At 39.9% G+C, this 72,089-nt stretch overlaps 1 protein-coding gene and 1 pseudogene across 3 annotated transcripts; one reads left to right on the top strand and one right to left on the bottom strand.

Annotated features, from left to right (window-relative positions):
* The first annotated feature begins 16,176 nt into the window (after positions 1–16,176).
* On the top strand, positions 16,177–54,341 carry LOC121442897 (cysteine-rich hydrophobic domain-containing protein 1-like). Of its 3 annotated transcripts, XM_041644540.1 has the most exons (6): positions 16,177–16,457; positions 25,687–25,741; positions 33,059–33,214; positions 51,971–52,027; positions 52,295–52,354; positions 54,053–54,341. In XM_041644540.1, exons 1-6 carry the CDS (start codon positions 16,177–16,179, stop codon positions 54,101–54,103), a joined length of 660 nt encoding a protein of 219 aa, XP_041500474.1. In that variant the 3' UTR covers positions 54,104–54,341. The 3 variants fall into 3 exon arrangements, with proteins under 3 accessions (XP_041500474.1, XP_041500475.1, XP_041500476.1); XM_041644541.1 differs by lacking the exon at positions 52,295–52,354; XM_041644542.1 differs by lacking the exons at positions 51,971–52,027; positions 52,295–52,354; positions 54,053–54,341 and adding an exon at positions 33,907–34,010.
* LOC121442920 lies at positions 41,388–41,486 on the bottom strand (annotated as a pseudogene).
* Positions 54,342–72,089: the final 17,748 nt, after the last annotated feature.

The following is a 72,089-nucleotide window of genomic DNA, read 5'->3' as shown; positions in this document are numbered from 1 at the left end:
GCCTGCTCTTTTTTTTTTTGTTTGTTTGTTTGTTTTTGTTTTTGTTTTTGTTTTTGTTTTTCAAGACAAGGTTTCTCTGTGGCTTTGGAGCCTGTCCTGGAACTAGCTCTGTAGACCAGACTGGCCTCGAACTCACAGAGATCCGCCTGCCTCTGCCTCCGAGTACTGGGATTAAAGGCGTGCGCCACCATCGCCCGGCGGCCTGCTCTTTTTAAAGGGAAAAGGAGGAGTGAATATGGGGGAGAGGGGAGGTATATGTGGCCGGACTGGGAGGAGATGAAGGAAGGGAAACTGCAGTTAGGATGTAATATATGAGAGAAGAATAAAGAAAAAAGAGTAGTTTAACACAGTGACAAAGAAAGAAACTAAGGCTCTTACAATGGGAATGCAAACTGAAACCACAGTAAGGCACTTCCTTAAGCCTGCTAGAGTGATTACAGCAAAGACAAAAGTTAAGTATTAGCTAGGACCTGAAACAAAGAAAGTCTTAGCAAGGGCTGGAGACGAGGCTCAGCAGTTAAGAGCACTGGCTGTTTTTCCAGCAGACCCCGGTTCAATTCCCAGCAATCACATGGCCGCTCACAACTGTCTGTAACTCCAAGATCTGACACCCTCATCTGACACCCTCACACAGATATACAAGCAGGCAAAAATGCCAATGCACATAAAAGAAAATATTTGTATAATGTAAGAATGCAAATTAGAAAACCCATTATGACCCCAGGGGATGGTGGCCCACACTTTTAATCCCAGCGGAGAGCTTAAGACCAGCCTGGTCTACAGAACAAGTTACAGGACAGCCAAGGCTACACAAAGAAACCCTATCTCAGAAAGAAAGAAAGAAAGAAAGAAAGAAAGAAAGAAAGAAAGAAAGAAAGAGAAAAAAGTTCATTATGCATAACATGGAAATTGTTTTAAAAATTAAACACAAAAATACTGTTTGATCAGTAGATGCATGGTAAAAGAAAATGGGCTAGACTTTGCAACAGAATAATGTTCAATTAAAACAAAGAAGGAACTCATGTTCCTTTTTCATAAGTTGTAAGAACCTGGAAGACAGTAGATTAAATGAAATAAAGTATACAGAAAGACAAAGGTCACATCATTTCACTGATATGTGAAATCTAACAACGCTGATTTCACAGAATTAGAGTAGAATAGTGTTTACCAAGTACTTAAGGGAAAGGTGAGGAAGTGTTTGTCAAAGATAGACTATTTCAGTTAGGTAGCAAGCACAAGTCGAAGAGATCTATTGAAAAGCATAGTGACTATAGTTAATGAGATTCTGTATTCTTAAATAATGTTTCAAGTAGGTTCAAGAACTCTCTATATAAACATAACTTCATTAATGAGTTTGACTTAACCATTTCACTATTAATATATTTTTTAATTAATTTACTTTTATATATATATGGGTGTTTTGCCTGCATTTCTGTGACTGGTGCCTACAGAGGTCCGAAGAGAGCACTGAATCCCTTGGGACTGGAGTTCAGAAGTTGTAAACTGCCAAATGAGTGTTGGGAGACAAACCTAAGTCCTGAAGAAAAACAGCCAATGCTCTTAACTACTAAACCATCTCTCCAGCCCCTGAATATATTTTAAAGAAAACCTCATGTTTTTAAATGATGAATACATTGTTAAGATTTTTATGCTGAATTTATTCCTGTACCATAAGTTTTTGTTTCTTCAGTTTCTACTAGGATATCTTTTTCTTCTGTGCAACCTCCTCTTCTGGCTTTGGAATAATCTGTTCCTTGTCATTGAGGATCATCTTGATGAGGCAGGCAGAACGCATGCACGGGTTCCTCCGGCCGCAAGCTCTGTAAGGTCATTGGCGCATCTTGGATGATTTGTTCACCTGGATGTGTTCAATGACTAGAGAACCTACCTCTAAACCCTTCCGCTCAGCATTGCTCTCTTCAGTTTTAAGCATGTGCAGTAAAAATTCAGCACTCTCTTTTGGCCACTGACCCTGTCTTTAGCCCCACTGTTTCGCCGGACCTATGGACTCCACCATTGTACCATCGGAATGGGATACACTGCTCCTTTAAAGTGACATCTTCCAGATGTTTGGTGGCTTTTCGGATGTGCAGACCCTTGATAGCCTGGGCAGTTTCATGGGTGTTCTTAAAGTAAACCCGAAGATTTATTCCTCTTGATTTGCATGAATTTGTAGGGTTTTCTGAGTCAAGAGAATAGCAAACCATCTTCACATGTCACCTCAGCAAAACCATCTTCACAGGTCTGAAGATCTGGCATAAATATGGTGTCGTTTATACAATGCGCGTGTCTAAAACTTATGTTTTCACAAACTCAAAGAATTGTTGTGAGTTCCAGGAAGCTGAATTGAAAGATTCACATTAAACAGGCCAATAACCAGACCCTAAGAGCCCAAATCTTCCCAACTTTCCCCGGTCCTGACACGCTCCTCCTCAATTACCAGGACCTTGAGAAAAAGTTTTTCTTCCTAAACTTAACCTTGTCCTCTGCTCTGCCAACACCTTGCCAGGTCCAGGAGACACCAGAGAGTTCCACAAATCCTGGATAGCAGTAATGTGACCAGATAGCCTAGGGCATGGCCAGCATCCCAGCTTTCGCAGGTCCCCCAAGATTTTGATGCCCACAAATCAGCAGGAAGCAGTCTTGAGAACTCGACACACTTGGCCCCTTAACCTGCCAGGCCTGCCTAACTCCTTGCCTTTTTAAGATAAGAGAAAGATGGGAATGTTATAATTTTTATGCAGGCCTGCCCTGTCACCTGGGCACTTTGTCCCTTTAAGAGACAAGCTCCACCCATGCCCAATCTCCCCCTTCCTGCTGAGGCAAGCTGGTCTCTGCTCTCTATCTATCTATCTATCTATCTATCTATCTCTATCTCTCCCCCCCCACACTGTTCTGAAGAGGCTGCTTTTTATCTCTCTCCCCATTTCTTTCTCTCCCCCCCCCCCCGCATACCTCTCCTATCCTTAATACCCTCCCAATACCCACTAAATAAACTCTCCATACCCAAGCTCTCTCTGCATGGCATACCTGTCTGTCCCTTATCCACCGCAGTCTTCCAAACTCACAGTGGGACCTGCCAGGGTCACTCGCACTGTAAATCATAACATATATACAATTTTATTTGTCAAGGTGTTTTGGGATGTGTGTGTCTCTCTCTGTATGTGCATGTGTGTTGTTGCTGCTGCTAGGGATAGAACCTTTGTATGTGCTAGACAGGTTCTACCAAGAGCTATACCTCCAAGCCTTTATGTCTCAATTTGAAACAATAAAATACAACTCAATTTAAAATGATAAAACTCAACCCAATTGTTGTAGATAAATTATATATGTGGACACATCAAAAATAGATGATTTTGGAGGATTCAAGATAAATATCACTTTTATGCTAATACTTTTATAAAAGGTAATAATTAATGCTGCTTTATTTTCTACAAAAATGTGATCTTTATTTTTAAGACATTTATTTATTATATATACAGTGTTCTCTTGCATGCCAAAAAATGGAATCTGGTTACTTGGAACCTCTGGAAGAGCAGCCAGTGCTCTTCACCTCTAAGCCATCTCTCCAGCCTCGTCCTCCTCCTTCTCTCTCTCTCTCTCTCTCTCTCTCTCTCTCTCTTTCATTTTTTTCAAAACAGGGTTTCTCTATATATCCCCAGCTATCCTGAAACTTTCTTTGTAGACCAGGCTGGCCTCAAACACACAAGAGATCTGCCTACCTTTGCCTCCTGAGTGCTGGGACTAAAGGCATGCACTACCACTGTCTGCCCCTTTTTTTTTCATATAAAGCAACTAAAATATTTACCTTCCAGGTCCTTTTATTGGTGCTCACTAAGCACTTTTGCTCCTCAAATGTCAAATTCTGAGCCAATAAACTTGAGCTCTTTTAAATATATACTTTGGGCCAAGCTTGGTGGTACAGACCTTTAATCTCAGCACTTAGGAAAGAGAAACAGGCAGATTTCTATAAATTGGAGGTCAGTCTAGTATATATAACAAGTTTTAGGCCAGCCAGGGCTACATAGTAAGACCTTATCTCCAATGCGTATATGTGTGTGTGACAGAGTATATACACTCTCTACTTATTCCTTAATATAATTAATTATCTGCTTTCTCATGTCCCCATCCACATATGATTGCAACAAAGTTACTTTCTAATAAATATGAGAAATATGACTTAAATACTAATTTTTTACCTTCAGTTTCAAAAAGTTGTAATCTTAATGGGGTTATATTTATTCAAAATATATTTTTGGGGGCTGGAGAGATGGCTCAGTGGTTAAGAGCATTGCCTGCTCTTCCAAAGGTCCTGAGTTCAATTCCCAGCAACCACATGGTGGCTCACAACCATCTGTAATAAGGTCTGGTGCCCTCTTCTGGCCTGCAGGCATACACACAAACAGAATGTTGTATATGTAATAAGTAAATAAATAAATATTAAAAAAAAAAAAACAAAAAAAAAAACAAAATATATTTTTGTAAGACTACTTGGCATTATTGCTAGACTAGACACAAATAGGTGATAAAAACAAATTATTTAGTCTTTAATGTTTGTATTGTTTAGAAAGTGAGAGCATCTCATTTCCAATAATGAGAGGCAGGGGCAGGGACTAAGAATGAATTATGTTGGGTAAATGCTCAGAAAGACAAAGATATAAATAGCAGCAATAAACATCTCTTAAAGGTGCATAAAGGTTGGTAAAAAATAGGGTATATGTCTTGTTAATCTCTACACCTGAAACTGTAGATCCTTAAATCCTAAAATGAGGCCCAAGGAGAAGCTGCCTATATAACAGGCATAACCATCCTAGCAGGTGTAAGGACCAATCATCATCTTATGGTTTCAGTATGCATTCCTCTGATATTACTAAGATTCTCACATTTTAGAACTCTGCTTAAGGTTTTTTTGTTGTTGTTGTTGATTTGCTTCTTTGTTTTGTTTTGGAGTTTTGGGTTTTGTTTTATTGGGTTTTATGTGCTGTGTTTGTGTTGTTTTTGTTTCATTGTTGTTGTTTGAGACAGGGTTTCTCTGTGGTTTTGGAGCCTGTCCTGGAACTAGCTCTTGTAGACCAGGCTGGTCTCGAACTCACAGAGATCTGCCTGCCTCTGCCTCCCGAGTGCTGGGATTAAAGATGTGTGCCACAAATGCCCAACAAACATTTGCTATCAGATCACCAGGGAAGGCCCATCCAGAACAGAAGGAGAAAAGTATAATCGCAGAGAAGAATTCATAGTGTAAACCACTAACAAGAAAGAAGTTTAGGATGAATAGTAGGTAGCAAAAGGCAAATTCAGATAGGAATATGGTGCTGACTTAATATCTACTGTAAGAAAAAGTACTAACAAATAAAGGTGGTGTTGCAGAAAGCCAAGTAGGATGCTAGAACCTCCATCAGTGTGGGGCTGTAAGAAAGACCTCCACATCAAGGTACCACTAGAGATTACATAGGAAGCTTGGTTTTCCATCATCACCTAGCCATGTTAGTAGTTCTTCACACTCATAGACTGTGCGTTTTACTTACACTTTGCTATTTATAATACATATACAAAATGTGTGTCGTTGTGCTGTCTGTGTTAATGGTGAAGCTTTAAGACAACAGAAGTGCCTATTAATAGCTACGTTTTGGGAAAATCAAAAGTTACACATGACTCAGGTTATACAGTGACAGAGCACCTGCTCAGCATCACAAGGCCTGAGTTTCTTTCCTTAGCAACACACACACGCACATGCACACACACACACACACACACACACACTTATACATCTATGCATGACTGTGTGAGGATTGGTGCCCTAAAGTTTTACATTATTTACGGGTCAACTTATAGACACAGATTTGTATTTTGCATTAGTGTTTCTGTGGTGTGTGTGTGTGTGTGTGTGTGTGTGTGTGTGTGTGTGTGTATGGAGGGGGAGAGGTGAGGTGGAGGGAGTGGAGTAGAGAGAGCATATCATTAACATATATGATTGTAGAAGCTGGCTAAATTTCTTAGGGTTTCTATTGCTGTAACGTAGCATCATAACCAAAGAGCAAGTTGGGGAAGAAAGGGTTTATTGTTTTACACTTCCACATGGTTGTTGATCATTGAAATCAGGACAGGAACTAAGTAGGGCAGGAACCACGAGGCAGGAGCTGATGCAAAGGCCATGGAGGGTGCTGTCTACTGGCTTGCTCACTATGGCTTGCTCAGGCTACTTTCTTAAGAACCCAGGACAGCTAGCGCAAGGATGATACCACCTACAAAGGGCTGGGCCCTCCTTCTTTGATCATTAAGTGAGAAAATGCCTTACAGCTGGATCTCAGGGAGGCATTTTCTCAATTTGAGGGTCCTTCCTCTCTGATGACTCTAGCTTGTGTCAAGTGGCCATAAAATCAACCAGTACACTAGGCAAGATATATATATATATATGGTCATACTAAACAACACAGAAAAATCATTTGGCTAAATGAAGGATGCGCGTACAATACAAATGCTTGGCAAACTAGGGAGAACGGGAAACCTCATCAACTTCATGAAGAGACTTTCTAAAAGTCAACCGCTAGCGCACACTTCATAGCTAAGGTAGGAAATAATCAGCTGAGTCTGTTCTTACCAGTCTTTTAAAAAATATTTATTATTTTGTGTATATGTATGTATGTATGTATCTGAGTGTATGTGAACCTGAAGAGGTCAAAAGAAGGCATCGGATTCCCTGGAATTAGAATTAAATGTAGTTGTGAGCTGCCATGAGGTGCTGCGAATTAAACTCAGGTCTTCTGCAAGAAAAATAAGTTCTCTTAACTGCTGAGACATCTCGCCAGCCCTGTTCTTAAGACTCTTAGATATAATGCTAGAAGTTCTAGTCAGGGAATGAGAGGATTTAAGGCAAACTTTTTTTTTCAAGACAGCATTTCTCTGTGTTACAGTCCTACCTAGCTGTCCTGGAACTAGCTCTTACAGACCAGGCTGTCCTCGAACTCACAGAGATCCACCTGCCTCTGCTTCCCGAGTGCTGGGATTAAAGGTGTGCACCACCACTGCCTGGCTTTAAGGCAAACTTTTAGGAAAAGAAAAAGTAATAGTATCTCTATTTCTAAATAGCATAATTAGTGATGTAGAAATTAGTCTACTGAAAACTCATATTTTTGCACTTTTTTTTTTTGAGACAAGGACGTTCTCACTACGTTCCTGGCTGGCCTGGGACTTGCTAGACCAGGTTGACCTTGAACTAATAAGAACTTGTAGAGGTCGCCAGTGCTGGGATTAAAGGCATTGCTTATTTTGTTTGTCTAGTTTGAGATGAGGTCACTATGTAGCCCAGACAGGCCTCAAAAATCACAATCTTTCTGCCTCAGGTTACCTAGTGCTCAGGCGACTGGCAAACACCACCATGCCTAGATTTATTTTTCTTTTTGTTAATTTGCCTAAAATGTAACTGCTGGAAATAATGAGAGTACTAATGTACTAGGGAAATTGAGCATATTCTGTTCAATTTTCACTATAGTAAAGCAATTTAGTGCTGTATGAAAGCAAAGTTCAATTATTTTAAATGGATATCATAAGCCCCAAAGCAATCACTAAAAAGCTAACAACAGCAAAATAAATTATAAATGATACTACGATGAGAGAACATCGTATACAACTTAGAGTAAGTTCAAGTAAAACCATATAGATTGGGGCTGGAGAGGTGGTTCAGTGGTTCAGAGAGCATACTATTCTTGCAGAAGACCTGAGTTCAGTTTCCAGCACCAATGTTGAGTGGCTCACAACTGCCTATACTCCAGTTCTAGGGAATCCAACTTTATCTTCTGACTTCAACATGTACCCGTATTCATGTGTGCATTCCCACACACAGACATGTATGCATACACACAATTTTAAATGTTTTTTAAAAACCAGTACATAGGGCTGGAGAGATGGCTCAGAGGTTAAGAGCATTGCCTGCTCTTCCAAAGGTCCTGAGTTCAATTCCCAGCAACCACATGGTGGCTCACAACCATCTGTAATGAGATCTGGTGCCCTCTTCTGGCCTGCAGGCACACACAGACAGAATATTGTATACATAATAAATAAATAAATATTTAAAACAAAACAGTACATAAAGGGAGAAGGGGAGAGAAAGGTTAAATGCAATAAATCGTAACATTGACAAAGGTTGTTTGCATTCAACTATATAAATATTCACTTCATTTTATGGTTTTTTTGCCTAAAAATATATGCAGTCTGTTTTTCTTCTTGGGAGGTGTCAGAGTTAGCTTCAGCTGTCAACTTGACACAAACTTCGGATCACCTGGAGAAAGGAACCTCAACTGAAGAACTGCCCAAATCAGATAGGCCTGTAGTCATATCCATGGAGCATTTTCTTTTTTATTATCATTACATTGTGTGTGTGTGTGTGTGTGTGTGTGTGTGTGTGTGTGTGTACCTGTAGAGATCAAAGGGATTCAATTCTCTTTCCACCATGTGGGCCCCAGGGACCAAACCCAGGTCCTCAGTCTTGACAGCAAAGACCCTTCCCCACTGAGCTAGCCCACTGACCAGGTGAAGCATTTCCTTCATTGCTAATTGATATTGGAGGGCTCAGCCCACTGTGGGAAGTAGCATCCTTGGGCAGGTGAGTTGTATAAGAAAGGTAGGTGATCAAGCCAGAGGAGGCTGGCCACCAAGCAGCGTTCTTCCAGGTCTCTGTTTACATTCTTGCCTCCAGGTTCCTGTCATGACTTCTGTAACTTGGAAGCCAAATAAACCTTGTGCTCTCGAGTTGGTGTTGGTCAGTGTTTCATCACCGCAGTAAAAAGCAAACTAGAGCAGTAACAGGGCACTTGACTTGCGTGACTGGGTTGCATTCTCAGGACCACAAAAAATAAAAATGAAAGGGATCAATTCTCCAAAGAAGAAATAACAATCTTAAAGACATAGGCAGCTAAAAAGACAGCAGCGAGCACATGAGCAAAAGCTGTTAGAAATGAAGAGGAAGCAAAGCCAGCTGTGTATTCTAGAGAGACTACATTCCTGTCTATAACTGACAATAGCAAAATGTCATCAAAATGTAGATAGCAGACTCTCAGTCTCTCTCTGTGTCTCTCTCTCTGTGTCTGTCTCTCTCTCTCTCTCTCTCTCTCTCTCTCTCTCTCTCTCTCTCTGGTTTTTCAACACAGGGTTTCTCTTTGTAACAACTCTGGCTGTCCTGGAATTCACTCTGTAGACCAGGCTGTCCTTGAACTCAGAGATCCACGACAACACCTAGCTAGATAGAAGTCCTAATGAACATAATAAAATTAATATTTATGGACCACTGAGTCCAACAACAGCAAATCACAAAGACATGCAAAGTACAAAGAGAACATTTACTAAGATGTGTCTTATGTGGGCTATAAAATATATCTTAATAAAATTTGAGAAAACAGAAATTATGTGGACTCAATGTTCATACTCCAAAAGCATAATGTAAATCATAAACAGAGTCTCAGTAATTTGAAAGTATTTAGGAACTCTACAGCATAATTTTAAATAACCCATAGGTCCCAGAAGTCTCAAGAGAAATTAAAATGTTCTAACTAATTGAAAATAAAAGTACAGCACATCAGTTATGTGCTGTAGCTAAATCCTAGAGAGATAATTATATGATTAAATGTCTATATAACAAAGGAAGGAAGATTTGAAGGGAACAAATTAAGGGTCCACCATAACAACCTGAAGAGGATAAGGAAATTAAGCCTAAAGCCAGCAACAGAAAGAAAACACTGAAAATGAAATTTTAAGAAATCACCAAAACTGAAAGCAATAAAGAACACATTGACAGAAAACTTTGATCCTTGTACTTTGAGCCACCATCACTGAAGTAATCAACTGCCACCCCAGCAGCAGTAAACTGCAGTTTGGGCCAAGTCACTTTGTCTCTACTGCCAGGAGCCACCCAGAGCCAGTGACCTGATGTTACTGTGATCAACCAGCCCCAAAGCAGGCAGATCTTTTTGAGTTTGAAAGCAGCCTAGTCTACAAAGTGAGCTCAGGACAGGCACAGCTACATAGTGAGACCTTGTCTAAACACACACATGCATACACACACGTGCATGTGTACACACACACGCACATCTGAACACACGTACGCACATATTCACACTGGGGTTCGGGGGCAGGTAAGATTGACTCAGTGGGTAAAGGTACTTGCTGCCAAGCCTGATGATCTAAATTTGACCCCCAGGAGGAGAGACCAACTCCTGCAAGTCATTCTCGGATCTCCACAAGCACACTGTGGCACACCCACACAAATAAATAAATAAGTAGAATTTCTAAAAACAGGAAAGATTCCCCCCCCATATCATTATTCAGCAGGAAATTGAAAATCAAAAGGATAAAATGCCACTGCATATGTATAACAAGGACTAGATACAGGATGATTGTTATGTAAAAGAGCAAGACAGACAATAGCAACTATTAACGTTGAAACGGGAACTTTGGAATCGTCGGACACCGCTGATGCAATGGCGTAGCACAAATTTTAATTGTTCTTAATAATAAAAACCCAGAGTCAGATATCAGGGGATGAAAGCTGAGAGATCAGAGAAGCAGTGCAGCTAGCCACTAGAGAAACCTTTTACCTCTACCAAATCCTCAGACCAAAAGGACAATGCTGTCCTCAGACTGCCTCCTCAGACTGTGTGATTTGCATCTTCAGACTGATTGCTTCAGATTGCTGCCTCAGACTGCATCTGAGCTCCTGTCTCCTCACGCTTTATATTTCTCTCTCCGCCCAGCCATATCCCTTCCTGTCTCTTGGAAATGAAGAAGTGAGAACCACAGCAATACTAGTTGGGACAGTTATAAATTTACACCCAAGTCAGTTCTTCCTAGCCAAAGGACCGGCATAGATAACTGGAAAAAATTTAGGTGGTTGGTTACCTGTATAGCAATTGTAAACAACACAGAAAAGAACTCCAGCTCCACCTTCATCTACACAGCGAGGCCAGTTTTGGTGCTTTGACTCCCATACTTCTGAAGTTGCAAATAATGGTGGGAAAAGAAGGCAATCAGGGCTTCTCATTTTCACTCATCAACTGCAAGGCACGTCTATCTTCAGGATTAGTGCAAATGACATAAGAAGCCCAATTTCTCACTTCATCCAGCAGTACCCCTTATCTGAGCATCAATCAAGTCAATGGGATAAGTGGACATTCATCTTCCACCGGGAGTCACAGAACGATAGATACTGCAACTCAGCTCTCCCTAAGGATGCAGAGCCAAGCAGATAGCAGTCAAAAGAGAAAGTGGAGAGTATCCAGCCTCTCATGAGCTAATGTGAGGATGCTCAAATTAGACTTGAAAACAACTCATTAAACTACACGACTTGAATCCCAGCACTTGGGACCCAGGGGCAGGTAGATCTCTGGGTCTCAGGTCAGCCTAGTCTACATAACATGTTCCAAGCAAGCCAAGACTACATAGTGAGACCTTGTCTCAAAAAAAGAAGAGGAAGAGGGGGAGGAGGAGACTCAAAATAGACGGACAAATAAATCCATACCAAACTACATAGTAATGCAATTTTCAAATATTAACAACAAAGAAAAATATTTAAAGCATCCAGCAAATAAACAAAATATCATTGACAACTCAAAACCAAGAGATTGTTCTTTCTCTAAAACATATGGGTTCACGAAACAAGTGACATAACCTTTTTCAAATGCTGAAACCATCGTCAGTCCAAATTTACACACCCAGCAAAAAGACACAGGTGCAGAAAAGTAAGATGAGTTACTGCCAATGGCCGTGAAGAACACATACAGGAGCTGAGGAAGGAGTGATGCAGGGCTGGAGCTCTTCTCCCAGTGTGTGTGTGAGGTCCTGGGTTCCATCCCCAGCAAGGTAAAAGGAAAAAAAAAAGACCAGAAAAGAGAACATGGAACAAAGACAAGACAAAATAGGAAAGACAACAAAAATGTCAAATGTCTTGAAATATCAGGAACAAAGAAGGAACAGTATGCTAAATTTTAATAAACACCTTTTATGTTTATAAATGGTGATGGCAGTTGAGTTGTAAATAAATCATTCAGAAGACGGAAAATAACTCACGAGAATGGCAGCTGATAGAGCCACTCTGGAAAAATATTTCAACAATTTTATTAAGTTCAATATAATCTTTGTTTAAAAAAATTATCATCAACTCTGTGTGTGAACATGTGTGCAGGTGCCCATAGAGGTTAAAAGCATCTAATCTGTGGAAGTTGGAGTCACCTGTTGTACACTGCCCAAATAATGGGTGTTGAGAAACAAATTTAGATCTTATGTGCTCTTAACCTCTGAGCCATCTCTCCAGTCCCAAAGTTCAACATGGTCTTAAGTATGTGGCCCAGTATTCTACTTAAATATATCTATTCAAGAAAAAATTAAACCGGGTGGTGGTGGTATACGGCTGTAATCCCAGTACTTGAGGGACAGAGGCAGGTGGATCTCTGTGAGTTCGAGGCCAGCCTGGTCTATAAACTGAGTTCCAGGACAGCCAGGGCTGTTACACAGAGAAATCCTGTCTCAAAAAAAAAGGGAAAAAAGAAAAAGAAAGAAAGAAACAAAAAGAAAAAGAAAAGAAAGTGAAAAATTAAAGCATGTTTCACAGAGACATATGAATGTCTATAACATAGCATTTTCACAATATACAAAAGGTGAAAGGGGTCCAAATGTCATCACCAAGTGAATAAAGAAGCAAAATGTAATATATTGCAAAAATGAAATAGTATTTATCCATTATAAGGAACAAAGTCCTAATAAATGACACAATATGATGAACCTCAATGGCACACTAAGCAAAAGAAGGTGTCAGAGACAGCATATTTTATAACACAATTTATTTGAAAAGCCCACAACACAGACTGAGAATACATAGGAATGGGAATGAGAATGGGGGTATTGAATTGAGGCAGTGGATACATTCTAAAATTAGTTTGTGGTAATGACTGCATAAATCTGTAAATCGACTAACGTCACTGAATTGTGTACTTTAACAAATAAACAAAGCTATCTTTTAAAACTGTGAAACCTTCTCAGTCCATTAAACCTGAGACTTTGTGCCTCAGGCCCCCACCTATTAGATGAGAAAATTGCCCTCATGACCTCCTCAGCACATTAGGTAAGCAAAGCCTTATACCACCTGCTTTCCTCTGCATCCACTCACCAATTTACTAGCCTGAAAGCCAGCTTATCATTTAAAAGCCATCACGCTTCATGTGTTCACTGGCAGTGGACAGACAAAACATGTTTTTCTCGGCTTTCCCAATCTCAGTCCTCCTGGCAGAACTGATTACCTTTGCAATCACACATGCTTTTTCAGCACCGTGTATGTGCAGGCAAACAGATGAGCTGATCAGACTGTGCTTGCACACTTGGCCAAGCGCAGCACTTCTCTACACTGCTTTGTCCTTTTGACTTCTAACTAAACGTCAGTGGCCTCTTTCCAATTTATTTAGTTTGTTTTTTATTTTGCTTGAGATAGTGTCCAAGGCTCACTTCATTCATACTTACTGAGGTGCCAAGGATGAACTTGAACTTCTGATCCTCCTGCCTCCACCTCCCAACTTTTGGGATTACAAATATGCACCTCCATCTCCAGTTTATGCTGTGCAGGAGATTACAAGTAGGGTTTTCCTGCATGATAGGCAAGCTCTCTACCAACTAAACTACGTCTCTGGACTCTCCGCTTTGAAACTTACAGTAGAATTTCCTCAGCCCTCTCTCCCTTCATCTTTCCATCTCCCCCAGTCATTATATCCTAGCTTGACAACAGTTCTAATGTCTTATTGCATTTATCACAAAATCCAAGTCTTTTCCTTTCTGTCAGCTATTCCTTCCTAGACTAATCTTTAGTGATGGAAATGAGAAGCTACCACTGGAGCAGTAATCAGCAAAATAGTATTATTCCCTCTAGATACTGATTTACTGGACTCTTTATAGAGAAGATGTTTGGGAAATATTTAATCTCCTCTGTGATTTTGTCTTGCTTCTTAAAAAGAACAGGTACAGAATATTGAAGTTGATCTCAGTCTGGGGTCATCCACTCTCATTGTTGATATATGTTTAATAGTACTGGGAAAAACCAATTATTGTTATGAAATACTTTAAGATTCTTTTATCCTAATCTCTGGCTAAAGTAAAGTTCTTTATACAACAAAAGGCTCCATTTGTTTTTTTATAGATAATGTTACATCTTACTTCTCAATTCCAAAACAAACAAGCTATTGAATATAATGAAAAATGCAATATTAATAACACCAATTCCTTGATATCTGAACAATATCTCTTACAAAAAAGATTTCTTTCTTCCACACATGCCTAAGTATATTTGATTACTGCCAATATGGTGCTGATGCTAGGCTTATTCTAAATTCCAGGCTCTGTCTGTTTCCCCAGTCACATCACCTAATCAGAATGAAAGCTCTAGCGCAGCGGAAGGCATAGGAAAGCTGGTATTAATGGAGCGTACCTGCACCGCGATATTCATTCTATTAGGAGCAGCTGCACTATATAGTCTTAACGGCACAAAGTCTGTGCTGCTACCAGGTATGAACCAGTTTGGAACATTACCTAAATACTTGAAATATGTGGCCTCTGTATTTTAGTGATGGAGTGAAGATGAGGTAGAACGTTTGAAACGGGGACAGGGTAGGGTGGGGGAAAAAAGGTCACTACAGACCTGAATGAATTATTTAAATTTTCTGATATTTAATATGTCATCTTTTTAAATTATTTATTTTTATTTTATGTGCATTGATGTATATCTGTGTGAAGGTATCAAATCCCCAGAACTGGAGTCACAGGCAGGTGTGAGCTACCATGTGGGTGCTGGAAATTGAACCCGGGTCCTACTGGAAGAGCAACCACTGCTCTTAACTGCTGAGCCATCTCTCCAGTCCATCAATTCTTCATCTATAAAAGACATATAAAGGTACCTACCTCACCAGATTGTTTGAATTAACTGACCTATGGTATTGGGAAGAATATAGCTTAGAGTCTATAGAATAGGCTATGTTAATTAATATGTCTCTAAACTGGCATGCCTTCTACACACTCTCCAGCTCCACTCCTCAAAACCCCAATTTCTTTTCCTTCCTTCCTTCCTTCCTTCCTTCCTTTTTTCTTTCCCCTTTTCCTCCTTCTTCCCTCCTTCCTTCTTTCTTCCTTTCTTTCTTTTTCATAAGACAGGGTTTCTCTGTGTAACTCTAGCTGTCCTGGAACTAGGTCTATAGACCAAGCTAGCCTTACTCAAAGATTCTCCTGCCTCTGCCTTCCAAGTGCTGGGTTTGAAGGCATGTGCCACTACACCTGGCTTCAAACATGTTTATTCTTATTAATAAGAACCAACCAAAATGCACCACTGCCCCCAAGCCTTTCCAAGCAACTTTAGGCACTGTAGCTGTTTGACTAAGAGTACAGGGCTTTGGGAGTAGGAAGAGACTCCAGATTTAAAAGCTCCTCTGTCACTTACTAGCTCCATGACCTTGAACAAATTACTTGCTCTCTATGTATCTAGATTTCCCTTGTGTGATATTTGAATCAACATGGTACACCCATCAAAGAGTTGTAGGGAAGAGTAAATGAGATACGCACACAGAGCACTTAGCACAGTCTGTGACACTTAGCAAGTCCCCAAAGTACCATTCAGCAGGAGAAATTAATAGAAAGTTTCCTCTTTTGTAAAACGTTAATAAAAATGTTTGCCCTTAGGATTGAACAGTCTCTTCGTAAGGGAGTGACATATGTGTACCTTTAGATATTTTGGGCAAAGTCCTAAACTCGCTTTTATAGAATTTGCTTTCCCTCGACTGCCTGCATAGAGGTAAATATATCCCGCATTAATTAACAGGCACTAAAACGAGAACGTACGTCCCCTGCGTACGAGAGACTGACGTCCGAAGCGCAGTACGAAGATCAGCACCCGCAGACCGGACCTCGAGAATTCCCTGGAGTTCACCTCTACCGGCCCCCTCCCCTTGGAGCCGCGCAAGCGTACACCGAATTTACTCCTTGGTCCCTCATGCCCCCGCCTCCAACCCCCGCTCTGTCTGCCCAATATGCAGGCGCGTCTCCTCAAGTGCTTTCCCTACCCCCTCCTCTTTCTCTTCAGTCAGTTCCCCCTCCTCTCCCAGCCGCTCCGCAGGTTCAAACTCTTCTCCCAGCGAGTGGCGGCAGTTGTGAGGTCACGTGATGAGCATCCTGCTGCCCAACATGGCGGAGTTCGACACCATCTCAGAACTGGAGGAGGAAGAAGAAGAAGCAGCAACGACGTCGTCGTCGCCGTCGTCGTCGTTGTCGTCGTCGTCGGTATCTGGGCCCGATGAGGATGAGGAAGATGAGGAGGAGGAAGAAGAGGAGGAAGAAGAGGAGGAGGAGGAGGTGCAACCCCCGCCTCGGGTAGTGAGCGAGGAGCATCTGCGGAGATATGCCCCAGACCCTGTGTTGGTGCGCGGCGCCGGCCACATCACTGTGTAAGCTATTGGGGCCGGGGTCCTGCGGAGGCTGAGAATTGGCGGCAGACAATGAGAAGGGCATCGAAGGGCCTGCAGAGTGGGAAGGGCTGACTAAGACATACTGTTAGCAAAGGACACCTGGTTTAAATAGAGAAACCGCAGATTGAATAGGTGTAGTGCAAAAGAAATGGGGAGAGTGACATCGACCCTGAGAAAAGAGTGAGTGTAGGACATGGAGTTACGGGGTGGAAAGCTAGAGGCACTGGAGTAGGGGTGATCCGCTTGTACGTGTTCTGGCAAGTCAATAGTCTCTAAGCTGCAGGATGTACTAGGCTTCTCTGCTGGCAAGTGAATAGCCTCTGAACTGCAGGATGTACTAGGCTTCTCTGCTGGCAAGATTGATGGCTAGTGGAAAACGGCGACTGCTGTGACATGTGACAAGATCTGGGCTTAGATTCTTCAAAACAAAACTGTGATGCATTTTGTGAATAATATAAATATTCATCCACCCACATATTTATCCATCCATTCTTCCTATCCAATGCTTATATGAATGAATATCGTCATCCTTTCTCTGTTGAACGCACTACTCTGACGTTCCTGTAATATCACATCATTAGAGGTTCAGGTTGATAAGAATCTATGCAAAGTAGAACGAGCAATGGACAGAGGGTGAGAGATCTTGGTTGCTAATCTCAGTTTCCCTTCTTACTAGCCCTATGACCTTGGTCAGTTGATTCTTACTTCCGGACTTTGGGTTCTCCAAATGAAGGGTTTGAAGTACATGGTTTCTAAGCCCTTTGGTTCTGAAATAAATTAAGATGCCTACAGGGGATTTTGTTCGCCCAAACATTAACTATATAGGGAAATTGGCCTTTGATGAATTGAGGATGATTTCTCTAAAACTCATCCAAGGTGGCTTCTTTTACATTGAAATTCTGTATCGTATTTGGGAAAATAAAGTGTGCAAGGACTTCATATCATCTTGGTTACACAGTAAAAGAAGAAAAACTGACCTCTGGGCTTTGAAGAGTGGGTCCCAGTTTTTATTAGCTTGGATTGTAAATACTTAGAATTTTGAGTATGGTGTTGTGTTCATGCTCTTAACTGTGGTGTCATTTACTGCATTTTCAAAATAGATTTGCCCCTTTTCATCACGTCTCCCTATCTTTCATTTTGATCATGGCTCACCTAGTCCCTTTGACTCAACTGAGTGCTTGCATGAAATCATTCAGTATGTATCAATTCCTCAATCGTGTTAGCTTTTAATTTTTAGCATGTTAACTCTTTTGACTATAATACACTTTTAAATTACTGAATGATGTATTACCAAATATTTTTTCAGTTGTGGTGGAAGGCTTTGGGGAGACTTTAGGCCTTATTTTTGATTAGGTAATTTTCAGACAGTTTTTCTCAGTCCAGGGTTTTTGCAGAAAGCCTGCAATGCTCAGGTGCCAACTTACTGCAGTTTTACTTCCATTCCTTTTGTCACTAGGGTGACCATTATCCCAGCTAATTATGATGCTGGCACCCAGGGTTCTTTTTATGCAGATTCTTTTACATGACCAAGCAGAGCAATGGTTTTTATACTGCGATCCATAATTTTATGTTCCACTTTCCCCCATTATTTTCTAAAATTCAAACAGTGCATGCATAGCAAGGAAGCATAATTTAAGTTCTCTAAAACTTCCTCGTGGCTCCATTCTACGCGCCACACAACCAATTTCCTTTCTTCATTTAAAACAGAGCACTGAGATTTGCTGTGTCTAGCCTCTTGTACATGTAATTCCCTGCCGACACCACACACACACACACACACACACACACACACACACACACAGTTTAAAAATTCTGGAATCACATGTAAAGAGATAATGCCAGTAGTATCTTGGTATTAATTGGAAAAAAGTCTGAAAAGCATAAGCCAGTACTTAAATCCTAGAGATGAATATAGTTTGGAAAATTGTTTGGCTTTGTTGTATACATTTTCTTATTTAGGAAGAACATTTGATGCTAAATATCTAACATTGAAGAAAAGGACTGTTGCTGGGCGGTGGTGGCGCACGCCTTTAATCCCAGCACTTGGGAGGCAGAGGCAGGCGGATCTCTGTGAGTTTGAGACCAGCCTGGTCTACAGAGCTAGTAGTTCCAGGACAGGCTCCAAAACCACAGAGAAACCCTGTCTCGAAAAAAAACCAAAAAAAAAAAAAAAGACTGTTTAGAAGGTCTGCTAGAAGCCAGACATGGTGCTTTATGCCTGTGATTCCATCACTTGGGAGACTAAGACAAGAAGAGTGCCATGAGATCAAGGCCAATCTGGGGTCATATAATGAACTCCAGACCAACCTGGGCTACAGAGTGAGACCCTGTCTTTAATAAAAATTTTTGGTTGGGATCTGAGACATGAACTATAATAGCAAAACCTTCCATAGGTTGAGTAAGTCTGTAAGAATAATTTTAATCTAATACATCTAAAATGTCGAATTTTGTTTCCATTTTTCTGATGTAGGCATGTGTCGATTGTGCTAAACTATGTTTTATTGGGGGTGAGGGTGTGATGAACTCAAACTAGGGCACTGTGCATCGAGGCAAGTGCTGTGTCACTGAGCTACACTCTTGGCCCTATATCTATGTGAGTGAACTCTTTCTTTCCTTTGTTCTTTCTTTTTTTATTCCTTTTTTTTTGCTGTTTTTTTTTTGAAACAGTGTTTCTCTGTGTAACAGCTCTGACTGTCCTGGAACTTGTTTTGTTGACAAAACTGGCCTTGAACTCAGAGATCCCTCTGCCTTTGCCTTCTGAGAGTACTGAGATGAAAGGCATGTGCCGCCACCACCCAGTTGAATGAACTATTTCTTATTCTTTTGTACCCTGACTTTGTGCTTTATTCGATCTTCATCTGTGGAAGATTTTGTTTCTATTGAAAGTTGAAAACGTGGGAGTTGTCACTATCAACTGGACTTTTTTAAAAAGGGGGAGTGTTTTGTAGCTTTTCACCATGAGTAAGAGATACATATTTAAGACGATAGTTATATTTAACCTGATTCTAACTCAGTATATCTTAAACTCAACATTTTCCCTCCCCAAATGGCTTATATTTCTATTTGCCACATTTCTGGCAGTGACCCCAACATTCTACTTTTCCAGGGTAATATTTTAAATCTTTGAGCCATTTTGACTCTTCTCCTTGAATTGCCCTATGTCTGATTTTCCCAGAATTGTCATCATACATTTGGAAATTCGCTTAGATTTTTCATTTTCTCTATTCTTCTTTGGCAGCACTCTTGTTTGAGTGGCCATCATCTCCTTCTTGAGTTATAGCCATAATCTGCTGCCTCTCCTCATTTCATTGTGCATGCCCATGCCAAACTAATTTTCTTAAAATTCCATTCAATTGTGCCACTGTCCTGTTGTAAACCTGCATTGGATCTTTATTAGACCTTAGTGTTCTCAACATTAGAATTCAAGGAGTCCCTCTCATGTCTTCTTTTCTGCCATCCATACCCTTTTCTTCTAATCTCCACCCAAGCAAAGTCTTGTACCATAAGGCAGCTCCTGGCTCCAGTAGTGCCTCACTTTGACCCCTCTAGAATCTAGAGTCCAGATTGCCCTGTAATATATTCAAACCCCAAACCTTCTGATATTCACATCCTCTTCAGCTGCTATCTAATCTCTCTTCCTTCTCCACATTCCTTAAGAGTACATACGTGCACTATATTTACTTCCTCTTATCTGGATTCTGCCACCTTAACTGTGAAGATTCTGACCTTAGTTGAGATCACCATGATCAGAGACTGGGAGTATAGTTTTGCAATAGAGTGCTTGCCTGGCATGTATTTTTTTTTAACAGTCTTCTTCCTGTCTTGTTTCTTAAATACCTGTGATTTTATGCTTAGCCCTCTACTCTTACTGTCTACATATCTTAAATGGTCTCTTCTTGCTTCTTGTGGTCTCAGTTATCCAGTGTTTCTGTACCAGACTCTGCTTGGACACTTCCCTGGGCTACTTAACCCTCAAACATGCCTCTTATTGCTCTCTATTTTCCATCTCAGTTGAGTGTACCTCCTTTTACTCATCACAGCATGCTATTTCATATCGTCAATGTCTGTTCCACCTAGTGCTTCCATCTTAAATGCCAGCATATACCTCCCTTTACCCTAGCTTTCCAAATGTCACCATTTCCTATGTTTTTTTCGCTCTTGCTAAATTGGAAGCACACCAGCAAGAACAATCTCTCTTTCCCTATGAATCTTCAGTGCCTACCATAATACTTGTTTAAGAAAGTTCAATGAATATTGGCTTGCTTTAGTGATAGTTTATGCCCCTTGTTGTGCAAACTATATTATAGGCCTTCAATGTGAGTTTGTTCAATCATGCTATAAAGGAGACTATTCTGAGCTGTATATATAGCTGTAATAATATAATAATCCTAGTGATGAGGTACCATCACTCTCCAACTGACAGTATCACTGTTCCTCTATAAAGCTTTCTTAAGCTAGCTCATGTGTGTAAAAGTACTCCAATTTACTTGTATCATCTTAATATTTTTGACCTTTTAGTTATTTTAACAAAATATGAATTTTAATATTAAATTAATTATAATATCATAAGAAACAGAGTGAGCCAGTTGTGATGGTGCACACCTTTAATCCTAACACTGAGAGGCAAAGACAAGTTTGAGTATGAGTTAGAGTCCAGCCTGGTAATGAGACCCTGTCTCAAAAAACAAAAAGTATTACTAAATTAACTCCCACAGGTTTAAGACTTTAGAAACAAAATGATGGATGTCACTTGCAAATGTGAACTATTTCAAAAATGCTGTAAATTTGAGTTATATTTTTTCTTCTTTTTTAGGATAAATATTGGGCCACAGTGTATTGAAGTATAGAAAACAAATACATCCGATGAGACTCCCCCCCCCATGTCTATAAACACAAGCACACTTCTATTTCTTAAAATGTATGGGTGTTTGTACTTGCAAGAGTACCTGTATAGAAGGTAGTTGAGATGACTTCTGAATTACCAGTTTTCAAGGAATCTCACTAAAATTATTATATAGAAAATCAAAACTAACTGGTATGAGCAAGGCCCTGGGTTCAATCCCCAGCATTGAAAACAATCAGATGACTATTTTACAAAGCTTTAAGCCATCACGTAGTTTGGTTTATTTCCAGAAGAAAGATCTAAGTAGAATTGAAAACAAACAAACAAACAAAACTTCTGTTTGTATTATATGGCATGGTTTTTCTTTTTCTTAGTGCAGTAGAATTCACTACACGTGCTTCAGAATCAGTACACTATTATTAAGTACATACTTTTCTAGCAAAATAGTAGTTCTTGTTAGCAGAATTTGACTGCACTGATTATTTTACCTGAGCACATGAGCTTTCATTTTGGCAAGGCTTTTAAATGATTGAAAATAGTAATTTTTACAAGCATGGAAAGCGAGGGATGTAGGGAGGCAGGAAGAAACAAGGAAAATGATCCATCCTTCTTTGTCTCCATTTCCTATAGTCCAAAGAATTGTTCCAAGAAATTAAAATGTAGGGGCATTGAAACACTTAAAGAAAATTCAATCATTGATAACCACCAGCTTGGTCAACTTCGAACACATAATAGACTCTATATTTAATAAAGTCAATAAAATGGCTTCTGAGTAGTTCCCAAGTGCCTCTTTGTCTAATGCTGAAGAGTACCACATCTTGGCTAATGCCTATCACTGATGATTAATGAATAGATGCATTTGTGTAACCTCTATAGAACCATAGCTTCTTTTTGTTTGTTTGGTTTTTGTTTTTTGTTTGTTTTTCAAGCTTGGAGTGCATCACCACTACCTGGCTGAGCCACAGTTCTTAACTTCATAGTTTGCTTATGAAACAGAGGTAAGGTGTTTATACAACAGCAGCCATTTCAGTATATTTGTGGCTACCAAGTTAAACCCTCAGAATTAAGGTTATTTGAAGTAAGCACTCTTTTTATGTCCTCAGTGTTAAAGAAAGAAAATATGTAAGAAAGAAATCCCTGGTTGGTGAGAATAGGATAGCTATTCCTTGTTAGCCAAAACTATGAGAGTAGTGAGTCTGGTTTGCTTTTTGTGATGGATTCTCACTATATGGTTCAAGACTGGCCTTGAGCTCACTATCCTCCTGCCTCATCCTGGGATTGCAAGGCAGATGATGCCAGTTTCTTTATATTTTATAGTATAGATAAATAGTTGACCCTGAATACTCACAGGTTTTGCATAAATCCAACCATTTGCAATTCAAAAATACCTGAAAAAAATACCATCTATATTGAACATGTATGGAAATTCCCTTATCGTTATTCTGAATAACAATATAGTATAGCAACCATTCACATAGCAGTTGTATTAGCTATTACTGGGATGATTTAAAGAATACAAAAGCCAGGCGGTAGTGGCGCACACCTTTAATCCCAGCACTCAGGAGACAAAGGCAAGAGGAGCTCTGTGAGTTCGAGGCCAGCTTGGTCTAAAGAGCAAGTTGCAGACAAGCTCCAAAGCTACAGAGAAACCCTGTCTCAAAAAACCAAAAAAATTACAAGAGGATGTGCACGGGTTACGTGCAAATACTATTCCTTTTTAGTATAAGGAACTTGGGGCTGCAGAGATGGATGGCTCTGCAGTTTAGAGCACTTGCTCTTACAAAGGACTGAGATTCAGCTCCCAGTACTCATGTGAACACTCATAACCATCAGTAACTCCAGTGTCAGGAGATCTGACACCCTTTGCTGACCTCCAGGGATACTGGACAAGCGCATGGTACACATACATATATGCAGGCAAAATATATGCATAATAGAATTAAATAAATATAAAAATTGTTAATAGTTATTTTGATGTCCAAGGTCATCTCCAAAGACACTCAGAGATGTCTATATATTGCTCATAAAGGAGATTTTTAAGAAGTAAAAAATATATTTCCTTTACGATTTTAATATACTTTTTATATTTTAGAAGTTTCATTTTTGCTCATTAAAAAAGAAAATGAGTGCCGGGCGGTGGTGGCGCACGCCTTTAATCCCAGCACTCGGGAGGCAGAGGCAGGCGGATCTCTGTGAGTTCGAGACCAGCCTGGTCTACAAGAGCTAGTTCCAGGACAGGCTCCAAAACCACAGAGAAACCCTGTCTTGAAAAACAGAAAAAAAAAAAAAGAAAGAAAATGAGTAACTATTATTTTTAGTTCTCACTACTTCTTAACTAGATAGAAACTTGACTTTAGGCAAATCATTTAATTAATTGATTTTTTAAAATGTTTTTAAGTGCTAGGATTAAAGGCATGTGCCATCATGAATATCAGCTTCTCCATCCAGAAAAATGGGAATGACAATACTTTTAGAGGCCTTTAAGACTTGGAAGTAGCAGCACCTGGGAGGCAGAGGCAGGCAGATCTCTGTGAGTTTGAGGCCAGCCTGGTCTACAGAGCTAGTTCCAGAACAGACAGGGCTACAGAGAGGAACCCTGTCTCGAAGTAATGTAGTTACTTAGCACAGTTACTTAGCCTGACAAATACATAGTTACTAATATGTGTTGCCTGTTACTGCTTCCTTTCATGGCGTTCTCAACACTATTTTTCTTTTTGCTTTTCCATCACCCACTGCCATAAAATTGTTAGTATTATAATACGGGATTGTCTGGCATTCAAAAAGTAACCTAAGTTATCCCTACTCAGTTCAACAAATGGATGAATGAAGGCCTGTAAAATTCCTTTTGACTTTATTGCATATTTTAATGAACATATTGGAAGAGAAAACTTTAGAGGCGAGCATCTCTTTCTCAAAATGATTGAACAAATAAAAGGCATTTAAAAAGATCTTTTAATTGTCTGAAGAGTAACTGGTCGCAAGTTATCAAAGTATAGTTCCAAAGTCTACATTAATGATAAAAGAATACTTTTATATGTTTTTTTGACACAGGGTTTCTCTGTGTGTATCCCTGGCTGTCCTGGAACTCACTCTGTAGACCAGGCTGGCCTCGAACCCACAGATATCTGCCTGCCTCTGCCTCCCAAGGTCTGGGATTAAAGGTGTGTGCTACCACCACCCAGCAGAAAAGAATACTTTTTTTAAAAAAATTGTATACATGGACAAAAAAGTAGGAAGAATAGCATAATTCATCCTCATATATTGTCGTCATCCAGTTCTAACAATTATCTACTAAAGTAGATTTTTAACAGAGAAACATTTTAGTCAAAAGCTATAACATGGGGGGGGGCGCTGGAGAAGTGGCTCAGCTGAGAGCACTGGCTGCTCTCCCAGAGCACCTGGGTATGATTCCCAGCACCCACATGGCAACTCCAAGCCCCTGTAACTCTAGTCAGTTCCAGGGGATCCAGTACTCTTTTTCTGGCCTCCAAGAATACCACACATACAGGCCGGGCAGTGGTAGCGCACACCTTTAATCCTAGCACTCGGGAGGCAGAGGCAGGCGGATCTCTGTGAGTTCGAGGCCAGCCTGGTCTACAAGAGCTAGCTCCAGGACAGTCTCCAAAGCCACAGAGAAACCGTCTTGGGAAATAAAAAAAAAAAAACCCACACATGTAATTAAAAATTTAAAATTATGACTCCTAGCTATTTTTAGTCTCATGGGTATAGTTAGAATTCCACTTATATTTTTTATTACTTAAAACATTTTTTAATTGAGTTAAAACTTATTTATTGTATGGGCATTGATATGAAGGTGATGAGATCCTCTGAAATTGGAGTTACAGACTGTTGTGAGTGCTGGGAGCCAGGGTCCTCTGGAAGATCAGCTATTGCTTTTAACCACTGAGCTATCTCTCCAGCCCACTTAAAACGATTCTTAATTTAAATATATTCTGATCATATTCTTCCCCTCACTCAAGGGGAGATTTCCAGATTTTTTCAGCCTCCCTACCCACCCAAGTTCTTTCTGAAAAACAAACAAGAACCCAATAAAACAACAATTTTTAATTGCTTTCCTGAGATTTCTTTAACTACTAATTTGGACAAATAGTCAAAAAATTATTTTTCTAAGTATGTAAAGTTTTATTTGGAACATACTTTTTAATTTAATGTTGTTTTCGGGACTTACAAATTTTTTAAATCCATTACTTAGTTTTAACTAGCATATACATCATAAAGTTGTGCATATTCAGGACATGTTTTTAAATCTGAAGACCAAAGGAAACTGCATGGGTGTATAACCTATTGGGAGAAAGGGTTAAATATGCTGAAGAGAATAGATTATGTTTTGTCTTTGTTTTTAAGGTTTGGATTAAGCAACAAATTTGATACGGAATTTCCCTCAGTTCTGACAGGGAAGGTAAGTGAGTTTGCATTGAATTTTCCGATTTTAATGCACTGTGTTATGGTTTATTCAGTGTTATGACAAATGCTTTGACTCACTGGTAATGAAGCCAAATAACAGGAGGCCTCCGTACTTGGAAGCTGTGGTCGCAGTGACTAAATGGTGTTACCATGACAACCAGCCTCTGGCCAGCTATTTTGTCTGTTGTTTCTTAATGTCAGCCATTGTTTATTTACCTGTTCAGCTTTTCCAGTGTCGCCTTTTTTGCACAGCACAGGTAGCTGTAATTATTTTCATTTAGATCTATAATTTCTAATATGTCTCATTACCAAATTATTTTTGTAACTGAGTCACTATTATTTTTAAAGTGTTGTGTGGCACGGCATCATTTATTACAAATAAAAAGCATCACATTTTTGGTTAGATTTTTTTTTTCCTTTTAGATTGAGTTTCTAAAATTAGACTCACAGCAATAAATAACTACCTTTCTATTTGCGGGTTTCTCTATATTCAGTTGCATTCTTGCTCAAAATTCAGACTTCCCAGGATTGAAACCTATCATTATGGATTAATGTACAGCATGATGATTATTAATAATATTGTACTATATACTGAAAGTTTGCCAAATGAACAGATTTCAGGTTCTCTAAAAGAAACGATAAATAAGTATGTAAGGAGATATATTAACTTGCTTGACTGTAGTAATTATTTCACTATATATAGGTATATTAAAATGTCATGTTGAGCTGCTTGGTAGCACAGATATGTAAACACAGCACTAACATTCAAGAGGGTCATGAATTCCAGGCCAGTTAGAGCTTGTGTCAAAAAAGCTACCACCACTAACAACAACAACAACAAACCCATCAGCATATTGTACACTTGAAATGTTGCCTTTTTTGCTTTGTTTTGCTTTGGTTTTTTGGTTTTTTTGTTGTTGTTTTTCTTGGTTTTTCGAGACAGGGTTTCTCTGTGTATCTTTGGAGACTGGCCTGGAACTCGCTCTGGAGACCAGGCTGGGCTCTAACTCACAGAGGAAGTACCTCTGCCTCTGCCTCCTGAGTGCATGCACCACAGCCTGGCTGAAATATTGCCTTTTAAAAATGTACTGTATTTGGGAAAGTTCTCTTACAGGAATGGTAACTTTCAGTTTGGGGTGATGGCTCAGTGGGCAAAAAGTCCTTGCTCTGCAAGCATGAGAACCCGAGTTCAGATCCTCAGTACCCACATAAAAGCAGGTACAATGGGGGACATTCTCCAGCCATTTAGTTTAGAAGAAATGATGAGTTCCAGGTTCAGTGGGAGATCCTGTCTCAAAATAAGGTGGAGAGTGAGAGAGCTTTAGAGACAACTCAAGTCCATCTCTGGCATCTACACTTGCACAGGCAAGTGCATGCACACACGCTCACACACACACACACACACACACACAGAGAGAGAGAGAGAGAAAGAGAGAGAGAGAGAGAGAGAGAGAGAGAAAGGCATAGAGAGATGGAGGGATTGAGAGAGGGAGAGGGCAGGGAGGGGAAGAAAAATCTCTTTGGTATAAATGTTCGGCTTTGGTCTCTAGTATGTTCTACCTGCCACTCCTAACCATTTAGAATACTTCACCAAGTGCAGCAGCAGCAGCTTAAACTTAGGTATGTTTTATAAACACTAGTAAGAAACATTTTCTCCAAATGTGTATAATTAAACATGGAAATATCTCCTGAATAATAACATTGATATAAACATGATGTGTTTAATATTAAAATTAAACATGTAAATCAAAACATCTCCAATAGAAAATATCTTTACATTTTCCTTAAGGCTACTGCATGTGTTGCCTGGGAAATTACATATAGCTTTAATACTAGCTTAATATGCTGGATAGTGTTGCATGCCTGTAATTCAAGCACTCGGGAGGCAGAAACAGGCAGACCTCTGTGAGTTCGAGCCCAGCCTGGTCTACATAACAAATTCCTAACCAGCCAGGGATACATAATAAAACCCTGTCTCAAAAAAATTACTAGCTAAATTTTTTCTACATGTTTAAAATTAGAGACCTAGAAAATTCTAGAAAACTGTCAGTAAATATAGTTCCCAGGCATAAGCATTATCCATTTTTTAAATTAGCCAGTTTTATGTGCTGAAGTAATCTTTAGAATATCTTTTCACACCTCTTCATTCCTTTCCAAACTTTTTGGAACTAAAAATTCCATTGACCCATAAGATACTAAGATTTTTTAAATCGGAGTTGTAAGAATGGTAAGCTGCTTTTGGGATCCATTCATACAGCCTAGATAATCTGGAGGGAACTGTTCTTGAAAACATCCATTCTTTTTTTTTCCAATCTGTCTTTTTCTCTTTTAGAAACAGGATTTTGTTATGTATCTCAAGCTGCCTGGAATTTATTATATAACCCAAGCTGATCTGAAGCTTGTAGCAATCCTCCTGCCTCAGCCCTCTGATGTTATGATTACAAGCATGAGTCACCATGCCTGGCTAAAATAGCTATTCTTTTCAGGTGACTATTTTTATAGTACACACCATATTGATGTGTCTTTATGTTCAATTATATGTTATTTGTATTGTTCACACTTTTGCATGTGTACATGGCTATACATTGGGTAATGCAGAAATGTTAGTGCAATGTTTTCTTAATGTGTGTTTGACAATGAGAAAAGCACTAAAAGTAATTCTGAAAGTCTGATGTTAGTTTCTTTGTTTGTTTGTTTGTTTGCTGTGGATCAAGCCCTGGGCCTTGCTCACACTAAGCATGCGTGCTACCTACCACTGAGCTTCATCTCAAGTTCCTGGCGGTCTGATTTTTAAGGTTACATGTTTATGACATAAATACAAGTTTTATTTTCTTAATGAGATTTTTTTTCTCCAGTAGGAACTATTTTACTTGTATGGATTAGTGTGGATTATTAAACCATTTCTCTAATAAGTAGGGGAAGGACGAATAAAAATATGAAAAACTAAATTAAAAGGTCTTAATTCCCTACTTACTACTCCTTGTGTAGATTGTCTTAAAATGGGTAAGTGTAATACCTGGCAGAAAAGAGTTGCCCTTTAGAAAAATCAGCTTTTGGCATGAGAGAGATATTCCAAGTAGCTGGCTTGAGGTCAACAAAATTGCAGTGAGTTAGGAAAATCTAAAAGGCCATTTTGTAAATTCCACAACTCAGTATTAACGTTTTGCTTCTTTTGTGTTAATTCTTGTAAGTGCAGAAAAGATTGTTTTTCCCATTTCACTAAAGGTAAGTTATCCTGTCGTGATAGGACAAATCATGTAGGTATGTATGTGTATCCACACAGATTCTGGTGAGAGCCTCCAGTTCTCAGCTTGAGAGGAGTGAAGGGTGTTATGGGGAGAACGCTGTGCAGTATTGGGAATGGTGAGCCATAAAAATTGCCCTTTTCTATTGTGGTCCTGTATGACAAGCGATTGCTATGCTTGTGGGCCTCACAATGAGGGAGGCGAATCAGTCCTGCTGGGCTTTGCTTGGATTGCTTCTGAGTCTCCTGCATCCTGTTATAAAATATTATGACCCTTTTCTCCACCTTCATGTTGTTGTTTTCTTTTTTTCTCTCCAAGAGAGTCAAAAGGAATGACATATTTCTTTATAGCCTACTGTCCAGTTAGAAAGTCAGAGGCTCCCAGCCGACATTCAATACTAGAAATAGTTGTATACATGAGTCAAATGGTCCTAACTCGGAATCTGCAGTTAACTAAACATTTCTCTGCTTATTCAAAGCGAAGAGTTAGTCAATTCTCATTCCCTATCTCTGCTTTAGGATTTGTACTGTTACTCAAAACGGGTTCAACCCCCCAAAGCCAATCCTGGCATCTTTTTAAAGTCAAAATGCAGATTGTAGTTTGAGATTCTAGCATGTTTTTCTTTTCAATAGATTCATTTTATGACCCAAAATTTGATTTCTCATCTTTAGCAAGTTGAACATTTGAGTTTTAATGTGTCTATAATAAGATAGTATCCTTTTGGAGAGGGTTTGGGAGAAGGAAAATTGCCTAATTTAAGGAGTGTTGCTTACATTTTCAGAAACAAGTAATACTAGACAGCTTCCTAACAAACTGTGCACACTGTGGCGTATAACTGATTTCATTTCCATGCTTCAAATTGAAAGCCAGCTTTCTCTTCCCTCAGCCTTCTACCACTGTTCTTCCCTGAGAGAGAGAGAGAGAGAGAGAGAGAGAGAGAGAGAGAGACAGAGAGAGAGAGAGAGAGAGAGAGAGAGAGAGAAAGCTGTTCTCTAAGTCCTTCTAGGCAGTGAGGTAAGGGGTTGTATTTTTCAGAAGATGTACAGTTGTCAGACCAGTAGCATTTAAATGCTTAAAGAACACAAATTAAGACTCCTCCTTTGCCTGTAATCTCACCATGCAATATGGACAATAGCTCCATTTACTGAGTACCTAATATACACTAGATATTGTGTTAACTAGTTTTATAGCTGTTACCTCATTTATTCTTAGTTTTCCTTACAGAAGGAAAAAATAATTGCAGCCTATGCATAGGAGGAAGCAATGTTCCACAGTTAGAAGATAGTAAGAATAAATGCCTAGCTGAGTGAAGGACTCTGGCCCCTCGTGGGATTCTGTGTGTCCCTTAGCTCAGGTAGAAGGTGAAGGTGAAAACTCCTTTCAGATGGAAACTGTGTTTCTTTAACTGGTACCGGGTTACTCGGTGATTTCCTGTGCTGAGAAGGAAGTGAGATGTTGCTGTTTGGGACAGATAAATGTTTAGATAGTAACTAGTAACATCAAAGGACCACAGGTGGAGCAAGTGGTAGAGCATCTGCTTAGTGTGGGCTACCTCCCCCCACTCCCCAGTTTCCTCCCTGGTTCTGAGAAGAAGGGAGAAGAAAGAGGCGGATGGGAGGAATAGCTCTGAAGAAATTCTTTTTTTTTTTTTGAATGTTTATTCAGGGGGTTATGGAGGAGGAAGGGTGAAGGGGGGGGACAGAGAGAGAGGGAGAGAGAGAAGAGGAGAAAGAGACAGAGAAGGGGGGGAAGAAAGAAGTGGGGAGAGAGGCAGAAGCAAAGCTGCCTCTCCGAGAGGAAGATGGAAAAGAGCGCTCTGAAGAAATTCTAAAGCTGAAGAGCATTGGAGTTTCCTTCAAAACGTGGCAGATTATCCTTATATTTCTAATCGAAGGTATAACAAATGGTGGGCTTTCTGACCAGTCCCTTTGCCTTCAGAGAAGTCAGGCAACAGCTTTGCTTTCTCTATGTCTGAGACATGATTTACAGGCTTTCTTTTTCAAAGTACTCCAGCCAAGAAATTGTAAGGTGAAACTTGCATTTCCGGTGACTCAGCAGGTAAGAGCACTGGCTGCTGTTCCAGAGCTCCAGCATTCAATCTCCAGCATCCACATGGTGGCTCACAACCATCCATAATGAGATGTTTCCCTCTTCTAGCATTCAAGCATACATGCAGACAGAGCACTCACAAAATACTTAAATAAATATATTAAAAAGATAAAGCAAAGACTATCATTTTACCTTGTACATGAGGAACCAGGATTCAGAAAAATTAAATGATTTTGTCTATGATTTTCTCAGGCACAGCAAGAACTGGAAGCCAACTCTCCTGATTTGGCTTATTAATGTTTTTTATTTCCATTATAAAGTGTAATCCTGTGAATTTATTTCTATATTTGCCCTGTAGAAACATCAGTTCATTGGGATTCTTGGTGCACAGTAGCTGTGACTGTGTTGTTTTTAACAGTGTAGATGGAGAATGAAGTCCATTTTTCCCGTGTAAACAAAGTTTTAAGCCCTACAGTTTCAAAACTGGCCATTTTTAGCAAAAACAGCCATTTCATGGACTGAGTAATTGACTTATGGGTGACACAAACAGTTCTAATAGAGCTTATCTACTCAATGTTTCTTTTTTTCTTTTCTTTTTTTTTTTTTTTTTTTTTTGGATTTTTCGAGACAGGGTTTCTCCGTAGTTTTTGGTTCCTCTCCTGGAACTAGCTCTTGTAGACCAGGCTGGCCTCGAACTCACAGAGATCCGCCTGCCCCTGCCTCCCGAGTGCTGGGATTAAAGGCTACTCAATGTTTTGATTGTGATGGTGCTGAATTGAACCTTTATAGCATCTATCAATATGTATGTTTGTGTAGAGTCTAAGACAACCCTGCCAAAAAAGTTTAAAATGTGAAAAAGCGACTTGTCTAGTGCAGCTGTTTATGTGGAAGAGTTAAGCTTTTAGGTTTGTGGTGTTACACATTTTGTTTTGCAACAATTTATTTTTCTACCAACATCATAAGTTTTGCTTTCACAACAAGACGCTGAACTCTTCCCCTTGAATTTACTGTCTGCCGACAATCTGAGTAATGCAGCAGCATCTTGGGGATATAGAAACATGATTTCACCGAAAGCAGACTATTTTTAGTGTGCCTTTGACTCATGAAACTTGCAAGAGGAAATTTTGATGTAAATCTTAACTACATGGGTCATGCTCATGCCTTTGAATTGACTCTGTCATTGTTTACAGAGAAGCACAAGCAACTACTTGCAGGAACAGAGGGAGTAATTAGAAATACTAAATTTGTGGAAAGACTCTTCAACCTTCAATACTCAGAGTGGTTATGAATCTAATATGTGCTGAATACTGACAGACTGTTTTAAGCATAATTACCAGATATTATCTCTTGTTAATGTATTTCACTGCAATCAGCAGCAAATTTAACTATTATAATTGCAGATTTGCCAGAAAGAAAATGTGTTAAGAATTTATTTCAAACTAATTCAGGGCTGGACATAGGTGTGTGCCTTTAATCTCAGCACTGGAGGTGGGGGAGGCAAAGGCAGGTGGATCTCTGTGAGTTTAAGGACAGCCTGGGTCTACGGAGTGAGTTCTAGGACAGCCAGAGCTGCTATACAAAGAAACCCTCTCTCAAAAAAAAAATCAAAGTAATTCAGGATTATTATGAATGCCTAATGTTCATTCTGTCTCCTCTGGTCAGTAGTTTGGTTTTTGTTCTTGCCTTATGCTTCTGACCATAGCTCAGCTTTCAGTCAGGGTGCCTGAAGACTGTGAGCACCATTGTCTTAACAAGAATGTTTGATGAGTTTCCCATATTATCAGTTATGTTGCTTTCAGGGGATTATGGCCATTTCAGAGCATTGTAGATATTACATGAAATTCTTCAAGCATGAAATTATATTGCTTCACTCCCTGATGTCTTCCAAGAGTATATGATACAGATTTATGGCAAGAATATATTGAGACATTAAAGTATTTCTGATAAGATATTTTCTTTAGAATTGGGGGTAGTGGGAAGCTGTCCACAAACTCATAAAGTTAGTCCCCCTGTTTTAGGTGGCTCCAGAAGAATTCAAGACCAGCATTGGCCGTGTGAACTCATGTCTGAAAAAGGCTCTCCCAGTCAATGTGAAATGGCTGCTGTGTGGATGTCTCTGCTGCTGCTGCACCCTGGGGTGCAGCCTGTGGCCTGTTATTTGTCTCAACAAGAGAGTGAGTATAACCAGCCTATTGTATAACAATAAAAAGAGCTGCCGTTTAGTGGACACTTGCTATGTGTTAGAACTGTTTCAATTTACTTTACATGGTTTATTAAATTCCCATAACAATACTGTCCTTATATTAAAGCTCAAGAAATTCCAGGAAGGGAGTAGAAGCCACTTGTTCAGCCTTTATCAATACTTTATCACTTGGTATGAGCTTCCACTACTTGAAATAAATGCAGTCTAATTAAATGTACTCAAGTAAATGTGTATGAATTACTTTTTTAAAAAAGAAAACCTGAAGAAATGACTTAAATAATCTGAGCTAAGGTACCAGGGGAGCATCTTTGGCTTTTTGAAGCCAAACAAAAGAACCAGCAATCCTCAAAGGTTGAGAAAGCCCTTAGCTTTGAACATGTCACAGTAAAATTCCAAAATAACCTTTCTAGTTGTGTCCTGAATTTAGGATACTGCCTTACTTTTGTCTTCTTTAAAATTATATTTAATGGGGCTGAAGAGATGGCTCAGTGGTTAAAAGCACTGACTGTTCTTCCAGAGAACCAGGGTTCAATTCCCAGCTCACAACTGTCAGTTCCAGGGGACCCAACACCCATGGCAAAACACCAATGCACATAAAATAAAAATAAACTTAAAATTTTTATTTATTTAAAGATATAATTTTTAAATTTACTTTTATTTCAGGAATGTGGGAAGACCTCTTTGAAAAATCTGATTAATGGGCAGGGAATATAGCTTAATGGTAGAGTGCTTGTCTATCGGATGTGAGGCCCTAAGTTCAGTTCCCAGACATGGAAAAAATGTGGTTACAGGCCCTGGAGAGATGGTAAGAGCAAGAATGAGGACCTGAGTTTAAATCCAGTACCCATGTCAAAAGCCAGGCGTGGGTGGAGGCAGAAGGCTCCTTGGGGCTTGCTGGCCATACCTCTGGGTTAAACAAGAGGCTCTGTCTGAAGGAAATGGAAGGAGGTAGAGCAGGCCTCCACAAGATCACACAGGCACATGCCTGTACATATGCACCATATGCCTGTACACACATACACACACAAATTCAATTATGATTAAATCCAAACACCCATTTTACCTAAAATTCTTTCCCTAGTGTCTACTGGTGTTTGTTTAAACTTGTAAATCACAATTGGTCCACTAAATCAGATATAGTATTATAAGTTGAAAATATTTCAAGAAATACTCATTTTATCTTGTGTTTTCTCTTAAGCTCTTTTATGATTGCTTCAAAAAGACAAATAATAAATAAAATGTTGTAAACTTTGACTTCTTCCCTTAACCCAGAATCTTGTGCATGGTAAGTAAGTGTTCCACCACTGAGTCAAAGCCCCAACCCTTGTTGTTATTTTGAAACTTGGTTCCATTAAGTTACCCAGGCTAATTTTTTTTTGAGACGGGATCTCAGTGTGTAGTCCCGGCTAACCTGGATCTCACTGTATAGTCCAGACTGATCCTGAATTCACGGAGATCTGTCTTCATCTGCCTTTGCCTCCTGAGTGCTGGGATTAATGATTCACACTGCCACACACCTGACCAGGGCTGATCTTAAACTCCTTCTGTAGCCCAGGCAGCCCTGAGCTCCTGCTCTTTCTGCTTCAGCCTCCTTAGCATTATAGGAATGCATCACCAAATCAAGCTCCCCTATGACTTTTGGAATGGAAAAGTTAAACAGTTTACTGATTTCCTGGTGGTTATTAAAGCCACCAGTAGATCAGAGCTTTGCTTTAAATAAATACAGTTTAATTTGTTTGTCAAAGCAAATATAGTATTTTCAACTGACTGTCTATAAGTTTAAAAAAGCTGAGAGCAAAAAAATTTTAATTGTATTCTTTAGAAGTTACAATCATTAACTTCTACCCCATTGTTTTAAAGCCTCAGTGTGAATTAATCCAAAGATTTCCTATCACATAAATATAGCCAGTCTTTTTTGTTTGTTTGTTTTTCAAGGCAGGGTTTCTCTGTAGCTTTGGAGCCTGTCCTGGCACTAGCTCCTGTAGACCAGGCTGGCCTAGAACTCACAGAGATCCGCCTGTCTCTGCCTCCTGAGTGCTGGGATTAAAGGCATGCGCCACCACCGCCCGGCATTATAGCCAGTCTTAATTACTAGAAACAAGGTTTTTGGTTTTAATGTTATCAAGAATGTTTTCCTCTTGATTTATTTATGCTTTTGTCCATCTCAATACCTGTGCTGGAGGGCCTAAAACAAACATTTTTTCCAACCATGTGTTTCTGCTATGAGTATTTCTAGTAGAATATTCAATAAAGGCTGAGATGATGCTGATTCCCTGATAATTCTTCTTTCTGCCATTGCTTTGGTTAACTAAATTTACACTGCGGCCAGCAGGATGGCTTTGCTAGTAAAGGTGATTGGTGCTAAGCCTGAGAACCTGAGTTTAATCTCTAGACCCACATGATAGACGAGAGAACCAACTCCCACATGTTGTCTCTGACCTCCACATATGTATACTCACACACATACACACACACGCACGCACGCGCGCGCGCACACACACACACACATCTTACAATTTAAAAAATGATAATTTATGGGGCTTAAGACATGGTTCAGAGTTTAGAAGAGTTTACTATTCTTCCAGATGATCCAAGTTCAAGTTTCAGACCCACATCAAGTGACTTGTAATCACCTATAATTCCAGCTCCAAGGGAAGCTTTTTTCTGGCCTGCATGGGCACCCTCACAAATGTGGCACACATACACACACATTTTTATTTTTATTTATTTATTTTTGGTTTTTCGAGACAGAGTTTTTCTGTGGTTTTGGAGCCTGTCCTGGAACTAGCTCTTGTAGACCAGGCTGGTCTCGAACTCACAGAGATCTGCCTGCCTCTGCCTCCTGAGTGCTGGGATTAAAGGCATGCACCACCACTGCCCGGCACACACACATTTTTAAAAATAGAAAATAAGTCTTTAGAAATGACAGTTTAGATTGGAGATAAAAGTAAACCGCTTCCTCTGCATGCACAAAGCCCGAAGTTCAATCCCCGGCATCACATAACCAGGCATAGTTGCACATGTCTTTTTTTTCCGTTTATTTATTTATTAAAGATTTCTGTCTCTTCCCCGCCACCTCCTCCCATTTCCCTCCCCTCCCCCAATCAAGTTCCCCTCCCTTGTCAGCCCGTTGAGCTCTCAGGGTTCCCTGCCCAGTGGGAAGTCCAAGGACCACCCACCTCCATCCAGGTCTAGTAAGGTGAGCATCCAAACTGCCTAGGCTCCCACAAAGCCAGTACGTGCAGTAGGATCAGAAACCCAGTGCCATTGTTCTTGACTTCTCAGCAGTCCTCATTGTCCGCTATGTTCAGCGAGTCCATTTTTATCCCAGGTTTTTTCAGACCCAGGCCAGCTGGCCTTGGTGAGTTCCCAGTAGAACATCCCCATTGTCTCAGTGTGTAGGTGCACCCCTCGTGGTCCTGAGTTCCTTGCTCGTGCTCTCTCTCCTTCTGCTCCTGATTTGGACCTTGAGATTTCTGTCCGGAGTAGCACATGTCTTATCCAGCACTTGAGGTGAAAACAGTAGGATCAAGGTTCAAGGCTATTCTTGGCTGTGTAGTGCGTTTGAGCCTACCTGGCTATATGAGACCCTGTCTAAAGATTGGTTAGTGTAGATTTGTCAACCATTACCCTAAGAGCCAAACCACTCCTCTATATTCTTGAACATTTAGAAAAATTATCAGCATTTAAAAATTGGAATACTAGGCTGGGCGGTGGTGGCTCACACCTCAGGAGACAGAGGCAGGTAGATCTCTGAGTTTGAGGCCAGTCTGCTTTGCAGAGTGAGTTCCAGGACAGCCAGAGCTGTTACACAAAGAAACCCTATCTCAAAAAAGAAAATTAGAATACTGAAATCAGAGATAGGGATCAGTGAGACAGCTCTTGCTTAGAGTTTGTGAAGTCCTGGATTCTACGCCTGGCACCTCATTCATTTATTTTTAAAAGAAAATTTGTGCTATCCAGTCAGTTTCTCCTAAAAGCTGGAGATCTGAGAAGATTGGACATTAGTGAGAGTTAACTGTAGCCACAATAGGTAGGTCCAATGAGTTTCGACTTACCCCCTCTTCCACGTAGGGATGGTGTGGGTCCAGTCAATTTCAACTTACCCTCCTTACATGTAGGTATGTGGGTCCAGTCAGTTTCGACTTACCCCCTCTTACACAAACCATGGAAGCAGCTATGGTTTTGTATTCAGCTTTGAGATTTGGTCATATCACTACCCTTACATGTGAAATTACTTTAAACCTTTCCCCTTTTTTACTCTGAGCCTTGACAAATTGAGAGGGCTATTTCAAAGGGAAGGCCTATTCTCATAAAACAAATATGATTGTATTTTATGAGGTAGAACTTGTAATTACCATCATACTTGATTCCTTGTTTGTAGGGTTTCTTAAGTATTTAAAAAAAGAGATGATAAAATAAAAGCCCTACCCATACATCATGTCATAGAAAAGGAATCAGGCTTTGTTGCGAAAGACAAATAGTTCTATCTGCAAGTTGTATTTAAGCATTTTACTTGTGTCTTTCACAGAGTACATGTGTGCTCTTATGCAAAGAAGACATGAAGCTATTCTGTACAGTGCTATAACTTAGATGTGCCCTGCCTTTGAACCTTTAGGGGGTGTTTTTTGTTTGTTTGTTGGGAGCCTGTTGCCAATCCCAGGCTGGCCTTGAACTGACTATGTAGGTGAGGATGGCCTTGAATTTCTGATCCTGTGTCCGCCTCCTGAATGCTAAGATTATAGGCTACTATAATATACTACTATATAAACTAGCTAGGTCTAGTTTATATAGTGCTGGGAGTGGAACCAAGGGGTTTTAGTCCACGCCGGACAAGCATTATACCTACTAAGTTATATCCATTGCTCAAGCCACTACCTTTATCTTCTGCTGAACTTGAATCATTTGCCTATAGCCATATATAAGAAAATAATTGTGTGGGGGTTTTTTTGTTTTTCCTTTTTGTTTTGTTTTGCTTTTTTGAGACAGGGTTTCTCTGTGTAACCCCGGCTGTCCTGGAACTCACTCTGTAGACCAGGCTGACCTCTAACAGAGGCAGTGACAGGCAGATATCTGTGAGTCTGAGACCAGCCTGGTCTACAGAGAGAGTTCCAGGAGAGGCACCAAAGCTACAGAGAAACCTGGTCTCAACCCCCACCCCCCAGAAAAGAAGAAGATGACATGGCTAGAGAGATGGCTCAGTGTTTAAGAGCACACTGGCTGCTCTTCCAGAGGTCCTGAGTTCAATTCCCAGCAACTACATGGTGACTCATAACCCTTCATAATGAGATCTGGTGCCCTCTTCTATTGTGCAGGCATACCTGCAGACAGAACACTGTATACATGATAGATAGATAGATAGATAGATAGATAGATAAATCTTTTTTAAAAAGATGAATCCTTTGGTTTAGTTTTAGTATATTTACAAGTAGTGCTTGTGTAACCATCCTACACACTCTAACTTTAGAACATTTCCTTCACCTTTAAAAGGAAAGCTTGGGACCATTTGTAGTGACTTCTAATTTCTCCTCAGCCCCTTCCCCAATCCCAAGCAAGTGCAACCTACTTTGGCTCTTACATTTCCTTTATATTACTTTACTTTTTTATATTTATATTTTCATAAATGTAATTTTTTTGTTTTTTTTTAAGACAGGGTTTCTCTGTAGCTTTGGAGCCTGACCTGGAACTAGCTCTTGTAGACCAGGCTGGCCTTAAACTCACAGAGATCCGCCTGCCTCTGTCTCCCGAGTGCTGGGATTAAAAGTGTGTGCCCAGCTATAAAATATAGTATAAAATTTATGTTGTATTGTATTTTTATATTATTTATTTTTACTTTATAAATTTATATATTTATATTTCCTTTATATTCCTATATATTACTTCATGGCTCGCTTTGAAAGCAAGAAAAGATAATGGCTTTTATTGGGTAGAAACACATACAAAAATTGCCTGTGAAGCCACTTTCAGGTGTATAATTCAATGGCATTAAAACCATTAATATTGTCACAGCCATCTCCATTGTGCAATTCCAGCCCTCCTTCATCATCCTGCAGGAAAACCCCATGCCCGGAAGCCGCCATTCTCCATCACCTCTACAAGTTAAGAAGTGCTCCCTCCTCTTTATCTTTCAGAAGAGTTTTAAAAGGATTAATATTAATTCTTTAATATTCTTTGGAGAATGTACTAGGAAAGCCTGGGATTTACTATGTTGGCAAGGGTTTGATTTGCATGTACTCTATTGACTTGGCTTAGTCAGATTTACTGAGGCTTATTCTTTTTTTAATTTTTTTTTTGAATCTTAACCAGAGTTTCCTCTCTCCTATCCTCCCAGTCCCTTACCAGATTCTGTATTTGTATTTGAGTCAATTCTAGAAATTCCTTCCCTTTGTTTAGGCTCTCTAGTACCTCTGCAGAGCGTAGCGTGTACTGCAGCTCTGCATTCCTGAAAGGTCAACTGCAAAGTTTCTGGCTTAGTCCATTGAGTCTTCTCTTGCAGCTAGATGTTTGGTATGTTTGTCAGTATTTTCAAAAGGAGACCTTTTGGTGTTACTATTCTGTTCCTACTCTCTCTTTTTGTCTTTCTTCTGCTGCCTTTGGATTTAATTTGCTTCCTTCGCTAATGCCTTAAGGTGTGAGCTAGGTTATTGAGACCAGCCTTCTCTCTTCCCACAGCTGTGTATAGTTCCTTTTCCTTCTAAGCATTGCTTTTGTTGCAGCCTCTAAGTTTAGCCTGAAGTAGTTTGTTTTCACTATTTTCTAGGTTGCTTGTGGGTTCTTTGGGCTATTCATTGTTTCAGGGTATGGTGTTTGATTTCTTCCTTTGTAAATCTCTTCGTTGAGCTGCATAGTTGTGTTTTGTCCATTATTGAAAGTAAGATATCAAAGTCTCTATTGTTATGGAATTACCTAATTCTCACCTTAGTGTAGTCAATTTTTTTAAGATTTATTTATTCATTTATTATGTATATAATATTCCTTCCATGTATGCCTGCCTGTCAGAAGAGAGCACCAGATCTCATTATAGATGACTGTGAGCCATCATGTGGTTGCTGGGAATTGAACTCAGGACCTCTGGAAGAACAGTCAGTGCACTTAACCTCTGAGCCATCTCTCTAGCCCAGTGTAGTCAATTTTTAATCATAGGTTTTAGTTTGTTGTTCATTGCATGTATGTTCATAATAGTTAGGTCTTCTAGATAAGATTTCTCCTCTTGATTTATCAGCTTATATTATTACTGACTGAGTGTTTATGTCTTCACCAAATTCATTATGTCGAAGTCCTAACCCTGAAGGGGAGAGTCTTTATGAGATTATTGCCCTTATATGAAAAGACCAAAGAGTTCTCTCTTCCCATCCTCCACTCACTTTACCTCTCCATCACCATCTCTGTCTTTCCTTGTGATGTGAAGAGACATATATAGCCAGCTCTCAACACTCTGGCAAGAAGCCCCTCACCAGGGCTCAACCATGCTGGCTTCTTGATCACAGATTTCAAACCTCCAGAACTGTGAGATATACATTTCTAGGGTTTTTCCCCTATTATCGAAAATAGATAATGTTGCCGGATGGTGGCGATGCACATCTTTAATCCCAGCAATAGGGAGGCAGGTGGATCTCCGAGTTCTGTGATGCCAGTGTCGTCTACAAAATGAGTTCCAGGACAGCCAGGGCTACACAGAGAAACCCTGTCTTGAAAGAAAGAAAGAAAGAAAGAAAGAAAGAAAGAAAGAAAGAAAGAAAGAAGGAAGGAAAGTAGATAATGTATTCTTTTCCCACATAATATACCTTGATTATGATTAACTTGTTGATGCTTTGGTAACAAAGTACCACAGGCTAGGTGACTTAAACAACTGAAATATATTTCCTTGCCATTCTGGATGTTAGGAATCCAAGATAAAGATGTCTTCAACATCTGTGCGTGATGGAGCGCACCTTTAATCTCAGTATTTGGGAGGCTGAAGCAGGCATATTTCTGTGAATTCAAGGCCTGCATAGAGTTTCATGGCCAACCAGGGCTACATAGTGAATGAGACCCTATCCCTCAATCAAAAATAAAAATGTTTCCAAGAGGATTGTTTTTCTGAGTCTTTGGGGCAGTTAATTACAGTCTTGTCCCTGTATATTCACCTGTCTCTGTGCGTGTCTGATTTTTTTTCTTGCTTCACGAATTTGCGTGTCATCCTTGCGCAGGGGCCATGCTAATCTTCTCTGTATCGTTCCAATTTTAGGTGCTAAAGCGAGCACCATGTCTGATTCTTTTCTTGTTGTTGGTTGGTTGGTTTCAAGACAGGGTTGGCTTTGCCATCCTGGAACTCACTCTGTAGACCAGGCTGGCCTCAAACTCACAAGAGATCTGCCTGCCTCTGCCTCCTGAGTGCTGGGCTTAAAGGTGTGCACCACCACTGCTCGGTTTGCAGGTCTGATTCTTAATATCCTCTTCCTATAAGAATTCCAATCATAACCAGGTATGGTGCCTCATGCCTGTAATCTCAGCACTTAGGAGGTAGAAGCAGGAGGATCAGAAATTCAAGGCCAGCCTCAGCTACCTAGCAAGTTTGATGCTAACCTGATATCGTGTTTCAAACAACAACAAAAAGGCAAACAAATCATTATATCATTATATTATACCATACCAATAAGACCTCATTTGAACTGAACTACCCCGTTCAGTTCCCTATCTCCAAATGCAATCACTTTCCAAGATACCAGGAATTGATATCTTAATATGAATTTTCAGAGAACAGAATTCAGCTCATAAAACAATTATCTTTTTTTTTAATTTTGCTTTTTGATTTTTACCTGTCATACTTTTATTGTTCCTCAGTTCTTCTGTTACCTCCAGTGGTGGTTTGAATGGTAATACCATCCATAAGATCAGATGTTTGAATACTTTGATCCCAGTTGGTGGCACTGTTTGGATAAATTTAGGAGGTATGGCCTTGTTGAAGGAAGTATACTATTGCGGGTGGGCTTTGAGGTTTCATTTCCAGTTCTGTTCTCAGTGCTTATGGTTCAAGATGTCAGCCCTCAGCTTCCTGCTCCTGCCACCATGCCTTCCCTTTGCCATCACAGAGTCTAGCCTTCCGGAACTGTAATCCCAAATAAAGTCTTCTTTAATTTGCCTTGGTCATGGTGTTTCATTGCAGCGGTAGAGAAGTAACTAATACAGCTCCTTGTCTTATATATAAATGATTTTTGTAGTGAAGTATTGTTGGGTTTATCTTTCATGTCCTGTGATAAAAGGCAGCTTAAAGAAGGGAGGATTTATTTGGGCTCATGATTTCAAAGAGAATAGCCCATCAAGTCAGGGATGACATGGTGTTGCAGCTCTGTCCATGGCTCAAGAATTTGCAGCTCATTCACATCATGGTTGATCACAGAGCAGAGAACTTAGGTCAGAAGCACAGCCAGCCTAGAACCTTCAAAGACCTACCTCAGTGACCTACCTCTACAAGCCATGTCTCTTTCCCCAAAGGTTCCACATCTTCTGAACATAGCTAGCTAGAGATCAAAGGTTCAAACACATGAGCCTGCTCGGTCATTTCACATTTAATAACCATGTATTTTCTCAATTCTTTTTGTGTATAATTTTTTGATATTTTTTATTGGTTCCAATTCCAACTTTCTTGGTTTTTCAAAACAGGGTTTCTCTGTATAGCCTTGGCCATCCTGGAACTCGCTCTGTAGTCCAGGCTAGCCACAAACTTGGCAAAGATCTGCCTGCCTCTGCCTCCCAATTGCTGGGATTAAAGGAGTCCGCCATCATGCACTGTAATCCCAACCTTATATTGCACAGACTCTGCTCCTGTATATGTCCTCACTTCTGCCTTTATGTTGTTATTATCCCAGGTTACATCTTGAGTATTATGTGCCTATTAATACAGATATATAATTTTCATTTTATGATTCATCTAAATCAAAAGAGATGTTACCAAGCATATTGCAATAGAACTGGGTTTTTTTTTAATATGTATTATATACTTGGTATTTTATTGGTGGTGCCCTTTCATTTCAACTTAAAGGACTCTCTTTAGAATCTCTTATAGGCAGCTCACATGACAATAAATTTTCTCACCCCTTTTTTTCTGGATTTTTTAAAAATTTTCTCTTGTTAGTGAAAGGATTATTTTTTTTAGACACAGAATTTTTATTTTTTTAAAAAATATTTATTTATTATGTATACAATATTCTGTCTGTGTGTACACCTACAGGTCAGAAGAGGGCACCAGACTCCATTACAGATGGTTGTGAGCCACCATGTGGTTGCTGGGAATTGAACTCAGGACCTTTGGAAGAGCAGGCAATGCTCTTAACCTCTGAGCCATCTCTCCAGCCCCGACACAGAATTTTTAATTGATATTTTTCTTTCAACACTTAAATGCCTCCGAGCTTCCTGGCCTCTGATGTGAAATGAGTTCTTCATCTCCTTGAGGCTCCCTTGATACAGGGTTCTCTTCTCTAGCTGATTTCAAGTTTATGTGTTGACTTTTAATAGTTTCATTACATGCTGTCTTGGTATGTCATTACATGCTCGCTTTGAATTTATCCTACTTAAAATTCATTTGGCCTCTTAAGAGTTCTCTATTTTTTTCTCAGCAAATTCAAATTAATGTCCACTGTCGCTTGGTTTCATCTTTAAAAGCTTCCTTACTAGGACTGAAGATACAGCTTAGTGGTTATGAAAATTTGCTTCTCTTGTAGAGGACACTTATTTTTTAGATTTATTTCATTTTTAATTATGTGCAGGGGCAATTAATATCCACATGAATACAGGTACCTGCACAGCCCAGAGGCAGCAGGCTCTCCTAGAGTTAGTTACAGGCAGTTCTGAGCTCCCTGATGTGGGTGCTGGGAATCAAAATCAGGTCCTATGGAAGAGCAGCAAGCACTCTTAACTGCTGAGTTGAGAGTTAGCATATTTTTATATAGAGAGTTATTATATATATATCCAATCCAGTTAGCATATTTCTTAAACAATATTAGGTTTACAGATAAAATGAACAAAAATACAGAAGTCCCATAAACTTGTTATCACTGGATGCCAACTTTGCCTACTGTTGGCGTCTAGTGTTCGTATGATGACATTTTCATAATTGATGAGCCAGTGTTGCTACATTATAATTAAGTAAAGTTCATGGTCTCCATTAGGGTTCATTCTGTATTCTACATGCTTTGGGTTTTAACAGCTTATTATCCTATCTGTCATCACGGTGTCATACTGAATAGTAATTTCACAGGCCTAAGTGTCTACTGTACTGTACCTGTTCCTCTCTCCCACTTCCAAATCCTGAGCAATCACTGAACTTTTTTGTCTCTAATGTTTCTGTTTCTTCTAGAAACATATGCTTAAAATTAGTTCAGATAGTCTTTTTTTGCTAACTTCCTCCACTTACTGGGATATATTTAAGGTTCTTAAACTTGTTTTGGCTTGGTAGCTCATTTCAGCAGATCTAGCCTTGGTAGTCTAGTCACTGGACAATATTGCTTTGTTTAAATATTCTATGCTTTTTTTAATCACCTCTTTACCTGTTGAAGGCCATCTTAGTTGCTTCAAGACGTAGCAATCATAAAGATGAGTGAGCAGAACTTTAAAACTCATTTGAATAAGTACCAAGAAGTACGATGCTGATCATTCAGTCGGAGTATGCTTAGCTTTGTAGGAAACTGTCAAACTGCCTTCCACGGTGTCAATCCATTCTGCATTCCTACAAGCAGTAACTAGAACTTCTGTTTCTCCACAGCCTCAGCCCCAGCATTTGGCGTTGTCAGTGTTTTCGATTTTGGTCGTTTGAACACCTGTGCAGTGGTGTTTTTCAGCTGGTGCAACACAATCAGCACTTCACAATTTTGATTTCGAGCTCTACGGAGTCATATGATGCTGAGCAGACTTTTTTGTGTGCTTACCTGCCATTTGTGTATCTTCTTTGAAAGGTTTCTATTCACCATATCCCTTTGTTTGGGAATTTGGTTTTGTTGTTTTTTATTTTGGGGGGGACTGTTATAGGTTGGGGTTTTTGTTTTTGAGATATTATCTTAGGTTCAACTGTCTCTGCTTCCCAAACGCTAAAATTAAAAGCATGTGCCATGGTGCACAACCATCCCCATTTTTAATAACCCAGGTATGGGATACTTCTAGAAGAAGAAGAAAGACTGCATACCTTCCAGAGTATGCTCACACATCCATTTTTAAAGAAACACCATTATGTAACAAGCCAGGGGCTTGCCCAGTTTTCTTTTTCTTTGAATACTGTTCAACTTTTGAAAACGATCCAAATACTGTGCATGCCAGTAGTCTTCAAAGATAAGTACTTTGCAAATATTTCTCCAGTCCACTGCTTATCTTCTCATTCTCATAACAATTAGATATCTGTACCAGAATTTTTAAATTTTATTGATTTCAACATAACCAATTTTTGATTTTAGTTAGATCTTCTTTCTTTTGGTTGCATATCTAAGAATCCATTACCAAACCTAAAGTCACCTCAATTTTGTTTTAGGCTATAGTATAGGCATTTTATAGTTTTGCAGTTTACATTTATGTCCATGATCTTTGAATAGATTCATTTTTAATTGTGAATGTCTACTTGTTCAAGAATTATATGCAGCCGGGCGGTGGTGGCGCACGCCTTTAATCCCAGCACTCGGGAGGCAGAGGCAGGCGGATCTCTGTGAGTTCAAGACCAGCCTGGTCTACAAGAGCTAGTTCCAGGACAGGAACCAAAACCACAGAGAAACCCTGTCTCGAAAAACAAAAAAAAAACAACAAAAAAAAAGAATTATATGCAAAAAGACTATACTATTCTTTCTCCAATAGAAGGCCTTTCATCATTTGTCAAAACTCAGAAGGCTTTAGATTTATGTGCATTTATCTTTTTACTCCTCTTATTAGTCCCATTAATACTTTTATCAATAGCACTTTGCTGGATTAAAGTACATTTATGGGACTGGAGAGGTGGCTCAGCAGTTAAGATCACTGGCTGGTCTTCCAAAGGTCCTGAGTTCAATTCCCAACTACTACAGAGTGGAGTCACAATCTTCTATAGTGGGATCTGATGCCATCTTCTGGAAGGGACAGACAGGGTACTCATATACATAAAATACATGAGTAAATAATTTTTAAATGTACCTTTTATACTAAGTGAAGAGAGCAGTTAGTAGTCAGCCTCTGACTTTGTTCTCCTCTGACGTTAGTCCTTTGTTGATTACTCTGGATGTTTGCCTTTTTGTATAAGCTCTAGAATCAGTTCATTTATATTTTCATGATATCTACCTGGGACCTTGTCTGAAAGTACTTTAAAATATAGATTAATTTGGGAAGACTGGACATTTTGACAATATTGAGTCTAGTTCACCTGTGTTCCTGGAATATCTCTCTATTTGGATAGTTGTTTATTTCTTTCCTCAGAGTTTGTGATTTCCTTCATAGTTTATTAAATTTCTACTTTACTATTTCTGTTTGTGGATTCTCAACTAAACAGTATTGTGTTTGTAATTTCAAATTCCACTTGAGTTGCTGTTGGAATGGGGACTATTGCGATGGAATGAATGCATTCTGTACAAGAGGACATGATGCTGAGTGCTGGTGGCACACGCCTTTAATCCCAGCATTCAGGAGGCAGAGGCAGGTGGATCTCTGTGAGTTCAAGACCAGCCTGGTCTACAAGAGCTAGTTCCAGGACAGACTCCAAAACCACAGAGAAACCTTGTCTCGAAAAAAAAAGGGGGGGAGAGGATATGAAATTGGGGACGGGGGGCAGAATGGTACAGCCTAAATGTTTACATCTCCCAAAATTGCTGTGTTGAAAGCTAATCATCATGTGATGGTATTGGGGAGTGGGGCTTTGGAAAAGTGATTACATCATGAGCCAGGGCCCTTATGAACAGAATGAATGCCCTTATTAAAAAAACCCTAGATAGCCGGGCGGTGGTGGCGCATGCCTTTAATCCCTCGGGAGGCAGAGGCAGGCGGATCTCTGTGAGTTCGAGACCAGCCTGGTCTACAGAGCTAGTTCCAGGACAGGCTCCAAAGCCACAGAGAAACCCTGTCTCGAAAAAAAACCAAAAAAAAAAAAGAAAAAAAAAAGAAACCCTAGATAACTGTCTCACCCCTCTGCCAAAAAGAATGACATGGCAAGAAGATGACTATGCATGAGCCAAGAATTAGTGCCTCATGTGATACTGCGTCTTCAGGCAATATGTTCTTGGGCATCTCCGCTTCCATACCTCTGAGGACTAAATATCTGCTTTTCTTTTCTTTTTTTTTAATATTTATTTATTTATTTATGCAATATTCTTTCTGTGTGTATGCCTGAAGGCCAGAAGAGGGCACCATTACAGATGGTTGTGAGCCACCATGTGGTTGCTGGGAATTGAACTCAGGACCTTTGGAAGAGCAGGCAATGCTCTTAACCGCTGAGCCATCTCTCCAGCCCCTAAATATCTGCTTTTCAAAAGCCACCTGCTCCATGGTAAACTGTTACAGGAATGTGAGCAGCCAGATACATACCCCATTCTTTCTGTCTTGTCTTTCTTGTCCTATCACATTAGCTATGATAACCACTGTGATTTTGTTGTTGTTGTTTTGGTTTTATGAGACACGATTTCTCTGTGTGGCCCTGACTATCCTAGAACCAGCTCTGTAGACCAGACTGGCCTCGAACTCACAGAGATCTGCCTGTCTCTGCCTCCTAAGCATTGGAATTAAAGGTGTGTGCCACCACCACCTGGCTCACTGTGACTTTTAATAGGAATATTGGCTATGTACCTCAGCTGTTCCATGTGTGATCTTAGCTATGAATTTAGCTGTGCTTTTTCTAGATCTTATTCTTCAAGTTGAAGAAGTTCCTTCCTATTCTGAGTCCACTCAGTGTTGTTTCATTTTGTCAGAAACCTTAAATGTATTGGTACGAGCACATGATATTTCTTTACATTTGCTAATATGATGGATTGATTTTCAAATCCCACTTGGCTGTGATAAATACCTTACTGTATTTGTAATGTTTAATTTGGGATTATTGTAGCATTGTTTACAAAGAAATACCAGCTAACCTACAGGTATGTTTGTGTAGCATCTTTATTTGGTTTGAGTACTATGGAAATAATGGCCCTGTAGACAAGTTAGGAAGGATTTGCTCTGTCCCTGTTTTCTGGATGATATTACTGAGAAATACTAATTTCTTCCTTAACGATTTCATAGAATTCAGCAGTGAATCCATATAGGTCAAATGATCTCTATGCAGGAGATATCATTATTTAATTTCTTATTTATTTCTCTATTTTTATGTGTATGGGTGTTGTGCCTTTATGTATGTATATGCACCACTTGTGCACCTGTTGTTCATGGAGGCCAGAAGAGGGCATTGCATGCCCCGAAACTAGAGTTACAGACACTTGTGAGCTGCCACTCGGGTGCTCAACCTGGATCCTCTGTAAGAGTAGCAAATTTGACCAAACTTCATACATTCTTTTTTTTAAAATATTTATTTATTTATTATATATACAATATTCTGTGTGTGTGTGTGTCCGCAGGCCAGAAGAGGGCACTAAATCTCATTACAGATGGTTGTGAGCCACCATGTGGTTGCTGGGAATTGAACTCATGACCTTTGGAAGAGCAGGCAATGCTCTTAACCACTGAGCCATCTCTCCAGCCCCTTCATACATTCTTTTAATCCCAGCACTCAGGAGACAGCAGTAGGTGGGTCTTTGCAAGTTTAAGACCCCTGTGAGTTCGAGGCCAGCCTGATCTACACAGTGAGTTATCAGGACAGCCCGGGCTGCATAGTAAGACCCTGTCTTAAAAAAAAAAAGAAAGGGGGGGAGCAAAAAGAAAAAAAGAGAAAGTGAGGTCTTGAGAACTGCTAAGCCTATACAGAAACCTGGACCTAGAGCGCCACCTGGTGTCACAACAGCAGAAGTGACTGCAGGCAAAACAAAACCAAACTCTGGAAAAGCTAGATATTTATACACCTTTCTTTATTAACTTTTTTGAGACAGAGTATCACTACGTAGAGTTTGCTGTCTTGGAACTTTGTAGACCAGGCTGGCCTCAAATCACACAAATCCATCTGCGTCACCCTCCCGAGTGCCGGGATTAAAGGCGTGTGCCACCATCCCCTACTAAATTTCACCATTTCCCTCCTGCTCCTCCAAAATTCTGCTAGTCTCAGCAATGAAAAAGTTGGCTTCAAAGTGGTCTACCGATCCATATATCATCATACTGAGAACTGGGAATTAGACAGATTTCCCGATAGGCAGACAGGTAGGGAGAGGAGCCATGACTAGGTAATGAAGGTGGCATACTTCCAAAATGGCTGACTTCTTCCCTACCCCCCATTCCCACCTCCCACCCCTGGTGAGAAATTAAAAGCAGAGTGGTTCAAACAAAAGCCTAAAGAATTTTTTTTTCCTCTTTCACCAGTTGGCCCTTCTGCTAATGGACCGGTTTGGACTGGTTCTTTGCTGGTTGTTTTGTTGTTTTTCTGTTCCATTGTGGGGGTTCTTTACATGTTTTGGAGTTTAATTCAGGTGTATGACTTGCAGATAATGGTCTCACATTCTGCGTGTTGCCTTTTGATTTCTTTTTTTATTTTCTCCCTGTCTGGGTTTTATGTTTTGGGTTGTTTTTTTTTTTTTTTTTTTGGTGGGAGTTGGGAGAGGTGCTAGGGTTTTCTGTTATTGTTTTGTTTTGGGTGGGTATTTTTGTTGGGGGGTTCATATTAAAAGAAAACATTGCCAAAAGCAGTATAAAGGAGCTTATTGCATATTATCTTTTTTTAAAAAATGAGTTTTCTAGCTTCTGAGTAAATATTTAGCTTTTAATTCATCTGAGTTAATATAAGAAAGCTTGGACCAACTTCACGCTTACCTTTAGATATCCGGTTTCCCAACACCATTCAGGAAACTCCTGCCTTCCCAGTGTGCACTTTTGCTAGCCTTCTTGAAAATTACTTGATCGTGTGTGGGTTTATTTTTAGGTTCCCTGTTCTGTTCTACTGGTCTATGTCTGAGGGGGTTGTTTTGTGTGTGTGTGTGTGTGTGTGTGTGTGTGTGTGTGTGTGTGTGTGTGTTGGCACCCATGGAGTCCAGAAAGAGGTGTCAGATCCCCTGGAGTAAGAATTACAACTGGGGGGCTGGAGAGATGGCTCAGAGGTTAAGAGCATTGCCTGCTCTTCCTAAGGTCCTGAGTTCAATTCCCAGCAACCACATGGTGGCTCACAACCATCTGTAATGAGATCTGGTGCCCTCTTCTGGCCTGCTGGCATGCACACAGACAGAATATTGTATACATAATAAATAAATATTTAAAAAAAAAGAATTACAACTGGTTATAAATCTCCCAGCATGGATGCTAGAAACTGAATCCCAGTCCTCTGCAAGAGCAGCCATTATGTCTGTCTTTTACACTAGTGTCCCACTGTTTTGATTATCCTTTCAATTAAGAGTTTCACATCAGGACACGTGATGGCTTTAACCTTTGCTCTTTCTCGAGATTCTTTTGTCTCTGAAGGTCTTTGGTGGTCCCATACAAGTCTGAGGATTTTCTTTCTCATTTGTGTATTGCCTTAAGCAGTGTGTACAGTTCAACAATAGAATGCATCATTTCATGATCAAAATACAGGTCTTTCTACTGAATTTTCTTTTCAATTTTTTTTTTTTACAAACGACTCCTTCCTCCCTTTTCTTATTTATGTATTTTGACGCAGGATCTCACTTGTGGCACCTACTCCTAACTGTGCAGAACTCACAGAGTGCACCTCCCAAATGCTGGGGAGCATCTGGGTTTCCTTCTTTTATGTTAATCAAAAACCCTTTCCAATAAGAATCAAAAATGCCTGGTAATCTTCCAGCGTTTTCAAAAGCTTTAGAGACTTTCTAACACCCTCCAATATGCATGCATTTTGAATGGATTAGAATGGAGAGACTCTGCTATGTCCGGTTCCTGCATTGTGTCATCTCTCCATTACACTTTACCATCTGCTAGGAAAACCTGGGCTGAACCAGCTTAGTTTGGAATGTGATGTGTTTACTGAAAAAGTAGTCCCGAGAAAGGTTCTCGAACATCTTTATGAGGCCCACAGCTGCTGCTGCTCCGTGTTAGCACTGTTGATGGGTTTCCATAGCTGTCCAGTGCATGGCCACGTACCACACAGCAATTCATATGCATACTTCATTTGGAAAAGCATAAATTAGGGGCTGGAGAGATGGCTCAAAGGGTAAGAGCACTGGTTGCTCTTCCAGAGATCCCGAGTTCAATTCCCGGCAACCACATGGTGGCTCACAACCATCTGTAATGAGACCTGGTGCCTTCCTTGCCAGCAGTACATTGTATGCTTAATAAATAAATATTTTTTTAAAAAGGCATAAATTAAAATTTGATGGATGGATGAGTGGGTGGAGAGATCTTGTTTGTTTGTTTGGGGGGGGGGTTGTTGTTGTTTTTTGAGACATTGTTTCTCTGTAGCTTTGGAGCCTGTCCTGGTACTCCCTTTGTAGACCAGGCTGGCCTCAAACTCACAGAGAGATTTTTTTTTTTTATAGCTATGCAGTAACCACTCAAAGTGTTACTTCACTTTTGGCAGTTTCTATATATGTTGCACTTTTTTCTGATTTGTAATAAAAAAAAAACAAAAAATGAGTAATGCCTTACAAGAAGACAAAAAACACAGATACATGTAGCTTATAATGTTTAAGTTATCTTCTCATGGAATCTTAATCCTTTTTCTTAGACCAGAAGATCAATTCAGAAGTTACTAGAATGGGAAAATAACAGATTATACCACAAGGTAAGAAATTTAAGGCAAGTAGGTACCCTATTTATAGTTTTGAATTATCAAATTGAAAAAGTAAGTACTAAGTGAATTAATCCAGCATACAAAGGAATGGATTAGCAAACTTAATCCTTTTACCCCGTTACTAGCATATCTTCTGGGTAAGGTATTTGAGGTGCTGTTTTATGGCATGCAGCCTAGATTTTACTCTTATTCAAATGCAGTACATTGCAATTAACCAAAGATGATAGAAAAATTCTTAACCAAACTCTACCTTTTTAGCTTGCTTTGCACTGGAAGTTGACTAAAAGGAAATGTGAAACTAGCAATATGATGGAATATGTAAGTATGAAGCTGTTTTAATTATTCTTGTGATTTCACCCCAAATGCTATGTATTGCTTACTGTGTTTGCCATCTGTTGTTCAGGCCCTTTAGCTTCTCAGCCTGAACTTCTGTCTGTTGGGGCATAGAGGCCACCATTCATTTTCTTTAGATTTGTGGCCAACCTAAAGTATCTTGAAAGCCTACAGATCATGTACATCTTAGAAAAGTCTCAGCTCAAAATGTTGTACACCCTAACCTACAGCACTGAGAACAGCTGCTGCCTAGCAAAATACACCACGGTGCAAGTGTGTCAAAAAAAAAAAAAAAAGAATAAAAAAACTTACCTAAGGAATTAACTTTCAATTCTGGAACCATATCCCTGGCTTTTCTTTTCTTTTTTTTTTCTCTCTTTTTTTTTCCCATAAAGTCATCTCGTACCTGGCTTTTCTTTCTTTTATTTATTTATTTTTTTTGGTTTTTGTTTGTTTTGTTTTGTTTTTCCTGTTTGGTTGTTTGGTTTAGTTTTTCGAGACAAGGTTTCTGTGTGTAACAGCCCTGGCTGTCCTGGAATTCACACTCTGTAGACCAGGCTGTCCTCAGACTCACAAGAGATCCACCTGCCTGTGCCTTCAGGTGCCACCACCACCTGGCTATCTGGTTCATCTTTAATATGGCTGAAATTTGACTTGGAGTGAATAAACTATTGAATAAATAAAATCTATTAAAATAGATTTAAATATTGGCTAAGCATTTTTACTGAAAATATGCGGTCTTGCTGGGTGCAGTGGCACACACCTCTCATCCTAGCACTTGGGTGTCAGGGGCAAGTGGATCTCGAAGTTTCAGGCCAGCCAGGGTAACATAATGAGACCCTATCTCAAAACAATTTCAAAAAGAAAAGAAAACAGGCAGCTTTAATCATAAAGCATAAGAGCACTTCGAAACAACATGATCTAGTCCACCATCATGGATCTTCCAAGCTCCCAATGTTTATCATTAAACATGCCAGGTCTGAGACTATAGTGCAGTTGGTAAAGTACTTGTCCAGCATCTAGAGCCCTGAGTTTGATCCTTAGGACTGTCTTCATCATGATGATAATAATAGCTTAATAAGAGAAGTTCCTCCTGCCTTTAATTCCAGCACTTGGAAGCAGAAGCAGGTAGGTGTCTGTGAGTTTGGGGCCGGCTTGATCTATATAGAGAGTTCCAGGCTGGCCAGGGCCACAAATTGAGGCTCTTGTCTCACAAAAACAGAAATCTTGGAAGCCCTTCTGCAATTCGCTTGTTTTATAGTCAATCATTTGGACAACTCCTATTTTGCAAACAACTTTCAAAAAATAATAATCCTCAACTAATATTAGCTGTTTTAATTGAAAAATAAAATAAAAACTGGTATTATTTTTCCTAATCTGTATAAAGTAGTTTTAATCTCTTCTACTTGGCTCTAGGATATAAAAATGTAATAGAATTTGGTTCTAAGAAAGTAACTGTTGGAAATCAGGCAGTAGCAGCTGTCAGTTCTAGCGGGTAGGTTCACCGTCCTGTTCAGTTTTGAAAAGCATGGCCTGTTTTGTCACATCTTGTATATTTTACTTACTTCCTGTAATTCAGAATGAAAATACAGTCCTGTGGAAATCAACTAGACTTTGCAAGTTTATGTACATTAAATAAAGATTATTTTGTCAATATATTCTTTTCTTTTTTTTTTTTTACAGGTAATCCTAATAGAATTCTTACCAAAATACCCCATATTCCGACCTGACTGAGGAGTTTTGTTCGGTCACTTCTGTGTTTTCTGTCATTTCCTACCCTTAGTGCCTTGTAGATGATCTTGGAATGGAGAAGTCTCCTTTGCTGTGTTCAATTTATTCTTTATAACAGTAGAATATTCTTCTCACTCTTTTATTTGTGTTGATTTAAGAAGGCAATTTGCACATCTTTTTTGTTATTAAATGAGGCTTGTGTTTTGCACTCTCAATTTTTAAATAAATACACACAAACATATACAATCATACGTAGTTGACACTAAAAACATCAGTGCTGGTGTGTAAAGAAACAAACAAAACCCTTGTTCTGAGCATGCTGCCTTAGGATTTTCACACTCACCGTTTCTAAATACGCATCATTTTCTAGGCTATTTAATGCTCTGTAATCCCTTACTGGACACACCCAAATACGCTTTTGGTAGCTTTTAGAAATGGTTTTACTCTGCTTTTAAAGAACATGCAATTAATAGCACTGGTTTCCTCCTGCACTTTGCTAAATTGTCACTTATGTTAGTGGATAAAATATTTAAACTCCTAAAGACTTGTAAATATTGTCTCTTTGCATAATGTAAAATGTGGTATGCCATGGTTTACAGGATTATTATTATTAATGTATTAACAACATGTCCACGTAGATTTTGATATGAAGTTTGCAAGCATCCTTTTGAATGTAGAGACCTTTAACATGCTGTTTTGTGGCAAAGCCAACATGAGTATGTTAAATTTCAGGTGTGGGGCAAGATTGCCCTTCCTAACAAAGTGGATTAAAATTGAAACCATTAGTTCAGACCTTGTGAGTTACACCTGAGACCAAGAATCTTATTTTTTCCATTTAATTCACTGCTCTTCATTTGTCCTCCATTCCACCCCCTCAAAATAGTTGACATCTAACTCATCTTATGGCCGCGTTAGCTCTCATTTCCTTTCCCCTATGTGTCTTTTCCCTCCTTTGAAAATACATAGAATTTCCCCTTTTAAGTGTCTTGAGAGCCAATTCATCCTGGTGCAGGCCTTTAATCCCAGTACTTAGGAGGCTAAAGCAGTGGATCTCTGAGTTCAAGTCCAGCCTGATCTGCATAATGAGTTCCAGGACATCCAGGGCTACACAGAGAAACACTGTCTCAAAAAAAAAAATCAAAAAAGTGTTTTGAGATTTTTAATCTTGTGAGATATCAAGGCCTCCATGAAAGCCACATTTTAGCCTGCATTTTACATTGAGAAAGAGTGCTGAGAAGCTGTAGCTATGGACTATGCAGTAGTCTAGTCAGAGCTGGGAAAATATTCTTAGCCTTCTGCTTGAGAATCCTTTCTAAACATTTTGAAATTATCAATGAGGAAAGACAAGTAAAATTTAGATAAAATTGTATTCCGTTTGTAAATTGATCATGTGTTTTGGTTGGAACATGCATCTTTCTCTCTTTTTTTTTTTTTACAGTTAAATTGAGTGAGATTACCCCTCTGGTTCTACTACAATTTGAAATTAAAATATAACAAAAGTTTGATATCACACGAATTCAACTGCAAGGGAATGCCTGTATATGGGCATTGTTTGTACTTGCCATTACTGAATACATTCTCTTTATCCTTCTTAACTGCTTTTAAGTCAGTTCATTTTATTGAACAGAACAATCATTTCTGCATACAAGGTCAAGCCTTTTAAAGCCACTTTTAAAAGTTTTGCCTAATCTGGAATCCTTATCCTTGACCAGAGGAGGAAAGACCAGTTTGGTGTTGTTCTAATGGTTTGCACAAACACTTTTGGAGACCCATCCCCCCCCATGTCACCCAGCCACCCCAGATCTCTAAATTCTAGCATATTTATTGTGTATGCCTGCAAATATGTCTGCTTGCTGCAGGATTGAAGGTGTATTTTTATAGACAAGAAGAAAGCCTCTGAAAATGCATACCCAATGTCTTGTTTTATAGCTAAGGTCAGGGAAAATCATATCTATGTTTTATGTTGCAGCTAATGTCATCAGATTTATGCTTCATACTGTGACATTTAAATACCAAAATTGATTTCCATTCCATCATAATACAAAATCTTAATCCTTACTGGTAAGATAATTCCTTGTGAATGTCAGCCCTTGGCAATCTTACATTACATTTTGAGCCTTAGAATTTGACCAAGTAGTGATCATAGATACTTTTTCTGCCGTGGACAAATCACACTTCATTTTGTTCAACAACACAAAAAACAAGAAGTGTAACGAATTGTTTCCATGAAACAGATATTGAAATAGGAATAGCTTGTATCTGGAGGTGACCAAGTATAATTCAAGTTACAATAGTATTTGTCATTAAAAATAACATTTTACAATATGTCAATTCGATTAGAACTACTCATGTGTTAATTGATTATTCAGTATAGTGATTGACTAATCATAGTTTCTCGAACTACACAGAAGACAATCTGGCTTTTTTCTTTTCTTTGTTTCACACTGCTTCCCCGCCAGGGGGGTGATTAGTTTGGTTGGGGATGAGATTCCTTCTTAGTGAAATGAATCAACAAATGCTAATGTGACGGAGTGCGCCTTGGTCTCTAATTCCTCCCCCACCACACTGTTTTTCCCTTAGCCTCAGGATAGAGTGTAACTTGTATTTTTCCATTGGGTTAACCAACTATTTTGTGAAAGTTATTTTTGATTGAAAAAAACATAACTTTAATTTCTTTGATACATAATATCCCTTTATTAAAACTGCCATGGTAGTTTCCAGAGGAAAAACATTTTAAAATAGCATGTTTTTGCCAAAGCATTTCAATCTCACCAGACTTGGAGATTGCAAATTAAAAGACTTTTTTCTAAGTCACATTCTGAAAAACCTGGCATGCTGGTTTGCACTTTTAATCCCACAATTTCAGAAACTAAAGCAAGAGAATTGCCATGAATTGGAAGCCAGCCTGGGCTACAGAATGAGACCCTGTCTCCAAAGAAAAGAAATGAAAGAGCATGGTTTCTGTTACTTCTCATTTGGTCCAAGATTCTGGCTTAATAAATTGATTCAACTGGTCATTTTAAAGCTTGTCCATAAGGCAAGTAGCATCTATATTATTAATAAAAACATGGACAAATGTCATTAGCCGAATAACTCCATCTCAAGACATGTCCTCTATGTGTTCCCCTAATTTAGGAAAGAGATTATTGTAACTTTAGAAGTAGATGGGAAAGTGCCTTGACTTTTTCAAAGATAGCATGGTATGTGGAAGAAAGCAGAGTGAATGAATTATTAGAAATTATTCTTTTCAACTAGGCATGATAGCACAAGGTTATTGATTGCCTCTTATTTAAGCCCATTTACTTATCTTCCAAACATGAGATACATTAATGACAAAATATCATTGAATAAAACTATCAGTCACTTAAAATTACTGTAATTTTAATGCTAGTAAGCATAGAATTCAACATGGTTCTGGAAGGACAGTGGTCTTTGATTAAAGACCCTACTAAAACTCATATATTTCTTATACTAGCATGTTCTATAAACACTAATATCTCAGAATTTTAACTGTGTTCATGCCTAGCATTGCCATTTTACTGAGAGTTATTGTTGCCTTTGATAATTTGAGTAAAGCTCAATAACATTTGTAAACCTATCAAGAGTTAGGTATTTCCAAATGTCTGTGACCTTGTAAGTCATTAGCACTTTGATTTTTGTTTACAGATAAGCTGCCACTTAAAAATTAAAGCACTACTTGAACATGCAGACCCCAAACAAAATTTCATTTGAATTTACTATATGCCCTAGGCAAATATAGAATATACTTACCTGATTAATCGGAACAATTCATATAGTAGAAATATTTTTTTTTACTAAATTAACTGGAAGTGTTCAAGTTCATTGAAATTAAGCCTAAATATGCCTATAAAAATCTGCTTCTTTTTAAAAAAGAAAAGAAAAAGGTCTATTTTACAACTATCAAGTCATTCAGGATCCCTTGAGTGGTGAACTGTTGGAAGGTTTTTCATGGTGAAGAATAAGTTTATTAATACTTGTTCATGTACTTGTGAGCAAAAATAATTGAAAATATCTATAAGTATATCCTTCCATGTATGTATGTGTGAGTGTGTGTATATATGTGTGTGTGTGTATATAATCCTTACCTTGTTCCAACATTTCCTTACCTGATTCTGAGCCAGCCTTTTTAATTTGATGATGGCAACCTGAGAATATGTTCCATTTTCTGTGAATTTTGTCGAAGTCAGACTTAATGAAGAAACAATCTAATATTGTGGCCCCCAGGCAAGTGACCTAAAGTACATGTCAGTGTTTCCATCTGTAAAAGGAGAGGGTTGAACCTTGAGCTGGACAACAAAAAAAAAAAAGAGAAATGATCTAACACACCATGGTTCTGAGAAGCCGTGGAAGATCTTGACTGTGCAGACTTGGTGGAAACTCACAGTGCCTTGCGCAGTTTGAGTTCAGTTTGCTGCCTCGCTGCTAGTCGATGTGTGTTAATAAAAGCACACTCAAAGAACCAAATCTCTGGTAGACCTATCCCCTCTGTGCTGAGAAAAATGAATAGCATTTCCCTAGGAAGCAAGGGCTGGGATCTCTGTTTGCATGTGGGATACAACTATGCAGTTGGTATCCAGGCAAGAACTGGAGCTGTGACAACAGCAGACATGGAAAAGTGTCCCCTTAGAGTATGTGAAGAGTTGCATATCCAATTTCACATCTGCTTCAGTCTCTCACCAAGTTCCCTACCCTCAACAAAATCTATTGGAATGAATTTAGAAAATTAAGTGGAAAGGAAAATGGCCTAGAGTTCAACCCCAAGTCACTTTTGGTTTAATTTTTAGCTCGGCTGCTTAATCCCTCTGTACCTCATGTTCTCATTGTTGAAGTGGGGACGACATCTGGACCTACCTCACAGGGATATTGAAGGTCTTTTTCGTGTGCTCATATGCTTAGAAACTGACTAAAAGAAATATTGGATCGAATAATTACATAATTTCTAAGGAGATGTGGCTTTCAATCCACATTGTTGTTTTCTTTCTTGGTAACACCCTACAGAGTAAGTGTGTGCTTGATTTATTTTTTCCATAGTCACTTTTGTTGCCAATACCCTATTTGTTAAACATGAATGATTGTACTATAGTAATACTTGATTTAGGGAGAACAGGTGGGTGTAAACCAGTGGTTCTAGCTTGGGGCAGATAAAGAGAGCAGTGGAAAGTATCCTTGAGCCTTTTTCAAGAATTAATTCGGAAAATAACACTAAAGGCCACACACTGACCTATCACATTCCTTCTCCACCAGCCGAACAAGACATGGAATCAGCATGCATTTTGCTCATGTTCTTTCCTGTTCTGTCTTTCAACATTACTTACCAACACTGATCAGAAACTGTGAGCGGAAGTGTGCTTGTATTTAATGGAAAATAGGAAGGCGTCCTTAAGTGTACTTTAATATGTACTTGAAAATGGGGAAGGAATTTAGAGATTTATATAATGAAAAAGTTGGGGGCCACTTTTCTAAAAGAATCAGGATTATTTGACCCTCTGAACATATTGCTTCCTAGTTCCTGGATGATGGAGAGAGAGAGGGGGGGGGGAGACAGAGAGAGAGAGAAGGAGAGAGAGAGAGAAGGAGAGGAGAGAGAGATTGGGCTATAAATTCGGATTATAATTTGCCCAGTTTTGGTTTGTTTCAGGATTCTGAAACTGAACTGATTCACTGAGGCGTGTCCATGTACACACAGAGGATTCAAATGTGCAGTGTTCTGGTGTCATGTTGGTCTAAATGATAATTTCTCAGCCTCTTAAAAGTTTGTGTGATGTCTGTGTGATAAGCAAGGCAATAAGTTCTCTAATGTTCCTTTTACTCCTGCTTATTTGATTTGCTTTTATCTTGGCATAATTTTCCTGCTTTTCTGTTTTATTGTAAGCAAATAGTTGGAAACTGTTTTAATGCCTGGACTTTGGAACAAGTTTCAAATGTTTGAAATTATATAATCTACAAGCTAGTTTGCCATCCTTGGACTAACCACATAAAAGTGTGAATCTCTACTGCAAGAACAGGACATCCAGATAGCTACAGAGCTGTCATTGTTCAAAAAAAAAATCTGGTTGAAATATAAGTGACTTCTACATTTTGGCAGAGGATTCCTGTTTGGACAGCTTTACCAGAAGAAAATAACAGTGGATATGTCCTTCAAACCACGAACTTTCATGCATCTTGTAGTGTTATGTAGCCTGTGGAATGAATTCCTCTTCCCCCTGGAGTCAAGGATTGACTCCCCTGAAAGAACTCAACCTATATTCAGCTGTGCCAAAATGAAGGATACCTGCCTCTGAAACTTTCACTGCTGCTTCTGTCGTTGTTCATTGTCAGATAAAATTTTATTCTCAGGATGCAAAATTCCAATAAAGTACAAATCTATGTTAATTAATTGAACCCTGTGGCTTTGGTGTGCACCTTCTTTCTTTCCTGCTTTATGTTTTCATTACTTGGGCGTGGGTACAAGAACTCAGCTGGTAGGCCGGGCGGTGGTGGCGCACGCCTTTAATCCCAGCACTCGGGAGGCAGAGGCAGGCGGATCTCTATAAGTTCGAGACCAGCCTGGTCTACAAGAGCTAGTTCCGGGACAGGCTCCAAAACCACAGAGAAACCCTGTCTCGAAAAACCACAAAAAAAAAAAAAAAAAAAGAACTCAGCAGGTACAGAGGCACTTGTTGCCAAGCCTGGTGACCTGAGTTCAATTCCTGGGAGCTACTTGGTGAAAGGAGAGAACTAACTCCTACAAGATTTCCTCTGACCTCTTCACATGCCCCCCCCCAGAGAAAGAATATAAATAAATGAATAAAAATTAATACCTAAATGTAATTAAAAGAACTTTTCCCACTTTTCTTTTTTAATAGAAAAGGGTTTATTTGGCTTACTTCCAGGTCACATTTAATCATGTTGTATAATAAAGTTAATTTATATTAATTTATATTAACGTTACATAAGTTTAGACCTTATGAAGCTATAAGCATAGTTAAGGTCAAACATGTTCACTTTAGAAAGTTCCTTCCAGGGGCTGGAGAGATGGCTCAGTGGTTAAGAGCATTGCCTGCTCTTCCAAAGGTCCTGAATTTAATTCCCAGCAACCACGTGGTGGCTCACAACCATCTGTAAAGAGGTCTGGCGCCCTCTTCTGGCCTTCAGGCATACAGACAGAATATTGTATACATAATAAATAAATAAATATTTAAAAAAAAGAAAGAAAGTTCCTTCCACAGGGTGGTTGGTAGTGCACATTTTAGTCCCAGCACTCAGGAGGCAAAGGCAGGCGGGTCTCTGAGTTCAGGGCCAGCCCTATAGAGGGAATTGCAGAACTGCACAGAAACCCTGCCTTGGAAAACTGAAAAAAAAAAAAAAAAGAAAGTTCCTTCCGACCCCATTGGTAGCAATCTAACACCTAAATTCAACAAATCAGACATGGTGTCTCAGACCTCTAATCCCAGCACTTGGGAGCCGGAAGCAGGAAGGTTATGATAAACTCAAAGCCAGCATGATCTACATAGTAAATTCCACACTAGCAGGTTCCAGACCAACTGGGGTTAGTAATGAAACTAATAATATTAAATAAATCTTTGAAAAGATCATTACTTGAAGCTTCCTTTAAATGACAGTATTTTGCATATTGCAAAATCCCATTGGTTAGAATTGTGTCTGATTCTGTAAGTAATTTATGAGTAATTTATGCCATTTATTGAATTTGGGAGCCTTCGTTGTACCCAGTGTTTGCATGTGGCTAAGTAAAAAGTTGTTTGTTTTTTTAAAAAATATTTATTTATTTATTATGCATACAATATTCTGTCCAGACCTCATTACAGATGGTTGTCAGCCACCATGTGGTTGCTAGGAATTGAACTCAGGACCTTTGGAAGAGCAGGCAATGCTCTTAACCGCTGAGCCATCTCTCCAGCCCCTAAAAGTTGTTTTTAAATGACCTTACTAAATATAAGTGTTTACTCGAGGAGTGCGGAAATGTGAAGCTACTTAGCCAGTTTTGACTCGTCACAGGTTCCTAGCATCTCCTACGTGAGTTGTACTCATCTGCAAAACATCCAGTTGTACAAGTATACCTTTTGCAAATTTCATCAAATATAGTAAAGCAAGGGTTAGAGAGATGGCTCAGCAGTTAAGAGCACTTACTACTCCTGCAAATGGTCTGGGTTCGATTTCCAGCACCCACATGGTGAGTCAGTGTCTTCAGTTCTAAGGAAATCTGACACATCGTCTGACCCCTCCCCATGGGCTCCTGTATGCATATGATGTGCATACACATACTCAGGTACACACACATTCACATAAAAATATCTTTTTAAATATCAAGGGGGAGCTAGAGGGATGGCCCAGCAGATTAGACCACCTGCTGCCCTTGCAAAGGATCTGAGTTTCCTAGCACTCACATGGCAGCTGTAACTCCAGTTCCAGGAGATCCAGCCTCCATTGACTCCCACACACACGGATTCTCAAAAGCACAAACGAGCACACACACCACATAAAAATTAATAGCAGGTCTAGCTCTGTCAATGGCAGTCATTAACAATGATTGCTGTCATATGAAAATAGCAAGTTGAAAAGCCAAGAAGTGGTGGCACAGGCCTTAATCCCAGCACTGGGGGACAGGTGGATCTCTGAGCTTGAGGCCACCCTGGTCTACAGAGTTCCGTAACAGAGAAACTCTGTCTAAAAAAGAGAAAGAAAGAAAGAAAGAAAGAAGAAAGGAAGAAAAGAAAGAAAAGAAAAGAATGCATGCAATGTACTATAACACAATAGAAGCAAATGCATTCAAAAAGCCTGGAAGAATTATTTGCCATGAATGAATCCCAATGGCTTATCTCCATCTCACAATAAGAACCCTAAAATAATGGAGCCCTAACAGCTAAAACTTGCCCAGGAACCCCATGCTGGTAGAGGAAAAGGTGAAAGACCTAGCACAAAAGAGAAACTTGCTTTTCAGGAAGAGATTTTCCACAGTTCAAACAGCTTAACTCGTGGTCAGATTAATATGCATATCTGCTGGCTTCTGTTTCTCTATCAAAGTTTAACACTGTTGTTAGGTAGATAGACCGGGATTGGTAGCCTTGCGGCTATGAGGATGGGCCTTTCTGGATTGATCTGTTTTTTCACCTGAACTCCAATTCCCTGCCCCCTTACAATTTACAATTACTATTCTTAGGTCTTCAGTTTCCTTTCAAGAAGGTGGAGATTCCAGGGCTCTGTAAAGGCCCTTTATGGGAAAGCTAAACTTCCTCCAGGTGGAAAGGATGGAATCTGAGCTCCGACTCTGCCTCTAGGTGGAGACTGACTTTCTGGTCTGCTCCCAAGATTAGAAAATGGCATACTATTGTCTTCATCCTTAGGAGTTAACCTAAAGCTGGAGGGATTGCTCAGTGTTTAAGAGGGCTTACTGCTTTTACAAAGAACAAGACCTCGCCCACAGCAAGCGGCTTGCAACTATCAGTAAGTCTAGCTCCAGGGATCTGATGCTCTCTGGCCTCCATAGGCACCGAAAGTATGTGGTGCTCATGAATTCACACAGGCACTCACATACACATGAAGCAATAATCCTTTTTAATATAGTTAATCCACTTGCACTTGGAGACCATTTCACAACTGCTTGTCAACCTTCATTCCTGAACATGCCCTCTTGCTTGGACCCTAACTCAAAACCCAGGGCTTCCTCTTCATCCCAGCAGCTGTCGAGATTTACAGCTTGCATGCTCTGTAATTTTGTTTTGTTTTATTTTTCAAGACAGGGTTTCTCTGTGACTTTGGAGCCTGTCCTGGAACTCTCTCTACAGACCAGGCTGGCCTCGAACTCACAGAGATCCATCTGTCTCTGCCTCCCGAGTGCTGGGATTAGAGGTGTGCACCACCACCACCCGACATGTACTCTAATTTAAAGATACAGAACTCATTCTTGAGAAGGAAAGTGAGCTTCCTAATTGCTTGCTTTGTTTAAAACTGACTTCATCTTCTTTGTGCGCTGAAGAGGTCCATTCTTTATCCTTCCCACTTTCTGGGTGTGAAGCTCTGACAGTCACAAAGCAGTCACATCCCAGACTGTCCTTAGAATAGTATTTAGAGCGTTTGAGCTGGGCTGAAATTTTGAGCTCACATTGGATAACCAGGGAGGCCAAAGGAGGTCAATCAAATTACCCAATGCTAAAACAAATTCAATTACCACTAATCTTTTTTTTCTTGCTTTTTCGAGATAGGGCGGGTTTCTCTGTGTACCAGCCCTGACTGCCCTGGACTCGCTTTGTAGTCCAGGCTGGCCTAGACCTCACAGAGATCCACCAGCCTCTGCCTCCTGAGTGCTGGGATTAATGGCATGTGCCACCACTGGCCATCCTTGTTTTATTTTTCAAAACAGGGTTTCTCTGTGCAACAGCCCTGGCTGTCCTGGAACTCACTATGTAGACCAGGCTGGCCTCAAACTCACAACCTCTGCCTCCCAAATTCTGGGATTAAAGACATGTGCTACCACAGCCGGCTCAACCACTAATCTTTTTAAATGAAATGTTTTCATCAATTACTTGAGAATTTCATATAGTGTTCTTTGATCATACAACTGCCTACTCCTCTCCCAGCTCCTTCCAGACCCACCTCCCTTCCCAACTGTGAGTCCTCCTCGTAGTAAATAATAAACAAACAAACCACAGTTCAATTTGTGCTGCCAAATACTCCTGGGTGTGGGCCTATCCACTGGACCTACCAGCAGCCACACTCTTCATTTTTTTATCCCAAGAACACTTTAATTTTAATTGAAGTATAATACCTTTACCAAAGTAGCATGGACCATGAATACATAGCTCACTGTCTTCTAGTCGCTAATCTGTCCCTGAAGCTTCATGTGTGGAATCTCCTTTTTTTTTGGTCTTTAAAACTGCTTTTCCCGCTCCCAATGTCCCAATGAGGAGCAGAAGGAGAGAGAACATGAGCAAAGAAGTCAGGACCACAAGGGGTGCACCCACCCACGGAGACAGTGGGGCTGATGTATTGGGAGCTCACCAAGGCCAGCTGGACTGGGACTGAAAAAGCATGGGATAAAACCGGACTCTTTGGGGCTGGAGAGATGGCTCAGAGGTTAAGGGCACTGACTGCTCTTCCTAAGGTCCTGAGTTCGATTCCCAGCAACTACATGGTGGCTCACAACCATCTGTAATGAGATCTGGTGCCCTCTCTGGCAAGTAAGCATATATGAAGACAGAACACTGTATACATAATAAATAAAAATATTTTTAAAAAAAACGGACTCTCTGAATATGGCGGACAATGTGGGCTGCTGAGAAGCCAAGGATAATGGCACTGGGTTTTGATCCTATTTCATGTTCTGGCTTTGTGGGAGCCTAGCCAGTTTGGATGTTCACCTTCCTAGACCAGGATTGAGGGGGGAGGACTTTGGTCTTTCCACAGGGCAGGGAACCCTGACTGCTCTTCAGACTGGAGAGGGAGGGGGAGAGGAGTGGGGGGAGGGGGAGAGGAGTGGGAGGAGGGGGAGGGAAATGGGAGGCGGGGAGGAGGCGGAATTTTTTTTCCAATAAAAAAAATAAATTAAAAAAAAAACTGCTTTTCCCCGAAGGGCCAACTGATAGACTCAGAGTTCTGTGGTTTTCATCCCCAACTTGTGAGATCTAATTGAGAAATGTAATGAACTTTGGTATTTGAGCCCCATCCCCAAACAACCAGAATCTCTGGGATGTAGTGATCAGGCATCTGTGTTTTTAGAACTCCCCCCAGGAATTCTGGTTTTTTCTTCCAACACCCCAATGTGCTAGGTGAAAAAAATAAATAAGGCCTAGAAAGGGGTTCAAACATAGAATGACAGTATCTGTATGGAATGTAGTAGTATCTGAATCTTTTAGCCCATTTGTGTCTTAACCTATTTTGTGCTGTTATGACTATCAACACAAAAATACCACTCTCACCTCAAAGAGGGTAAGAGACACTTTATTCTAGAGTCAGGTATAGCCCAGGAATAAGAAAAGCACCAAACAAGGCACCTTTTAAACACATTGGTAAAGATAACAGTTACAACCAAGAGGAGAAATCAGAGTTATAGGTCTTAAAGGTTATCTGATGTCAATCTTAGCCTTTCGGGTCATGGAAATTAGGGGTTTGTTACATTAATACATCCCAAATGATTTTATCTGTTAGTTACAAGGATATTGGGTCAGAAACAGAGGTGGCTAAGGAATAGAAATTACGGAAACTAAATATATATCAGGCTGATAAGTTGGCTCAGCAATTAAGAGCATGGCTTTCAGAAAAACCAGGTTCAAGTGCCAGCACCCACATAGTGACTCATAGCTAACTGTAACTCCATTTCCAAGGGATGGATGTTTTCTTCTTACCTCGAGCACCAAGCAATCACATGGTGCACAAACATATATTGAAGACAAAACACTACCATAAAATAAAATGAATAAATTTTGACTTAAAAAATTTTTTTAGGGACTAAATATAGCCCAAGATAAACTAAATCAGGCTCTGGACCAGCAGCATTCCGACTTTTTCCACAATCTTTGAAGTTCTAATCAGTTAATCGGCCTTGAAGAAGGTTCAATGAAAGGTGCACTTTCTCTCCAAGAATTCCTGTTCTCAGTTCTTCCTGTTGCTCTTCGGCACACTTTGTGAGCGGTGGAAGCCAAACCCAAACATTCCATAGATAAGGCTGAGACGCAGTTGGGAAAGCAGTCTTTGGGAGAGGAGACTAGTTGGGAAAGTCATTAAGAAAGGCACTCCTGGACCATATTATCAAACTTTGCTAGCCATTAAGATCTCAGTCTGATTTTATTTTTTTATCCTCTGTACTTGACATAACATGAGGCATATAATGAGAGTAATATGTCTAAAATCAAAATAAATCAAGAACATTGTCTAGCCTAACAAAACGAAGGCAACAGATGAGAGAAATAGGCATCTATTTTATTTAATTAAATTTATTTATTTAACGAGACAGGGCCTCACTCTGTTGTAGTCCTGGCTGGCCTGAAACTCCCCAATGCAGACAAAGTTGGCTTCTAACTCATAGAATTCCACCAGTCTCTGCCTTTTGAGTATGGGGATTGAAGATATGTGCCATCGCACCTAGTGAAAACAGGCATTTTGAACAGCCAAGATTAGTATTTTTTAAAAATGGGATTGTGTTGTGTGACACTATTTCTGGAGAGATCTGAACAAACTTCTACTAACCCAGATAGAAAACCAACCATAGACCAAAGTCTGGATAGCACCTAAATCTAACTTGGCGAACCAATGAGTTTTATTGAGATTAATTACAGGAATATGGGTAAGGAACAGTTACAGTACAGAAGAAATTAGATAAGCATATAGTATTTTTTTAATTTAATAAGTTATCAGCTGGGCAGTGGTGGTATGTACTTTTAATCCCAGCACTCAAGAGCAGAGGCAGGTGGATCTCTGTGAGTTCAAAGCCAGCCTGGTCTACAGAGTGACTTCCAGGACAGCCAGGACTACACAGAAAAGTCCTGTCCCTAATAATAATAATTGTCTTTTCCCATGTGCCAGATTTTAATAATAAAATAAGTAACATAATAATAAAATAGGAGACATAGCCTAGATGGTGTCAAATCCTGGAATAGGAACAATTAGCACTTGAAAACCAATTCATATCTCGAGTAATAGGAACCTTTCTACAATCTCATGAAACCAGAACTGAGACAAAAATCAAAGATAAAACGTTGTGACCAGAACTGTCTATCTACACACGCCTTATCTTTTTTTACAGTTTTATTTAAATCCAAAAGAAAAGTACATATTGGTACCCCCAAAGAAAGATCTTAGACCATTAGAAAGCTCTGTATGCTTGTCCAATGTGATCCCATTGATTAAATACCCTCTCTTTGTCTCTTTTTAGGGATTTTATTTGATATGTATGAATGTTTTGACTGCATGTATGTAAGTTCAGCATGTGTACAGTGTCTGCAAAGGTCAGAAGACTGCTGGATCCTTTGGAAATGGCTATGTGGGTACTGGGAGTCAAACCCAGGTCCTTGAAATAGCAGCAAATGCTTCTTACTGCTGAGCCGGCTCCCCAGCCTCAAGCATTTTCTTTACCCGGCATATAGAAATACATAGTCAAGCTTAATCAATCAGGTTGTTGGAATTGGGGCCTTTCCCCTTAAAATTCTAGCTATAATATGAACTGAAAAAGAATTTGGGGTTAATTTTAGTAGTTGTAACTTATATGAACATTTTTTTAATTGAAAATTTCCACCTCCTCCCGTCCTCCCACTTCCCTCCCCTCCTTCAACTCCCCCTCTTCCTCCCTCTCCAGTCCAAGGAGCAGTCAGGGTTCCCTGCCCTGTGGGAAGTCCAGGATCCTCCCCACTCCCTCCAGGTCCAGGAAGGTGAGCATCCAAACAGACTAGTTTTAAAATCAATTTGGAACCATACAAACAATATACAAACCAAAGCACATATAGGCAATACATAGATACATATAGGTAGGGGGTTTTGTTGTTTTTTGTTTGTTTCTTTGTTTGGTTGGTTTTTGGGGACAGGGTCTCACTATGTAGCACTGGCTGTCTTGGAACTCACTGTGTGAACTGGAGTGGCCTCAAACTCAGATCCTCTGCCTCTGCTTCCTGACTGCCAGGATTAAAGGTGTGCATCACTGCCTGGCACAGAAGATTATGTTTAAAAATAAAGGATTTTACAACTTTTATTGAAATCATTTATCAGATTTTTTCTTTTATTTATTTATTTTTATTTTATATGCATTGGTGTTTGACCTGCATATATGTCTGTGTGTATTAGATCCTCTGATCTGTAATTACAGACAGTTGTGAGCTGCCATGTGGGTGTTGGGAATTGAACCCAGGTCCTCTGGAAGAACAGCCAGTGCTCTTAACCACTGATCCACCTCCTCAGCCCTTTATCAGGTTTTTTTAAATTGTTCATTTGTATGTTTGTGCATGTAGTTTCTCTCTCTCTCTCTCTCTCTCTCTCTCTCTCTCTCTCGCTCTCTCTCTCTCTCCACCCTCACAAGACAGTGTACACATGAGCATGGAACTCATATGCAATTTATGAGAGTTAGTTCTCTCCTTCCACAATATGGGTCTCAGGTCCCAGGGATTGAAGTAAGAAATAAGACTGTCTGTCAAACATAGAAGCAAGTGCCTTTTCCTTACGAAGCCCTCAATTGTCAGTTTTGAAGTTAGACTGTTTATCTGAAATTTTTGTAGTTTGAAGCAATTTCAGAATTTTACTTTAATAGGTTAGACTCTTTTTTTTGTTTGTTTGTTTGTTTTTTTTTCGAGACAGGGTTTCTCTGTGGTTTTGGAGCCTGTCCTGGAACTAGCTCTTGTAGACCAGGCTGGTCTCGAACTCACAGAGATCCGCCTGCCTCTGCCTCCCAAGTGCTGGGATTAAAGGCGTGTGCCACCACCGCCCGGCAATAATTTTGTTTGTCTGAATCAGAGTCTCATGAGTAGCTGGCCTGGTAGTCACTCTGTAAACCTGCCTGGCCTGAAACTCACAGATCCCCAAACTTCTGATTTCGAAGTGCTGGGATTAAAGACCTGTACCATAAAACTCAATCTGATAAGACTTGATTTTTTTGTTTCATTTTTTAATTTTTATTAAAATGTTTTTCATACATTTTGGTCATAATTTCTTCTTCCCCAAGCCTCCAGATCCTCTCCACCTTACTAGCCACTGAACCTCATGCCCACCCCCAAAAGACAAGAAAAACAACAAAAACTGAAAATCAAAACAGACAAACTTAAAAAGAAAAAAAGATGCCGGGCAGTGGTGGTACACGCCTTTAATTCCAGCACTTGGAAAGAAGAGGCAGACAGATCTCTGTGAGTTCAAAGTCGCTTCCTCCTCAGAGTTAATTCTAGGACAGGCAAGGCTATACAGAGAAACCCTGTCTTGAAAAAACACAAAAAGAAAGAAAGAAAGAAAGAAAGAAAGAAAGAAAGAAGGGGAAAGATGAAAGAAAGGAAATAAACAAAACAAAAATATCAAAAACAAAATAAAATCATGCAAAACCATGAAGTTCATTTTATGGACTTGGGGTCTGCCCTGGAGTATGGTTGCTATACACAGTGGAGAAACTAGATGTTCCCTTTCCAGCAGTTCAATTGTAAATAGCTCTTTGGCTAGGCTTCCCTTTCTCACTACTGGGGTTTTGTAGATACTGGTTTGATGGAGGAAGGTCATTGGCTAATAAAGGCACTGCCCTGGCCCATTTTATTGGTTAGAGGATAGGTGGGAGGAGAAAGCAGAACAGGACGCTGGGAGGAAGAGGAAGTGAGCTAAGAGTCTCGACATCTCTCCTCTCCGGAGCAGACGCCTGAGAGAGACGCCATGCCCAGCTCCCGGGATGAGCCATGCCCCGCTCCTGGGCAGACACACGGCATGAAGCTCCAACCCAGGATGGACTAGGCTAGAATCTTCCCGGTAAGACCGGTTCTCACAGATTATTAGAGATGGGTTGATCGGGATGTGAGAATTAGCCTGTAAGTGCTAGAGCTAAAGGGCCAAGCAGTGCTTAAAAGAATACAATGTCTGTGTAATTATTTTGGGGCATAAGCTAGCCGAGCAGGTGGCCGGGGTGCTGGGAATGCAGCCCCGCCGCCCTAATTACTACAGTTGGCGCCCAGACGTGTGGACAACTAAACCCACTTAAAAAACCTGAGAAGGCTTAAAAATAAGGGAGAGAGAGTTTAATACAGATTTTTGCTGTTTGTTGATGGCGTGCTGTAGAGAGATTTCCTGATTCGGCAACAGTAGCAAAAAAAGCTGTGTCATTTTAAAGCGCGACTTCCTGGGGCTGTGCTGCCATTGCGATCTCTGTCTGGCTCCTGCGGGAGACAGAGCTTTTGAATAGAGCATTTGGAGTAAAGTGCTACGATTTGTTTGATGGCAACTAGACTCACTGTGTTCGTGGGTCTGCTCTGCTTGTTAGAGGCAAGCATGCGCTTTCTTCTAAGAGAAGCGTCCTGACTCAGCTTTAGCTGCAAAGCCTGCAGCTCATTAAGAGGTCCTGCCACGAAACACTTAAACGGTGTTGACGAAAAGCTGAATGCATGCCTTTCGGTTTTCAGCCGTAGCAGGAAAAAAGCTGCGCCGTTTAAAAATGCCGGCTTTATCCCATGCTTTTTCATGGGATAAATCCGGACTAGCTGAACATAGCGGACAATGAGGAATACTGAGAATTCAAGAACAATTGCAGTGGGTTTTTGATCCTACTGCACGTACTGGCTTTGTGGGAGCCTAGGCAGTTTGAATGCTCACCTTACGAGACCTGGATAGAGGTGGGCAGTCCTTGGGCTTCCCACAGGTCAGGGAACCCTGATTGCTCTTCGAGCAGATGAGGGGGGGGGGGGACTTGATCGGGGGAGGGGGAGGGAAATGGGAAGCGGTTGTGGGGACGAGGCAGAAATCCTTAATAAATAAATAAATTAAAAAAAAATGCCGGCTTTCTGGGCTGTCCTGCCAGGACAAACTCTGACTCTTTTACACAGGCGGTTTGTGCGGTTTGCAAGCACAGGCTGCTGAAGCTTGCTTGCTGGCTACAGCCAGTACCTCAGCCATGAGGCTGGAAAGCTAAGGAATGGACTGGATCCAGCCGGCAAAGCCACGCCTTTAATCCTACTGATATTGCTTGGTAAATTAAAGACTCGTGTGGTCAGAAAAAGAGAGATATACAGTAAAGAGAGATTCAAAGACAAAGAAAATTTCTAAATGGTTTGAAGTGTGTTAAAAATATATGCAGACTAAAAGTTGAAGTTCTTAAAGTAAAAAACAAATAAAGGAAGAGAGTTGTGTGTGGTAGCACATGCCTTTAATCCCAGTGCCTAGAAGGCAGAGACAAACAGATCTCTGTGAGTTCAAGGTGTAGTAGTGTACACCTTTAATCCCGAATGCCTGGGAGGCAGAGACAGGCAGATCTCTGAGAGTTCAAAGACAGCCTGGTCTACAGAGTTACTTCAGGTCAAAGATACAGAGA

Source organism: Microtus oregoni, unplaced genomic scaffold (genome assembly GCF_018167655.1).
Source record: "Microtus oregoni isolate MIOR12 unplaced genomic scaffold, Mior012 000097F_ref0000449, whole genome shotgun sequence".
Classification (NCBI taxonomy): Eukaryota; Metazoa; Chordata; class Mammalia; order Rodentia; family Cricetidae; genus Microtus; species Microtus oregoni.
Note: the sequence above shows the minus strand (reverse complement) of the source record. Positions and strands in the feature narration are given on the sequence as shown.

Coding starts and splice junctions, on each gene's coding strand:
- LOC121442897 (XM_041644540.1), top strand. CDS start 16,177: ATGAGCATCCTGCTGCCCAACATGGCGGAGTTCGACACCATCTCAGAA. Junction 33,215..51,970: donor TTATTTGTCTCAACAAGAGA/GTGAGTATAACC, acceptor CCTTTTTCTTAG/ACCAGAAGATCAATTCAGAA. Junction 52,028..52,294: donor ATAACAGATTATACCACAAG/GTAAGAAATTTA, acceptor CTACCTTTTTAG/CTTGCTTTGCACTGGAAGTT.